The sequence below is a fragment of the Neoarius graeffei genome, chromosome 17, assembly GCF_027579695.1.
Source record: "Neoarius graeffei isolate fNeoGra1 chromosome 17, fNeoGra1.pri, whole genome shotgun sequence".
In the NCBI taxonomy this organism is placed as follows: Eukaryota; Metazoa; Chordata; class Actinopteri; order Siluriformes; family Ariidae; genus Neoarius; species Neoarius graeffei.
In genome coordinates this window covers 38,949,703-39,021,791 of record NC_083585.1, presented here as the reverse complement: position 1 = coordinate 39,021,791, position 72,089 = coordinate 38,949,703, and the positions used below count along the sequence as shown (strand labels likewise).

At 40.8% G+C, this 72,089-nt stretch overlaps 1 protein-coding gene across 1 annotated transcript; it reads left to right on the top strand.

The window, feature by feature from the left end:
* The first annotated feature begins 16,972 nt into the window (after positions 1-16,972).
* Positions 16,973-66,505, top strand: mtus2b (microtubule associated tumor suppressor candidate 2b). Its single transcript, XM_060898132.1, has 14 exons — positions 16,973-18,718; positions 18,847-19,054; positions 28,624-28,830; positions 37,497-37,643; positions 44,462-44,560; positions 50,100-50,302; positions 55,254-55,320; positions 55,531-55,745; positions 55,835-55,940; positions 58,883-58,956; positions 59,066-59,164; positions 59,292-59,411; positions 65,334-65,431; positions 66,298-66,505. The coding sequence occupies exons 1-14, from the start codon at positions 16,973-16,975 to the stop codon at positions 66,503-66,505; spliced, it is 3,597 nt and encodes a 1,198-aa protein (XP_060754115.1).
* Positions 66,506-72,089: the final 5,584 nt, after the last annotated feature.

Here is a 72,089-nt window from a genome sequence, read left to right as displayed (position 1 = left end):
CCCCCCCCCCCCCCCCCCCCCCCCCCCATGTGGATGTGTTTATGTGCAGAATGGTGCACTGAAATGTGTTGGATCATTAAGCATGAATTTAGGATTAAACACCATTCCATACAGAAGGATATAGCTGTGACAGTTATCACTTACTCTCTCTGTGTGTGCGTGTGTATGTGTGTGTTCATATGTTCACTGATACGCTTCTGATGTTTCTATATGTGTGCATAAAAGACATTTTTGAAGATATTTAACATGCACAATTCATTATATTTTATTTATTAAAGCCTCATGCTTGAATTTGTAAATCATATATTCGTGCATTAATTGATCTGAATGATGACTGCTTTTAGTGTGTAATGAAATGTCGCACACCATTAATTGGAGTCAACCTAATGACTCACACTTACCCTTCATTAATACATCCAGCTTTTAGAAAAGCTGTCTGACTAACATGCACCAGCTAAATCTCAATTTGCATTTTCACTTTACATATACACTGATTTGCATAGAGTGTACAGTCTCAGCATTTATGCACAAACCACAGCAGCACACGCCACATAATGAAGTGTCTAATATGTTCTATTATCACATTTAAGAGCAATACCTTGATGTGTCTGTTTGCGGCAGAACGTTGGTGATGTTTCATGTCAAGAGCACCAGAGAGGGTTAGGGAAGTCACCGTGGCACAAGAACTCGACATAATGTATTATGTTTTTGTATTTTATGTAACTCATTGAGTAAATAGTGTAAATAATTTCAGAGCTTTTATCCATATTCTACTTTGGGGTTTTATTCTTCAAATACAAACACTCCTCAGAATGAATAATGTACTATCTATCTACAAACACGATTCCAAAAAAGTTCGGCCAAAGTACAAATTGTAAATAAAAACAGAATGCAATGATGTGGAAGTTTCAAAATTCCATATTTTATTCAGAATAGAACATAGATGACATATCAAATGTTTAAACTGAGAAAATGTATCATTTAAAGAGAAAAATTAAGTGATTTTAAATTTCATGACAACAACAGATCTCAAAAAAGTTGGGACAAGGCCATGTTTACCACTGTGAGACATCCCCTTTTCTCTTTACAACAGTCTGTAAACGTCTGGGGACTGAGGAGACAAGTTGCTCAAGTTTAGGGATAGGAATGTTAACCCATTCTTGTCGAATGTAGGATTCTAGTTGCTCAACTGTCTTAGGTCTTTTTTGTCATCTCTTCCGTTTTATGATGCGCCAAATGTTTTCTATGGGTGAAAGATCTGGACTGCAGGCTGGCCAGTTCAGTACCCGGACCCTTCTTCTACGCAGCCATGATGCTGTAATTGATGCAGTATGTGGTTTGGCATTGTCATGTTGGAAAATGCAAGGTCTTCCCTGAAAGAGACGTCGTCTGGATGGGAGCATATGTTGCTCTAGAACCTGGATATACCTTTCAGCATTGATGGTGTCTTTCCAGATGTGTAAGCTGCCCATGCCACACACACACTAATGCAACCCCATACCATCAGAGATGCAGGCTTCTGAACTGAGCGCTGATAACAACTTGGGTCATCCTTCTCCTCTTTAGTCCGAATGACACGGCGTCCCTGATTTCCATAAAGAACTTCAAATTTTGATTCGTCTGACCACAGAACAGCTTTCCACTTTGCCACAGTCCATTTTAAATGAGCCTTGGCCCAGAGAAGACGTCTGCGCTTCTGGATCATGTTTAGATACGGCTTCTTCTTTGAACTATAGAGTTTTAGCTGGCAATGGTGGATGGCACGGTGAATTGTGTTCACAGATAATGTTCTCTGGAAATATTCCTGAGCCCATTTTGTGATTTCCAATACAGAAGCATGCCTGTATGTGATGCAGTGCCGTCTAAGGGCCCAAAGATCACGGGCACCCAGTATGGTTTTCCAGCCTTGACCCTTACGCACAGAGATTCTTCCAGATTCTCTGAATCTTTTGATGATATTATGCAAAGTAGATGATGATATGTTCAAACTCTTTGCAATTTTACACTGTCGAACTCCTTTCTGATATTGCTCCACTATTTGTCGGCGCAGAATTAGGGGGATTGGTGATCCTCTTCCCATCTTTACTTCTGAGAGCCGCTGCCACTCCAAGATGCTCTTTTTATACCCAGTCATGTTAATGACCTATTGCCAATTGACCTAATGAGTTGCAATTTGGTCCTCCAGCTGTTCCTTTTTTGTACCTTTAACTTTTCCAGCCTCTTATTGCCCCTGTCCCAACTTTTTTGAGATGTGTTGCTGTCATGAAATTTCAAATGAGCCAATATTTGGCATGAAATTTCAAAATGTCTCACTTTCAACATTTGATATGTTGTCTATGTTCTATTGTGAATACAATATCAGTTTTTGAGATTTGTAAATTATTGCATTCCGTTTTAATTTACAATTTGTACTTTGTCCCAACTTTTTTGGAATCGGGGTTGTAGATTGCCTGTAGGCTTATTGCTTAAACTACAGGAGATCTAATACCATCGGAGCAAAATGACATGTGCTTGATAATCTGACTTTGAACATAGAAGAAATACAATCACAGAAGAATGGTTGTATAACCTCTATGTGTGCTGGCATGGCCATTATGGCTTGCTGCTTGTTTTATAGCTTGAGTAGCTTTTTTTCTGCTAGGATAATCTAATGAGGCCTGTGTTCTATCTTGTCTTAATATTTCATGAGGATAGCAGTTCAGAAAGCTGAGTGCCTTCATACAGGAACGGTTCCACCATTACTTCTCAAACTAAGACATTAAACAGAAGTAATGATGAAATGTGGAATTGATATATGGAGTTTAGACATATCAACACAACCACAATATACATTACATTTGCATGTTAATGCCTGCTGTGTGACAGATACAGTATTATAATGCCTAAGAGGAGCACAGATGTAGCATGCTTGACCAGTGCAGACAAGTCCTGTGTAAGTTTGCTTGTTTGATTAGGGAACTCGTGCAATAGGCATGCTCCAAATACATAAATGACAACGAGGTGATTTTTGCTATCTGCAGCAGCAATTCTGTTTACACAGCAGGAATAAATGTGTCAAACTGAAGTGAAAAAGGAAAAAAAGGGGGGTATCAAATGCAGCTATGACTGATGAGTTGCAGAGACAAAGTGGGACATGACACATATTAAATTCATGAAGCCACGGTTTGACATTAATCATCTTATTATTATTATTATTATTGTGTGTGTGTGTGTGTGTGTGTGTGTGTGTGTGTGTGTGTGTGTGCGTTTACATGTCTCTCTTTATCTATCTTTCATTCATGGAACCAGCTTGTAGTATAAGAGTTGAGCTATGAGCAATAAACTAAAAGCCACTGAGGACAGTTAAAGATACCACAGCACTTGTACGTGTTTGTCATTAGGTCAGTGGACTGTACTAATAAGTAAGTCACTTAAACACACGTTTATTATGAGAGGTGCTTAATTGCTAAATTGCTTCACTCTAAACTCATTTGGCTAGCTTAGTCAAATTGTAGAGTCTTTGTTCTTATGAGATACATCGGACGGATCCAGTGAAAACACAGCAGTACACTTTAATTTGAATCAAGTCTCTGGATCCTTAGGTTTTGATCCTTACGACTGAGATTTGACTCTGTTGTTGACTTTAAAGGTGCAGTTTGTAATTTTTAAAGTAAATCCATCCATCCATCCATCCATCCATCCATCACCTGCAGCCACTTATCCTGTTCTACAGGGTTGCAGGCAAGCTGGAGCCTATCCTAGCTGACTATGGGCGAGAAGCAGGGTACACCCTGGACAAGTCACCAGGTCATCACAGGGCTAAAGTAAATCTAAGCATATAAAATTTATAGAATTTTAAAATATACCGCAAAATATAACAAACAGTGTTGTTGTGTTGCACTGGATCTGGCTGGTTCGTTCATTTCAAGCTTATGATAAAAGTTTTTCCAGCCCGGACATTAGCTTCCAGCCATAACAGATCTGTTCAGCTTTTCCTTAAAATCCACCAAGAAAACATAGTGTATAAGGTTGTGACAGAGGGAGTGAGGTCAGTTGCAGGAACAAAAAAACAAAACAAAAAAAGCTTGAGGTATTTTTTTTAAACTTTATTTGTAATTCCCTTCATAGGCAACAGAGGGCTCTATAAATCACATCATCATCATCATCATCATCATCAATGCAGCCTCAGCCAAGCTATACATCTGGTGGCCCAGTTATCACGATCACTGATGCATGATGTTAGTTCAGAGAGACTCTGAGCCCCAATGTCCCTCATTAGTGTTTCTAGAAAGGTGGCAGGAGGGTGGCCCCTCCTCAGATGGCCATGGGCTGGGCGCTACAGCACCAGCTGACTTGTGGGAGGGTCAGGGTGGCGATAGCAATGACAAAACAAGGCCAAGCCTCCTGTAGCTAATTTTGTCTGAGATATGGAGGATGCCACTGTAAAGCTCAGAATTGGTGATATGGTCTTTCCAGGTGATGTTAAGTACCCTATGGAGCATGTGCGTGTAGGTGCCATTTAAGCCCAGCACACACAGGCGACTTCTCGTTGCAAGCGAATTGCAATTTTTGGATGCAAGTTTCCCCTCTTGGGTAGCTGCATGTGCATGGTATCTGCGACCAGTAGGTGATTTGGGGAGGGGGATGCAAGTCACATGGAAATCACGTGACTACTTCGCGGGCGGGAATTGGCTTAGCCTTTGGAGGTGATTGCTTCGTTATTGCAAAGACACACACACATGGAGATATGTCTGCAACAAGTCAGCGACTGGCGATTTTTTTTGTCGCAGAATATCAAGCATGTTTGATACCTGCGATCTGCCGCAAGCAACAAAAAATCGCCGTCGCAAATATCCGCACACGAAGCAATTTTTCGCTTGTGTTAAAAAGTTGCACGACCAAGCGACGGAAAATCGCCTGTGTGCGCCAGGCTTTAGGGATTAATCCAATGCAGTTGTGAGTGTCCAACCCTCACAACCATAAAGCAAAACAGATTCAACAGTAGCTGAGAAAAAACAAAGCTTTAGCTGTCTAGATAGATTTGATCACCAAACATCTGTCATGGTGTTGAGTGCTTTCCAAGCTAGGCCTTTCCTGACCTTAATGTCCATCTCAGACGAGTTCACCCACAAGCCAAGGTACTTGAAATCAGGAATCTCATCAAGACATTGACCTTGGGGGGGTGAAGTGGTATGTTGCTTGGAGTGTTACAGACTAAAACTTTAGTCTTCACAGCATTAAGCTCAAGACCAATGCAGCTGCATTCCTCTTCCACACGTTCCAGAAGACTTTGTGCCTGGGAAATATCATTCGGAAGCAGTGCAATGTCATCTGCATAGTCTAAGTCTGTAAGACACATTTCAGGCTGCCTCTGGGAATGCCTAGGGTTAATCATGAAGCCAAGCTCTGATTCTCTTACTTCGACAGCTTTCCTCAGTGGAAAGTCTCGGACGATGATGAACAGGAACGGGGCTAACGTGTCGCCTTGCAATATTCCAGAACTGATTTAAAATTCATCAGAATCTCTGTCCAGAGTTATCACCTTGGCATGGGTGTTCGTGTACATGGCCTTGATTGCAGAAAGAAGGAGAGGTGGAATGTCGGAGGCTTTCAAGATTCCAAACATTTTCGTTCTGTTAATAGAATCTAAAGCCTTTTTGAAGTCGATGAAGGTGATAACTGCAGACAGATTGTTCCTTTTCACCTCTTCCAAGATCCTACGCAGGGCAAGGATATGGTCCAGAGTGGATCTGCCTTCATGAAAGCCATTTTGGTTATATCTCAAGTGTGTGTCAATAGGATCACGGGTGCAATTTAGAATCACACGATAGAATTGGAATCATCTTGCCAATAATGCTGGACAGACTTATGCCTTTGTAGTTATCTGTCTTGGAGAGATTGCCGGATTTTGGAACTGGGATAAGGGATGAAAGAGACCACAGGTCAGGTTTTCTGTTTTCCAAGAGAACCTAGTTGATGATGTCATCGAGACTGCAGCTCTTCAACACTTTTGCAGGGATCCCATCAGGACCAGGGCTTTTCCCTGACTTGAGTGAAGTCTTCACACTATGGTCCTCTTCTTTGGTAAATGGACCATTGTTAATGCTTAAGTCAATAAGGACAGGGGAAATATCCTCCTCTGCTTCAGGGCTCGCACTATCTGCCAGGGAGCCAAGATCACAAACTGCTCCTTTAACACAGAATTGACACAGTATGTTTCAATAGAGCCAATTATAGAACATTACAGTAGACCCTAGTGTTACTGTTTTCTGATTCTTCAACTAAGAATGCAGTTATGGCTGAATTTTGGAGAAAAACCCCCACAAAATACTTTGAAGTATCGCTCATAACTGTCTTTTTTAGCTAAATGACATCATGCATACCAGCTGCTGTTCTCCTTCTTTATTTGGCATTGAAGTCAGAGCAAAATAAGTCTCAACAAATCCTGGTGTCTTAAGATTCACTACATCTGGATTCAGTGCTGAGTTGAACAAGTCAGACCAAGGAGATCCAGTCTCACGTGTTGTGGACAGGAAGAAGGCTATCCTTTCTCACGTCATGATTTTAAAATGTGTTAGAAATGAATGATTGATACATTTGAGACACGTCTTATCTTACTTTTCCACTTTGGATGGCTGATTCTGTATGGGGTTCTCGCTTTAATTGAGCTGTCTGAGGAATTTATTAGGCTGCACAAAGTCATATGTCTTAGTCATCCTGGGTTGTTTTGATCTAAAGGTATGAAAGGTATGAGTGATCCAGTGTCTTTTTTTTTTTTCATTTTGACTTAAATAAAAGTATGTTGATTGGAATGCAGCCATCATTTTATTCCATTCAGCTTTTTTAAAATACTGCCTCTGGGACCTAATTGGCTCTGGAAAAGGTTGAGGCATTTTGAACCAGATTTTGATCTCCTAGGAAGTAGGTCACCTTTGATGTTCTGCACATAGAAGTAAAGCACTGATTAATAAAGCCGATCTTGAAACGGTTGTTCACATCATTCTGAATCAAGTTTTGATATGTTGACCTTTCTCATGAAGGTTTAGGTTCTTTGTGCAGGTAATTTATACAAAATGATCAGATGATTTAGGGCGGCACGGTGGTGTAGTGGTTAGCGCTGTCGCCTCACAGCAAGAAGGTCCGGGTTCGAGCCCCGTGGCTGGCGAGGGCCTTTCTGTGCAGAGTTTGCATGTTCTCCCCATGTCCGCGTGGGTTTCCTCCGGGTGCTCCGGTTTCCCCCACAGTCCAAAGACATGCAGGTTAGGTTAACTGGTGGCTCTAAATTGACCGTAGGTGTGAATGGGCGTGTGAATGGTTGTCTGTGTCTATGTGTCAGCCCTGTGATGACCTGGCGACTTGTCCAGGGTGTACCCCGCCTTTCGCCCGTAGTCAGCTGGGATAGGCTCCAGCTTGCCTGCGACCCTGTAGAACAGGATAAAGCGGCTAGAGATAATGAGATGAGATGAGATCTTTCCAGATATTTACTATAGTTTATTATGGCTGGACTTCGGTAACTGCTCTTTGGTAACTGCAGTTGGTATACACTCACTGGCCACTTTATTAGGAACACATGTACCACCTGAACCAGCCAACTAATCATGTGGCAGCAGCATAATGCATAAAATCATGCAGATACAGGTCAAGTCTTTCAGTTAACATCACCTGTTCTTTAATTATCCAATTTCTGTGAGACTGTGCTCAGTGTAGCTCCAGATTCCTGTTCATGAGTGACATGACTGGAATCCCTTGTGAGCTTCTGCTTTTGTGGCCCATCTCCCTCAAGAGTTGACGTTATGCATTCTAAGAAGCTTTTCTGCTCACCAGGGTTGTAAAGAATGTTTACTTGAGTTACCGTAGCCATCCTGTAAGCTTGAACAAGTCTGGCAATTCTCCTCTGACATCTCACATCCACAAAGCATTTCACCTACAGAACTGCCGCTCACTGGATGTTTTTAGTTTTTTGCACCATTCTGTGTGAACTCTAGAGCAGTGTTTCTCAACCACTGGGCTGTGGCCCACTGCACCATCTAGTGGGTTGCAAATTTTTTTCCAAGTTGAAGCTCATTTTTACTCATAGTAGGGTACAATTGCTGAGTTGCATCCGACATCACACCCGCCTCATTAAGCTACAGTCACACTCCAGTTCGTGATGCTTTGCAATGGGTTATCGATGAAAATGAGGCATTTTGGTGGCGATGCATGGCGATATACATGTGAGCTAAAAGTTGTGGTCACACAGCAGGTGAACACTTGACTGTCACGTCTTCGTGCACTTGAGCCACGCTTGCTCACAGAGCACTTTGTGTTCGCGCTTGGGATCCGGTCGTTATGGGAAACACCTAATACTGATTTGAGTGCAATCAACACGTGCAGATATGGACGCTGTTTTCACAGAGGCTTTGCGAAGTATTATCATTGTCACTATCACGTTTGTTTCTAACCATGTTTATAATGCTGTTTAAATACTCTGCTTTATGATTCTACTCTGCTTTCGTTTTTATAAATATTACACCTGCTAATAAACACTCTTCCTGCACTTAGATCCATCTACCGCTATCTATCTTGTAGTGTCCCGATCCCCAGATCTTTAACCCAGCCACATATAAAAAGTTGTACACCTCATCTTTTTGAGATGTCGGGGAGCTCAACGGATGGATAATTTTCCAAATAATAGGAAAAATCCTTCTTTGTTAGCGTGTAAGTATCTATCCCATTGAGTGGTTTTGATTTCCACTTCTTTTGAGTGTCCTTCTTGGTTTTAATAACTTGCTTGTTTGCTGTACACAAATATGGCACTAAGTTCTTGTGTTAATGGACCAGACTCCACTTTTGGATCATTAATCCCTTTTGACTGAGAATGCCTTGCATACATGGTTTTATGTTGGCTTCTGGCACACCCATACAGTTTTAAATATAATACCTACAATTAAAAATGGTTTGTTTTTATTGTATTTATTTAATACCTGGACTCCCATCTGTAACAGGGAGTGATGTTGCATCCCTTTAATGCACTTTACAGTAGATTATTAGATTCTAATAGAATAGATGAGCCAAAATAATTGGGAATTTTGTTAACAGGCCCTGACTCGTTACAAGTATGAATAAGTGGACCTTAAATTAGAAAAGGTTGAAAACCCCTGCTCTAGAGCATATTATAAATGAAAATCTCAGGAGTTTCTAAAATACTTACACCAGCCTGTTAGGCACCAATGACTGTACCACAGTTAAAGTGACTGAGGTTATATTTTCCCCATTCTGATGATTGATGGTAGCATTAACTGAAGCTCCCGACCTGTATCTGTATAAATCTTATAGAGTGTGCTGCTATCACATGATTGACTGATTGGATAATTTCATGATTGAGCACAGTAGTAAGGTGTACAGGTGTTCCTACTAAACTGGCCAGTGAGGATATTTTAAACTGTAATAAAACTGTGGTTTTACGATGGTATGTTATATATTCAACCATGTCGTTATCATGTTTTTCATAAAGTGTTTTATGGGAGATATTTTTATGACATGTTTAGCCATCCTACTGTCAGTTTTACTGTGGTATCTTACGACAGCTATTGTCTCAGCATGACATTACCTTGGTCTTACTGTGGCACTTATGCCAACTGTTACATTAACCATGGTTTGCAGGTCAATCTGTACCAGGAATCAAAAGAGTAAAGATGGTACAATATCATCTTAAATGAGTGTAGTAAATTGCAGAGGTGGACAGTAACGAAGTACATTTACTTGAGTACTGTACTTAAGTACACTTTTTGAGTATCTGTACTTTACATGAGTATTTTTTTTTGGAAACTTATGACTTTAACTTCACTACATTTGAAAGGCAAATATTGTACTTTTCAGTCCACTACATTTCTATCAAGGTCCTCATTACTCGTTACTATGAAGCAGCTTTGAAAGTAGATGTTTTTTCTTGTTTTTTTCTAAAACGTGATTGATTTTTTCACAGGTGACACTGAGACAGCCTGTCAGTAATCACTAGGGTCATGTCATGTCCATAGACTGTATAAAATCAACTTCAGTGATTTCTCAGCAGCATTATTTAACATGATCAGTTGATGGCAGAATAGAAGGAAGCGGTTCTTCTGGAGAATGTGTGCACCCATGGCCATACCTTGAACCCATGTTTCAGTTTTCTGAAAGGATTAAAGATTTGTTTCGTTTTAAATGTTTGCTTTGTTTACCAAAAATGAACCACATCACGGCCTACAAAAACTCACCATCCAACCTGCGGAAGCATATTGAGGTATATAAACATTTTATTCCAAGAAAAGGCTTGTAACGAAGTTGTCTGTGCTTTTAGAGCTAACAATAACGTTGCAATAGCTATGCAGTCTGGTTAGTCAAAGGACTTTCTATGGATTTGCCCGCTAAGTTGCCATCGCCTTGTCCATGGCTAACATTTACACATAGCTAGTTGACTTGGACACTGTCAGTTAGCATGTAAAAACGGAGTTACACTACCATGAATAACATTAACTTATCCGAAGTCCTTTCAGGAATATGTTTCAGCATAATCTTTCCAAATAAACAGAATGTAGAAATCTTTCTTTTCTAGTAACGTTAGCTACCCAATATGATTTCAAGTTTGAAAAGAGTTTGCTAGCGTGTCAGGTAGAGTTTCACTGACTAGCTTGCTTAATGTTAAACCACCATGATGGCATAGCATGTGTTAATTTTGTGAATTCACATTTCTGTCTTTGGTAACAGAGTTAGGTTTTGTAAGCGTTGTGGCAATAATACAACAATGCGCTGACAGAAAATGTACTTTTAATACTTAAGTATTTTAAAAAGCAAGTACTTCAGTACTTTAACGTAAGTAAAAACTTGACTGGACAACTTTCACTTGTATCGGAGTAACATTTGACCAGTGGGATCTGTACTTTGACTTAAGTAATGAAGTTGGGTACTTTGTCCACCTCTGGTAAACTGAAAGTAAATTGAAATCTTAGTGCTGAATTGAACTGAACTTTCCACTCTGTCCTGCAGGATGCTCTTTAAAATCTCTTACTACAGATAAGCTGGACTCAGTAGGTACATCTGACTGATTAGCTCTCTCTACTATCACTGACAGAGCAGTGTGCTTGCCTGCTGTGTTTTGGAGTTTGCTTATAGAGTTGTAATAGTAATAAATACACCACTGAAAGATGCTGTAAATAAAGATATGTGTTGCCTTAAACCTTAAACCTTCCACAGGACGATATGATCTCACCAACCTAATTCAGATGTAAACAAAGCATACAGGTCCTGTTAAAATTACCTGTCTGTATTTGGAGTGTACTTTTTATATTCATATTTCATTTTTGTGGATGTAATAACACTCAGCATATCAGAATAACATAGCCTCAGTGATCAAAATAAAAAAAATTAAAAAAATTTACAGCTTGAAGGTACACAGAAGGGTTGCAGGTAAATCTACATTCAAGTACAAAATATTTAAGTAAATCTATTAAGGTTGTTCCTAAATATCATTATATTGTCCTAAAACTTATTTTGCAGCGAGAAGAAAGTTAATAATCTTATCCCCTGGCCAGCCATTAAAATCTCATTATACAGAAACAAAACCTCAAAACATATATTAACCATTTAATTAGCTGGCTAAACATTCACTCTATGTCAACAATGGATCTATATTTATAATATATCACATAATTATATTATTCCAAAGAGGATTTTATAAGAGGGAGAACTCATGCCTCTAACATATGGGATTATTTGGTCACTACATTCTAATTTGTTTATTCAGATTTATGAGACGTTTGTTCGAGCCCAGTGGCCGATGGGGGCCTTTCTAGGTGGAGTTTGCATGTTCTCCCCATGTCTGTGTGGGTTTCCTTTGATTTCCCCCACAGTCCAAAGACACGCAGTTAGGTTAACTGGCTACTCTTAGGCCAAGTTTACATTAGACCGTATCTGTCTCGTTTTCTTCGCGGATGCACTGTCCGTTTAAATTAAAACGCCGGGAAACGGGAATCCGCCAGGCTCCACGTATTCAATCCAGATCGTGTCCGGTCCGGTGCTGTGTAAACATTGAGAATACGTGGATACGCTGTGCTGAGCTCTAGCTGGCGTCGTCATTGGACAACGTCACTGTGACATCCACCTTCCTGATTCGCTGGCGTTGGTCATGTGATGCGACTGCTGAAAAACGGCGCGGACTTCCGCCTTGTATCACCTTTCATTAAAGAGTATAAAAGTATGAAAATACTGCAAATACTGATGCAAATACTGCCCATTGTGTAGTTATGATTGTCTTTAGGCTTGCCATCCTTCCACTTGCAAGTGGTAAGTGATATGCGCTGGGATCACACACACAGCGGCTCAGTCCCGAATCACTGCTCGTGCACTTCACTCGCGCGCTCTGTGAGCTGCGCAGGGCCGGAGTGCGCACCCTCCAGAGGGCACTCGCTGTTCAGGGTGGAGTGATTTGGAGCGCAGGATGCCTGCGGAGCCGAGCGTATCCGTGTATTGGTGTTGCTGTGTGCACGCGAATCGTGTATTGGTGTTGCTGTGTGCACGCGAATCATTTTAAAAACGTTAATCTGATGATCCGCTGATACGGTCTAATGTAAACCCCACCTAAGGTGTGAATGTTTGTGAATGGTTGTTTCCCAAGCCCGGAAATGGGAGGGTTGCGGTACGCAGGGCATCTGGCGTAAAAACTAAGCTCCAATTAATATGACATGGATCAATAGGTTCCACATAGACCCTGACCTGGCAACAGTGCTGGGCAAGAAGAAGAAGAAGAAGATTTATTAGACCTTTAAGCATCATGGTAACGAGACTTAAATATTATTCATCAGTTAATTATCAGTTGCTTGAATGTAGGTGCTAAAGTAGCAACATCTAATGTAACAACATGAACATCTCCAAACAAATTCTCCATGTAGCTGCAGAGAGTTTTAGCAGCCAATATTTAATTATTCTAAACTCCCTGTGCACAAGAAATGTTCTGCTTTGCGTAAAATGTTTGAAATCTTTCTAGAAAAGTAGGTCGGGTTAATATCGGTCTGTGTGAATGGGAGAATGTAGGTTGGAGAAGATGGAGAGAGACATACTGTACACACACACACACACACACAAACCTAGCTTGCTATTACAGGTCACAAAATCCAAATAATTCTGCTCTATTTAGCCAATCTGCACTGAATAAATGATTAAAATACCAGCAGGTCTAAATTTATCATTTCGGCTCTATTCTTTGCACGGTAAGTCATACAGCATATATTTTGGTCTCTTATTCAAGCCATGTACTTTCTTGATTTCTGCTGTTGACAAGGACAAGGACAAGAATTGTCATGTGTGACTGACAAGGCTGTTAGTCACAGTCTTTATCTGCTTCACATTGGTTCTTGATGAATATTTATTACCTTCCAGTCATAACTGTTAAAATGATTATATTTGTACATCATTCAAATGACCCTGACACTATAATCTCGATAGTCCTTGACAGTCGTTGTATTCTTCACATTTAATAACACTTAAAAAACAACAACAAATTATTCATAGTACTGTGCACGTTCTATACCTCAGAGATGCACTATGTATGAATGATGCGGTTTTTGGCATAGTTACTCTGACCATCTGCTCAGTGTGGTATGTGTCTATGGTATTTGTCACAATATAACAAGTTTAAATCTCATCTCATCTTGTCTCATCTCATCTCATTATCTCTAGCCGCTTTATCCTGTTCTACAGGGTCGCAGGCAAGCTGGAGCCTATCCCAGCTGACTACGGGCGAGAGGCGGGGTACACCCTGGACAAGTCGCCAGGTCATCACAGGGCTGACACATAGACACAGACAACCATTCACACTCACATTCACACCTACGGTCAATTTAGAGTCACCAGTTAACCTAACCTCCATGTCTTTGGACTGTGAGGGAAACTGGAGCACCCGGAGGAAACCCACACGGACACGGGGAGAACATGCAAACTCCGCACAGAAAGGCCCTCATCGGCCACGGGGCTTGAACCTGGACCTTCTTGGTGTGAGGCAACAGAGCTAACCACTACACCACCATGCCGCCCCAAGTTTAAATCATTTTCACAAATCATAAAAAGGACATCTATCAGTTCAAAACTGCCATTTCATGTTTGCAGCCAATGCATTTTAAGCCCGCAATCTGCATCATAATGATAAATTGATTTGGCATGGGACTCAACAGATAGCAATGGTAGACCATCATATAACTCTGGGGAATAATATGTTTCCATTTATTGCTTTATTCCTGTAACTATCATTTTTGCTTGTACAGAGAACCATTCGGCTCAATACTATGCATTAAAGGTGTTTATAAGGGTTCAGTGCAGTCTATCCTAACTTGGATATTCGCTCAGTATACTTTTTAAACAATCTAAAAATGTCATATACCTACTTTACTTACTGCAGAGTATGAATTATCTTTAAACTAACATATGCACCTGTGTGTTACCTGTGGGAAAAAATGTTCTCCTTCTCAGAACATTGGTGTGTCTTTACCTCAGGCAGTGATTAACCTTCTGGCGTGGTTTTGGAGCCAGCCGTGTTGCTGGGTAAAACAGAGCCCATGCTTTCCTTTTATCATTCATGGTTACTGTATTTTTCTCCATTCATAAATAACAACATACAAATTCTATAATGATTTGCATCAAATTATGCAGTATTGAGAACCCCATTTACAGCAAGTACATGAAAAAAGAAGTTGTTATGTGGCATAAGAAGTTCTTGCAATGTAGAGAAAGTGGCAGGCTTTTTAATCAAAATGTAATGGATTAAAAAGAAGCTCAGCTATGTATACTGTGACATATTTGCTAAACAAAGTGGTACTTACAGAATTTTAGCATCTACGTATGATGCTAGTTGTGGCCAGTGTAGTGGGCTATCTATTCAAAGCATGCATGAAAATGAACAGAGGTCTTTTCTAATTAACATACTGTGACCGCAGTATTATGAGGTTCTGCCCAGCATTTTGGTTGAAAATTATTTAACCACATAAACCTCATCACAGGAGGATACTTCATTTTCCTGTGGTGTTACTATCTGCTAACCACAGTCATTCAGTATGAATAAGCCACATAGGTGCCCCTGGCTAATCAAGATTAAAGTAAACTTAAAGTATAGATCTTGTTGAGTTGTAACTGTCAAAGACGTGATGTTCAAATTGCAAAACTTCACCTAGATCATATCTTATAACACATAACATTTTGCACTAGTCTTCTAGTTACACTAGTTCATTTTTAACTGGTTGGGTTAATTGAATATGAGTTGCATCTAGTGGCGGCACGGTGGTGTAGTGGTTAGCGCTGTCGCCTCACAGCAAGAAGGTCCGGGTTCGAGTCCCGTGGCCGGCGAGGGCCTTTCTGTGCGGAGTTTGCATGTTCTCCCCGTGTCCGCGTGGGTTTCCTCTGGGTGCTCCGGTTTCCCCCACAGTCCAAAGACATGCAGGTTAGGTTAACTGGTGACTCTAAATTGACCATAGGTGTGAGTGTGAATGGTTGTCTGTGTCTATGTGTCAGCCCTGTGATGACCTGGCGACTTGTCCAGGGTGTACCCCGCCTTTCGCCCGTAGTCAGCTGGGATAGGCTCCAGCTTGCCTGCGACCCTGTAGAAGGATAAAGTGGCTACAGATAATGAGATGAGATGAGATGAGTTGCATCTATCACATTGAAGCCATTTGGGGAAAAGATTTTGCAGAATAATCAGTTTGATTTCAGTGTGATCATCCTGGTCGTTTGACAGTTGTTTGTAAGTCTGATAGTGCAGCAGTAGAATTTGACTCCGTGAAAAAATTCATAAAGAGAAGGTGACGAAAAAAGTTAACAATGCAGGGAATGGCTGACAGCTTTTGGTTTGCTATTCAATGTGTGTGTGTGTGTGTGTGTTTTATTTATTATTTAAAAAATATATACATTAAAAAAAAAATATATATATATATATATATATATGTGTGTGTAATTTAATTTGGAAAATCTCTAAATCCATTCATCCATCCATTATCTGTAGCCGGTTATCCTGTTCTACAGGGTCGCAGGCAAGCTGGAGCCTATCCCAGCTGACTATGGGCGAGAGGCGGGGTACACCCTGGACAAGTCGCCAGATCATCACAGAGCTAACACATAGACAACCAGGAAAATCTCTAAATCTCTCTCATAATTCTCTTCCATCTCTGAGGCCACTGATATCTCCTTTGAGTATTACCGAAACATTTATGAGGAAAATATGACAGTCTGTGCCAAAACATCCAGTATTTTTTTTTCAGTTAAAGAGAAACATATAAAGTCATAACATATGCAATGAGGCAATGAGATATAGAAAATATTGCATTGCTGCTTCAGCACAATAAAATGTATCCAGCTGGTGCATTTCTACATCTTAAGGGGCAAATATCTAATTATAGATATTTTGTGAAATTGATTCAATAAAAAATTAAAAGGGCATTCAATTCATAATTACAGTATATCCTTTAAACAAGCCCTACGATGACCTGGTGACTTGTCCAGGGTGTACCCTGCCTCTCACCCATAGTCAGCTGGGATAGGCTCCAGCTTGCCTGCAACCACGGCAAATCCCCCAGTGTTGAATTAACACTTTCAGAGTTCATTTGTGTCCAATTGGACATATATAAACACAGTAGGGTGTTAAATCAACACTCTTGGTATTAATTCAACATTGGGGGATTTTGCTGTGTACAGCTAATGGATGGATGGATCCTTTAAACAATTTAGCCTTTGGCATTGTGCATTGTATTAAAGTAAATCATAGTCTGCCTGTGAAAGCCCTGTGCCATAATGTGATTTTTTTTTTCTTTTTTTCCTCTTCAGCCTCAACAGCTTCTGGTAGCTGTCAAAGTGGAGCAATTACCTTTGTTTCATAAAAGATGCAAGAATATATTAATAGACTGAGCTTGTAAAGCTGTAAATCCATCTCAAAAAAGAAATGACACGAAAATTGATGCAACAGTCATGAGAACATAGAGATACAGTTTCTTAATGAAACATGAGCATGAATGACAAGCCTGTTGGACCTCTTGGATCCAGCTTTCAGGAAGATCATGGAGAAATCAGAAACAACAACAGGTGCTCTGAGCTTTCATTGGATGGAGATGCCAATGCAAACAAGATTCAGAGTACAGATGGTAGAACTTTGGAGGACACTGGTACTCAGTCCTCTTTTGTATCTCACACTGAGGAACAGGACAAAATCATCATCTGGGGCACAGATTCTGATGATCCTGAGCTGGCAGAGTTTGAGATGTTGGAATGCCAGGAACTGGAGGCTTACCTTGTTGATTCAGAGGACAGTTATGTTAAGGATGATATTACTACACTAGGTACCTTTTCCAAAACTATCACCCAAAGTGAAGTTGATGTTCAAAAAGACATAAAACTGGACACAAAAGAGCAAGAAACAGCTTCCCACAAGTCCTTCAGCAAAGAGATGGAGACATACACTTCTAGGGCTGAATTTAGCTCTGATAATGATGTATTTGTATCTTGTTACTCCACAATGTCCAGTCTTGCCTCACAGTCTTGTCTGACCATCTCAGATAAGAGCAGAAGTTCTCCACACACTGAAGGAACTCATGTAGATCTCAATCTGAACACTACCGTTTTACCTGAGGAACTGTTTTTAGAAGCACAAGAAAACCAAGCAGCTCAAAACCAACTTGTAAAAACATGCAAAGAATCCTCAAGCCAGTTGAAAAATGACATAAATGAATGTAAGTTAACCACTGCAGGTGCTAAAAATGAGCACAACAAAATAGAAAATGCCAGCAAGAACAAAGCAGATGCTGCTGAAAAACACGTGACTTCAATTAAGGAAGAATGTAAACATAAAGATCCAAAAATGGTTTCATTTCAGCAAAAATCTTGCCAACAATTTGGGTCAGATGACGAACATTCTTTTTCTGTGGCCAGCAAGATTCCTCAAGATACCAGTCATGAAATAAAATCTAAACAATCCCAAAAGGAGGAAACTTTAGAAATGACTCAAAACTCCTTTAAGCCAGACTCAACAGAAACACCCAGTCACAGTGTAGTAGTGGAACCCAGATTGTGCCAGAAACAGGCATCTTTTGAAAGAACTCAGAGTGCTAGTCCATCCACCCTGGAAAAGCAAATGCCATGGGGCACTTCATCATGCCCCTCTACTCCTCCATCTTCCAAGACCACCAGCTCCCCAAAACGACAACCAGTTTCTTCACCAGCCAAGACTGTAAGCACACGAACTCCAAGCCATGAACCTTCTGGTTCTCCACAGAGGCTTGCTAGTGGTTTGAAGCTTCCAAGTAAAAGCTATTTCAGTAGTGGCATCCCAAAACCAATTCCTCCTCAACAGCCATCTAAATCAGAATCTGAATTTATGAAGTCTTCTCCTCCTCAAAGGCCTAAAAATATCCGCCCAAAAATCATCACTTACGTCCGTAAGAGCCCTCAGCCAAAGCCACATTCTACAGAGAGTCTATATGAAGCATCTACTTTGCCTTCGAGGCTTTCACCATACTCTAGTATGCCAGCCACAAAAGAGCAAAAAATTGCAGGATCCAGAGGCTCACCAGTGACGAGCTCCTCCAGTATCATCCATGACAAGCATCGACAGGAATTGCAGAAATCAGGATACTACTCACAACCTGGCCTGATGGTATCTGGCATCAGACTACCTGCTCATACTGTACCTCATAAAATGGTAGGAAAGTCAGAAAGTTTCCATGGTGAACTCCCAGGCAAATATCTGCATGAGGTGAGAATTCATATAAAAGGACTTGCAATTTTATTACATTGCTATTTTTGGAATGGTATTGTCATTTCTGTGTACATGTTTGCTGTATGTTGAGATTTTAAAAGAACCTTCTTGATTTTTTTTTCTAGGTGGGCAGAGGTAGCCAACTTGGTGCATATGAAGTACCTGGTGCATATCGATCACCAAGAGCTCTAAGGCCTCAGCTTGGCCTTGGAGCAGTCACAAGACAACCAACAACCAAAGCTAGGATGCCGATGACAGGACAGAGGTCAACTTCACCTCTTAGCCACTCAGCTTCAATGGGGCAGCCGACACACTGCTACCAAGACACCAAAGGTTAGTTAGCGCATGCTCCTAGATCATTGAATAACTCAAATAGAGTGCTCTTTAAAATCCAGTGGTGAGAGAAAACTCACAAAATTGTGTTCTCTGAAGATATCTGAAGTGATCATAAAACAAACAGTGGTGCCTCATGACCATAAATTTTGGTGGGGAAGGAGGATCTTAATATAGACATAGCCACAAGCAAATTTCAGAAACAAAAGTGTTACCACCTATAAGGCAATATTATAGCGGAGCTTCAGCGGAGCACCATACCTAAGAAAAAATGGTAAACCCATCGAGTCGATTTTTTGTGGTTTGTACGTGCACGTGTACCACCAGTCATACACACTGCCTAGTGGTCAGTGTTAGTAATTACCAGTCATACACACCGCCTAGTGGCCAGTGTTAGTAATTACCAGTCATACACACCGCCTAGTGGTCAGTGTTAGTAATTACCAGTCATACACACCGCCTCGGGCGGCACGGTGGTGTAGTGGTTAGCGCTGTCGCCTCACAGCAAGAAGGTCCTGGGTTCGAGCCCCGGGGCCGGCGAGGGCCTTTCTGTGCGGAGTTTGCATGTTCCCCCCGTGTCCGCGTGGGTTTCCTCCAGGTGCTCTGGTTTCCCCCACAGTCCAAAGACATGCAGGTTAGGTTAACTGGTGACTCTAAATTGACCGTAGGTGTGAATGTGAGTGTGAATGGTTGTCTGTGTCTATGTGTCAGCCCTGTGATGACCTGGCGACTTGTCCAGGGTGTGCCCCGCCTTTCGCCCATAGTCAGCTGGGATAGACTCCAGCTTGCCTGCGACCCTGTAGAAGGATAAAGCGGCTAGAGATAATGAGATGAGATGAGACACACCGCCTCGTGGCCAGTGTTAGTAATTACCAGTCATACACACTGCCTAGTGGCCAGTGCTAGCCAGTAAAGAAATAAAACAAAAGAGACTGGCTATGATATAAGAAAATTCTACAACCCCGAAACAGATGGGAGCTCCGCTTTTAGGCAGTGCCTAAATCTATATATTATATTTGCATACATTCAGTCCTATTTATGATTCAATGATTGAATATTACTTTGTTGCTAATTCACCAAAAATTTACATCCAAAGGGTTAGGGTTTATGTAGACAAGGTTTTTTTTATCCCCTGCTGGCCAAAAGGCCTGAAGAGGGATTATGTCGTGGTGGTGTCCGCCCATCCATCCGTCCGTCTGTCTGTCCCGTGAAGGGTACTCACCTTCTGAAATCAACTCCTCTCACAATTTTCGGAGGAATTTCACAAAACTTGGCAGGATTCTTTGTTATATGTCGGTAATACGCATATGCAATTTTGTTCCATTCAGTCACATTTTACCAGAGTTATGGCATAGTTGCCAGCAGGGGATATTGTGCTCTCAGAGCACTCTTATACTGTATATATGGTAATGTAGGGGCACCACATTGTTCATAATTCACAGCCAATTGAAATGATTGTTTCTGTCATGTCCTGCATTACCTGTTGAGTCGTTGTTTTGCTCTTTACTGTGTCGCATTATGATGACGTCGGTTGGTGCGTCTAGACTTCACAGATAAAACTGACATGCAGTAAGTTTTGAGAGGATTAAAGTTTTCCCAAGCTCATGCTTTTAAACCTATCCGCTGTATCTGTGTCTCCCCACTGTGTCAACACCTTTACACTGGTGACCCCAACGACTCTTTGGACGGTAATCCTAAGATTTTTTTTTTTTTTTTACTACGATGGAGGCTGGGCGGCACGGTGGTGTAGTGGTTAGCGCTGTCGCCTCACAGCAAGAAGGTCCTGGGTTCGAGCCCCGGGGCCGGCGAGGGCCTTTCTGTGTGGAGTTTGCATGTTCTCCCCGTGTCCGCGTGGGTTTCCTCCGGGTGCTCCGGTTTCCCCCACAGTCCAAAGACATGCGGGTTGGGTTGACTGGTGACTCTAAATTGACCGTAGGTGTGAATGTGAGTGTGAATGGTTGTCTGTGTCTGTGTGTCAGCCCTGTGGTGACCTGGCGACTTGTCCAGGGTGTACCCCGCCTTTCGCCCGTAGTCAGCTGGGATAGGCTCCAGCTTGCCTGCGACCCTGTAGAAGGATGAAGCGGCTAGAGATAATGAGATGAGATGAGACGATGGAGGCTAACGCTGTTGCGCTCAAGCTACCGGAGTTTTGGGAAGGTCATGTGGCGGTGTGGTTTGCTCAAGCGGAGGCTCAATTTGCAATCAGATGGATAACGGACGATGCAACGAGATATTACTATGTGGTCGCAACCCTAGGTAGCTCAACTGCTGTCAGAGTCGTGAGTTTGCCGCAGAATCCTCCGGCTGAGGATAAATATGCCAGCCTTAAAGCGCTTTTGCTGGGGACTTTCAAACTGAACAATTCCGAACAAGCCCGCCATTTGCTTTCATTGAGCAGTTTGGGTGACACAAAGCCTTCAGAACTGATGGACCACATGCTGTCTCCCCTCGGCAAACATGAGCCTTGTTTTATCTTCAGGGAGCTCTTCCTTCAGCAGCTGCCAGGGGAGGTGAGATCGGCGCTTGTTGGTTCTTCCATCAGTGACCTGTGCGACCTGGCTAAGGAGGCAGATAAGTTTTTTTCTGTCATGCAGCACTGCAAGGCAGCTGTCCACCATTGTGCTGCAGAATCAGCATCACCAGAGAGAGCTCTTATCGCTGCAGCACAACAAAGGAAGCAAAGCCTGTGTTTCTACCACGCTCGTTTCAGGCCCAAGGCTGTGAAGTGCCGCCCACCCTGCCGCTTCAAGGTGTCGGGAAACGGGGGGGCCGGCGCTCATTTACAGCAATGAGCGTCAGCTATGCAGGTGGTTTGCTGTTTGTCACCGATGCTGTTTCCAGACGTTGTTTCCTCTGTGACACAGGTGCACAGGTAAGCGTCTTGCCTGCTACAGACTTGGACATTCAGCAGGGTAAACAGGGTCTCGTATTGGAGGCCGTGAATGGTAGCTCCATCCAGACTTTTGGTGAGCGCAGCACCGTGGTGTCTTTCGGTCGACAACAGTTTACCTGGAACTTTGTGGTGGCAAGAGTGTCCACGCCCCTACTGGGCGCATATTTCCTTTGCGCTCATGGCTTTCTGGTGGACATTAGAAACTGATGACTGATCATTGCAGAGACTTTTACCTCACTCCCCTGCACACATAGCTGTTCTAGTTTGTCCCGTCTGTCCAGCACCTTTGTGGCGAATGAGTTCTCACGCCTCCTGGGGGAGTTCCCCACCCTCACCCGACCAACTTTCTCATCCGGCATGGTCAGACATGGTGTGGAGCACCACATCGCAACCATTGGTCCCCCGGTTCATGCGCACGCTAGACGCTTGGATCCTGGGAAGCTCGCCATTGCCAAGGCAGAGTTCGAGATCCTGGAGCACCTTGGCATCGTACGGCGTTCTAACAGCCCTTGGGTTTCGCCATTACACATGGTTCAGAAGCCTGGTGGAGGATGGCGTCCGTGTGGTGACTACCACCGCTTGAATCAGGCCACTACACTCGACCGCTACCCTGTTCCTCATATTCAGGACTTTTCTGCCCGGTTGGCTGGTAAGGTCATTTTTTCAAAGGTGGACCTCATCCGTGGTTATCACCAGGTGCTGCTGCATCCACAGGACATTTCCAAGACCACTGTCATCACTCCTTTTGGTTTGTTTGAATTCCTCCATATGCCATTTGGGTTAAAAAATGCTGCTCAGACTTTTCAGCGACTCATGGACAGTGTTCTGCGTGACCTGCCGTTTGTTTTTGTGTACTTGGATGACATTCTCATTGCTAGTACTTCCAAGGCTGAACACCTGGCTCACCTCAGGGTTCTATTTCAGTGTTTGAGCGATCACGGACTGATCATCAACACAGCCAAGTGCCAGTTTGGTTTGTCTGCCATTGATTTCCTTGGCCACCATGTCATGAGCAAGGGTGCAGCTCCACTGGCTGCGAAGGTGGAGGCCATATGCCAGTTCCCATGGCCGGTCACAGTCAGGGCCATACAGGAGTTTCTAGGCATGGTGACTTTCTACCATCGTTTCGTCCCACATGCAGCCCACTTCATGTGTCCCCTCTACGAAGCTCTTAAGGGTAAAGCTGCTAAGCACACAGTTGACTGGACAGAGGAAAGGACTCAGGTGTTCATGGACACCAACACAGCCTTGGCCAATGCCACCATGCTAGCACACCCATCCCCGGATGCCCCTATTGCCATCACGACAGACGCCTCTGACTATGCCGTCAGGGCCATCCACAAACAGCTAGTTGATGGTGTTTGGCAGCCACTGGCCTTTATCAGCTGACAGTTGCGTCCAGCTAAGAGGAAGTACAGCACGTTTGACCGAGAGCTGCTAGGCCTGTTCCTGGCCGTACAACACTTTTGTTTCCTGTTGGAAAGCCGAGCATTCACTGCTTTCGTGGACCACAAGCCCTTAACCTTTGCTATGGCCAAGGTTTCAGTGCCGTGGTCTGCCCGGCAGCAGCGTCAGCTTTCCTTTATTTCAGAGTTCACAACAGATATCCGTCATGTGGCAGGGAAGGATAATCATGTGGCGAACTATCTCTCTCGTCGGTTTGCGGGGGCAGTGCATCTCGGGGTGGATTATGTCTGCATGGCGGCGGACCAGGTCCACGACGCTGACGTTCAGGCATACAGGACTGCCATCAGTGGACTGCATTTGGCAGATGTTCCTTTTGGCAATGCAGGTGTCACCCTGCTTTGTGATGTATCCACAGGTCAGGCCCGACCCATTGTTCCTGGCAGTTGGCACAGGCAGGTGTTTGATGTGGTGCATGGCCTTTCCCACCCTGGCAGGAGAGCATCACAGAAGCTGGTGGCAGCAAAGTTTGTTTGGCATGGCCTCAAAAAGGATATTTGTGACTGGGCCGCTGCCTGCCTCGAATGTCAGCGGACTAAGGTGCACCGTCACTCCAAAGCCCCTCTTGAAACCTTTCATGTCCCGGAGAGACGTTTCGACCACATACATGTGGACTTGGTGGGACCCTTGCCGACCTCCCGGGGCTTTACGCACCTGCTCACTGTGGTTGACTGCACCACTCATTGGCCCGAGGCCATTCCACTTTAGTCCATCTCCATGGCTGATGTCACGTGGGCATTCCTGAGCACATGGGTAGCCCATTTTGGTGTCCCTTCTGACATAACATCAGACCGCGGCTCACAGTTCACATCAGAGTTATGGGTTGCAGTCACCAACAGCCTCGGAGCGCAGATACACCGCACCACAGCCTACCACCCGCAAACCAATGGACTATGTGAGCGGTTTCACCGTTCATTGAAAGCCGCATTACGGGCAAGCCTCTGTGATGAAAGCTGTGTGGATCGTTTGCCTTGGGTAATGTTGGGGCTGCAGGCTGCTCCCAAAGAGGATCTACTTTCTTCTGCAGCTGAATTCGTCTATGGGCAGCCTCTGTGGGTGCCGGGTGATTTCGTGCCTGATGTTACCTGCCCATGGTCTGCTGGTCAGCAGCGGCAGGCGCACCTCCAGGATGCCCACCTCTCAGCACAGCATGCCACGTTCACAGCTCTTACCAGGACTGCAGGATGCGGCATATGTTTTCATCCATCATGATGCTCCCCACAGCCCCTTGTGCCCACTCTACGATGGTCCGTTCCGGGTGCTGGAAACGGGGGGCAAATTTTTTGTCATCAACGTCGGGGGCAAGCGAGACCGGGTGTCAGTGGACCGCCTTAAACCTGCTCACTTGGACTTGGATTCTCCGGTGGTGGTTGCCTAGCCCCCGCAGCAGGGCCGTCCGCCATCTACTATGCTTCCACAGTCCACAAACCATGAACTTCCTGTTCCTGCGGCCCCAGCGCCAGAGTAGTTTTGGCCGAGCACTCCGCCCACCTCACCGGATGAACTTGTCTGTCTTTGTGACTTCTGGGGGGGGGGCATGTGTAGGGACACCGCATTGTTCATAATTCACAGCCAGCTATTAGGTGTTCAATTGAAATGATTGTTTCTGTCACGCCCTGCATTACCTGTTGAGTCGTTGTTTTGCTCTTTACTGTGTCGCATTATGATGACGTCGGTTGGCGCATCTAGACTTTACATATAAAACTGACATGCAGTAAGTTTTGAGAGGATTAAAGTTTTCCCGAGTTCAGGCTTTTAAACCTATCCGCTGTGTCTGTGTCTCCCCATGTGTCAACACCTTTACAGTAATTATAATTTATCTTATAAGGTATGAATTTACCACTGTGCAGCCTAAATTCTGTAAAATGGATGCACCTGGTGTTAGATATGTGTAATATTCATTCCATGAAAATACCCAGCCCAATTAAAGAGCATCTCAATGTCAGATTTATTATTGTAAAGAGGGAATTAAGATATTTCTGTTATCACAGATTCTAATCAATGCATTTTTTTTTTTGCAGTGAATAAATCCTGTACCATACGTTACAGTCCTAATCCTGTGTACCAAACCACCAATAAATTATGCAGCAGTGCAATCATAGGATGCACAGGCCACCAACTCTTCCCCAAACGGTTCATGGTTAAATTATCCAGCCATACTGTAATCATTTTGAGAATTGCATACGCATGGGGCCTCTTGCACCATTTCTCTCTTTGAAGTTGGAAACCTCTAACAGCAGTCAAATTCAGCTGCTCATTTTACACACTCTGAATATATTTACTGAGCTTTGATTCCTTCGTATTCTGCCAGATCTTAAGATTCTCTCTAGTTTTACTTAAAGGTGACATATTATATCCCTTTTCCACAAATTGACACAGTTCCCTGATGTCTTAATGAAATGTCTGTGACATACTTTGTTCAAAATACCACAAGGATAAGCAGCACAGCTCCCTTCTCACCCTGTCTAAGCAGCCCTGTTCAAAACAGCCAATTGGAGTGCCTGTTCCTTTAAAGGTCATAGGCAATAGTCAGAGGTGAAATGTAGAATATCAACTTTATTGTCTAGAAGAACGACCCAAAAAGCAAATTCAGTCTTCTTAGTGTCTAATTTGCACCCTAAAATTGAATAAAACGGTTAAAATATACTGTTTTGCCCAATTTCCGAAGGTTTGTTTACATCTCACTTATGCGCACTTTCACCACCAAGGGGACCGTCGTCATGACATCATTTAAGCCAAACAGACCGGGAGCAGTTCTGAGTTTACCTGCAAACCGAGCACATGTTTACGGACTTTGGTCGTGAGAGGTGGTGTAAAATGTCTGAAAGCGATAGCGATTTTGAAGTAGGAACTCTCCAAATTGAATATCGAGAGGTGAAACCATATATGTATGACCCTATGGCCGTTGCGAAGCAAGCGGTGAATGTGGCTCACTGGTTTGACCGTGCGGCCTCGGAATCGGACAGCGATTCGGCCGACTCTGATCGCGATGACCTCGGACCTCAACAAGACTTGCGCCCAAACGATTTATCCTGGTAGTTATGATAAATTCCTACTTTTGTCGTAATACTAAATAAGAGCCCTTTTGAAGAATAATTAAACCGCTCTCCCCAGTGGATATAGGTAACGATTACTGGACAGTGCGCTGGTAGGCCACATTAGCCTGCCATCCGCGGCATTATACTATTTATAGCCGACTCTAAGCGAGGAAATATCCCTTTGTTTCATTTCCACAATGATTGTACAGGATCCCTCAGGATTCTTGACTTGTCAATTGCAAGCAAAAGTAAAAATGTTTATCTCCAATCTTCTCCTTTTTGCTTGAGCATTGCTGCTCCATTTCTTCTTTGACTGCTTGATTTTGTTTCATGCGCACAATCCACTCTCTCCACCTCTTCTCCTCTTCCAGAAAAAAACAACCCTCTGGCTTCACACGCACAATCCACTCTCTCCGCCTCGTCTCCTCTTCCAGAAAAAAACAGCCCTCTGGCTTCACACGCACAATCCACTCTCTCCGCCTGGTCTCCTCTTTCGGAAAAAGCCAACCCACTCGCTCCGCCTCTTCTCCTTTTTCAGAAAAAGCCAATCCTCTCTCTCTGCCTCTTCTCCTCTCTCGGAAAAAGGTAAAAACTTCTTCCTGAACCGGTCCCGTTGTTACAGTTCACTGCACAACAATAAGGCATGGTTTTTTTTTTTGGAAATTCCTGAACGCACGTCTGCACTCAAGCCGAACGGCAATGAAAATACACGGAAGTGGACTCAACTCAAGCGGTTTGTTTGTCTTAAATGACATCACGTGCCAAGTGGTCACGAAAATAGCTGAACAGAAATTCGCCACGATCTGCGCTAACTTATTACTTATTAACAATACTTCTTGGGACCAGAAGAAAATTACAGAGGGTTTTTTAACATATAAAGTTTCAAATGTGCATAAAATTAAAACTGTTGCCTATGACCTTTAAATGATAATAAGCCACTGCTCACCCCCACCCCCATCCATGAACCAATCAGGTAGCACTTTCCTCATGAATATTCATTTACTAAGGCTGTTCTTAAGCCATGAGTGGAGATACTCAGATGAGGGGGAGGCTCGTCTCCAATGAGCTCTTGCAAAATCAAATGGCTTGTTGAAGCACATGTTTTCTGAAATAGGCAGCCCAAAAGAAACTGACTGGCTTGCTTTATTTCAGAGTTTGTGGGTTGGTAGGCACCTCAGTTACTCAAATGTATGTACACAATCACTGAAAAAATGAGTTTTTCATAAAATGTCCTCTTTAAATAGAGCATTTTTAAAGTCTTTGCTCCACAGAGGAAAAATAAATGCCAGCTATAAAAACATGATAAATTTAATGCCCAGGAATCTGAATTTAAATCCTAAGGATGATCAAAACCACAGCTGGGCTCATGAACAAGGCCTTTAGCACTTAAATGCTCATTATTAGACTTGGATTGGATTCTGCCTTGTTTAGTTGCTTTGGATCAAAGCTGAAAAACTATATTATACATTTAAATATCATAAATATCTTGGAGTCCGTTAATCATTCCTTTATTGACTATATTTCATTCACTGACATGCTTGTGGTACCTTCAGGCATAATTTATGTTATAAACAAATCTACTGCAAGAATATTAATAACAATTAACAAACAAATAAATCCAGTATGAGAAGGGTATTTCTAATTCTCGTGTTTGTTAGGAGTAAAACAGTACATGGTTGAAAGGAAATTAATGTTTTATAGCTGTGAATGAAACCTTACCCATTCTAGAAGACTATGCTGGCATTGCAGTCCAGTTTACAGGATATAGGGCAATCCTTTTTCCTATTAATTATTCACCTTTAAATAACTGGGAATGCTTTAGTTTCAGAAGCTTTCGATTCTTCTATAATGTGATATATGATATTTACTTTCTCTAATAGTATTCAGTGAATTTGATCTACATTACTAATGACCATAACAAACATTGATATATACTTTTAATAATTGTGACACATTATATTTAGGAGAGAGAAAAGGGTGTTACTGAGAACGTTGTCATAAAAATAAACCTTTTTTATTGTTTGCTTGAAAAATGTGAATTATGCTATGCTGTGCTTACTCTGTACATCTCATTTATGCAATTTTTTATGAGTACTAATAATTCTGCAAGGCACAAATTTTTAATAAGCTTTCTTTGGCTTATGTAACTTAATTCTTTTCAAATGTTTCATCAGGGGAGCCAAAGAAACCAATATTAGAGGTCGCTCCCAAGTCCTTCCTCCCCAAATCAGGTCAGTCTGGCCTGCGCCCTCCGGGTTTCTCCCACCTACCTACTGCTCGCCTTGCTGCTTTCGGCTTCGTTCGCAGTGCCAGTGTGTCCTCTGTGTCCAGCAACCAATCCAGTGATAGTACTCGTAGCAGCCCATGCCGCCCTCCTCACTGTAAGTGCTCTTTTGACTTGTATTTCGTACTGTATAAGGAATTAGCTCTGGCTATACAGTGTGTTATCATTATTATTTACAGGATTGAAGTTCCAGGCTGTGACAATACTGGGATTAGGGTAGAAACTGGAGAGTCTACCGGTATATTGTCAATAGTCTTTTGCATAGATCCATGCTTCTTAACCTCAGGACATAGTAAACAGAGTTTAGAATAAATTATATAGGAAAAAAAGTGTTATGTATTGTTCCACAACAGCAGTACTATAAGATATCTTAGACTTAAATTGTTTATAATTTACAACTTTTGTTTCTAAAATCCTCTTTGGAAGACATGCCAGAAAACAACAACAACAACAACAACAACAACAAAGATAAATTGCTTACTGTCTTATGCAGCATTATTTCTGCAGTCGGAAGATAATTTGGTAAATGGATTTGATTTTATGTAACCTCATTAAACACAGAAATGTTTAAGGCTTGCTATTCTCATTATATAGATAATGAGCCATAATAGTCATACACATGTTTTTGTGCCAGGGGAATTTTTTTTTTTTTTATCAATTCCACATGTCTCATGCAGTGTTTTCCAGTGTTTGTGACATTGCCAACTGAGATTTATTGTGTTCCTGTATAGGAGAAAGGAAAATTGGAAAGAAAGGGGAGGGGGTTAATAGTGGTGTTAATGAGGCAGAGCTTGCGAATTCTGATCAGTTGAATCTTCTGATTTCTACTGTGTATTGTGTGGGATTTGAGTTCACCCTCTTCTTTCTCTCTTCCTCCATCTCACTGTTGCTTAGGAAAGAAGCCTATCATTAATCTCTAAGATTTTTTGTGCTTCTCTGGGTGATTTTCTTCCTCACAGAGGGAAGGATTTCTCAATGCAGGCATAATTACATTCTAATTGCTCCTAAAGTGGCACAGTTTTAGTGCAGAGCAGAGACCATTCACACATCGAAAATAACCACAGCGAACTTGAAATAGTGACTCATTTAGCATTTTCAAAATTCTCAAATATTCTTAAAGATTCTAACGTTCTTGTGAGTTATACGATTTCAGTGTTCAACACTACACGTCTATCCATCCATCCATCCATCCATCCATTTGTTATCCATAACCGCTTATCCTGTACAGGGTCGCAGGCAAGCTGGAGCCTATTCCAGCTGACTATGGGTGAGAGGTGGGGTACACCCTGGACAAGTCGCCAGATCATTGCAGGGCTGACACATGGATACAAACAACCATTCACACTCACATTCATACCGATGGTCAATTTAGAGCCACCAATTAGCCTAACCTGCATGTCTTTGGACTGCGGGGGAAACTGGAGCACTCGGAGGAAACCCATGCAAACATGGGGAGAACATGCAGACTCCACACAGAAAGGCCCCCGTCGGCAACTAGGCTCGAACCCAAAACCTTCTTGCTGTGAGGCAACAGTGCTAACCACTACACCACCGTGCCACCCCTACACGTGCCTATATATTGTTAAATGCTTACAGTATTCTCTCACTGTGCCAAGGTGACACAACTGGGTGCATGAATTTATTCTCGGACTTGTGTGTGTGCTTGTGTTGGTATGACTGACTCATCGTTTTACTGCATTTAATTAAGTCAGCCCACCCACTCTATAATGTGTTTGATACTGTTTTGCTCTTAGAGTTAAGATTTCAGTATTTATTAAAAATGATGTACCCTCCATAATTATTTTCATAGAAACCAAACCATTTTTTCCTATCATTTTATCTGTATATTTTCAGTCATTGAAAGAGAAGTGAAATTCCTAATCTTCAGAATTTGTTCTGGTTCCTGATAATGTAGTTCTGAGAGAAACTCATTTAAGAATGATCATCCTTGTGGCATGACTTAGATTCAGCAATTTGAACACTTTAATATGGTGAAATGTACCTGTGCTTTGCTTACTGATAGTCATACTTACTGTGTGTATTTTTCTTTGTATTCTTGCAAAACTACATTTTTACCAAATACAGTTGTGGTAGCTTTGGTGACAAAATTTTAGACTGCTTTAAATCTCAGGACTGCCAGAAAACTATACACCTCACACAACTGCTCAGCTGTATACTTGTATACTTACATATTCCAAGTATAGAATTTTTTTTCTATAAAAAATAACTACAAAAACTAGCAATTTTTGCTTTTTTTAAACTAATTAAGTCATTGCACTGAAAAGAGAAAATACTTAATTCATGTAAAATCTGATTTTAACTGCAATTTACCTGAATATCTCATCTCATCTCATTATCTCTAGCCGCTTTATCCTGTTCTACAGGGTCGCAGGCAAGCTGGAGCCTATCCCAGCTGACTACGGGCGAAAGGCAGGGTACACCCTGGACAAGTCACCAGGTCATCACAGGGCTGACACATAGACACAGACAACCATTCACACTCACATTCACACCTACGCTCAATTTAGAGTCACCAGTTAACCTAACCTGCATGTCTTTGGACTGTGGGGGAAACCGGAGCACCCGGAGGAAACCCACGCGGACATGGGCAGAACATGCAAACTCCACACAGAAAGGCCCTCGCCAGCCACGGGGCTCGAACCCGGACCTTCTTGCTGTGAGGCGACAGCGCTAACCACTACACCACCGTGCCGCCCTTACCTGAATATTATTGAATTAATTAATGTAGCATTATATTATATTGATTAAAAAGAAATAATAAAAATTCAAGTGATGCTATTGCATGAGGGATGGTTAGTGAAGCAGAAATGTTCAAAATGTAAGCAAATATTATTATTATTATTATTATTATTATTATTATTATTATTATTATTATTATTATTATTATTATTATATTGTTCTATGGTGTCTGAGGAAAAAATCAGCAAGAACCACTGAAAAACCCATATTGGTTGACCACTCACTGTTAGTATTACTTTGTGAAACTGCAGACTCTGACTAAGCCCCGCCCCGCCCACAACTGTATACGAAATAACCACAGACAACAATTTTGACCTTGAGTTTACCTGTACTTGACAGTTGACTTAAAAGTCAACTTAAAGCATACCATTTTTCCTAACATTTTATTATATACGGTACCAGTCAGAAGTTTGGACACCTCTACTCATTCATAGGTTTTTCTGTATTTGGACTATTTTCTACATTGTAGAACAATACTGATGACAGCAAAACTATGAAATAACATCTGGAACATATATGGGATTATGTGGGAAACAAAAATGTGTTTTTACAAAAACAAAATGTTTCATATTTTAGATTCTACAAATTAGCCACAGTTTATCTTGATGACGCTTTGCACACTATTGGCATTATCTTAACCAGCTTCATGAGGTCGTCACCTGGAATGCTTTTCAATTAACAGGTGCCTCATCAAAAGTTAATTAGTGAAATTTCTTGCCTTCTTAATGCATTTGAGATCAAACAGTAAATAGTAAATAATAAAAATACAATAAATAACCCTATTCCACAACTGTAGTAATCCATATTATGTCAAGAATTGCTCAACTAAATAAAGAGAAACAACATCTATTATTACTTTAAGACATGAAGTGACTTTTAATTAATAAAAATAAAGAAAAAACATTGAATTAGAAGGTGTGTCCAAACTTTTGACTGGTACTGTATGCAAATAACACACACACACACACACACACACACACACACACACACACACACACACACACACACACACATATTTGTGTGTGTGTGTGTGTGTGTGTGTACAGTGATTTTTGAGAGTTAGAAAGGTGCTATATAAATATAATGTATTTGAGCAATATCACACAAAACAGAGTGGTGTTGTACTGAATATCAACTCAGCTGTGATTCAGTCATAGACACGAGGCAGCAGGACGAGCACCAAAGATAATCACAGCCGTGCTGATATTCAGTACAACACTACCTTGTGTGTGAAGTTGCTTTTATACAACAGTTGTATAAGCAAGAAATTAATATCAAGCAAGTGACATTTCAGACACAATATGGTTAAATGTTCTGTTGATTTTTGCTTCACTAGCAAAAATAGATCCTGAAGAACCCACACTCACTTTATCGCCCATTGGCTAGCTGGCTCAAATTGATTAGTACTTTCCTGATGAAGGTACCATCCACTAAAACTGGTATCCCTTCTCCTGTTTCTTCTTCATCTGACAAGCTTTCATATTTTAAAAATGTTATATTCCTGAAAATTAATTATTGCCATGACAACAACAACAACAATCTCTTTATTGACCGCTGCTCAACCTATCAAATTTGTGATCTGGAACGAACGAACGAACGAACGAACGAACGAACGAACTAACTAACTAACTAACTAACTAACTAACTAACTAACTAACTAACTAACTAACTAACTAACTAACTAACTAACTAACTAACTAACCATCCATCCATCCTTCATTCATTCATTCATTCATTCATTCTCAAAAAACTTTGGAAACCCCACTTCTAAAGGCAGTTGCTGAAACCCATCATTAAACATTTAAAATATTTGACTTTATAACATGAATTCAAATCTATAACAGTTACACTAAAGATGAGACAGATATGACGGGATGTTGGTATGGGGTTTTATCAAATTTTATTTAAGTTTTCTGAAGAATTTAGGAAAGTATCCTGCAAAAGTACAGTACAAGTGCAAAAACACTTATTAAATGCCTCAACAGCTGCACTTAGATTTCGAGGTTTAGTAGTAGATCGAGACTGTGGAAAATTCAACAATATTTGATATGATAATGTATCTTTGCGAGGTGTAAGGTGGCTCATGTGTGTATTGTAGTGTGTGGTGCATGATAGATATTTTTGTCTCAGGTTTTCCTGTAGGCATCTTTCTCAAAACGCAGTCACTGCATGAGTTCATTGTCTTTCCTCTGCTGCAGTGCTGAGTCAGTAGCTGGAGTATGAGAAAATGCTGAGAATAGCTTTCTCTCTCTCTCTCTCTCTCTCTCTCTCTCTCTCTCTCTCTCTCTCACACACACACACACACACACACACACACACACACACACACACACACACACACACACACACACTTCCTCTTCTGAATCTACCCAAAATCGTCCCTATTGGCTCTTATACACAGGTTTGGACTTTCTTTGGAATTTAGGTGGCAACATGCAGTTAATATTCATCCTATTAGTTTGAGATTGTGTGTTCTCCTAACGTAAGAACATTCAACCCAACAATCCATTGATACATTGTCTATGAGTTGGTGTAAATCAGACTAACATCAGCATGTAGGGGTGTGATTCTCCAAAATCTTGAGTTTCTCACCCCTGCTATGACTTTCAGAGATGTTCAAGCTTGTCTGATACTATAGTGAGGAAACATTTGGCTCTTAGACAGCTGGCGGTTCAGTGGCAGTGCATTCTAGCGCTGCTGATTTTTATGGCCCCACTATCCACAACTTGTCTGCTCGTTATTTACATGTATGTCTGTAGCGTTTTTGTCAGATGCTGGGGCCTGTAAGAAATAAAATAACAGCTGTCGTCCACACCCGAAATGATCTCTTACCCATGCCTTTATGACCACTTTTGCTTTCTGGCGTGATCTAGTTCATGGTGAGAGACACTGTAGTTAACCTGCTGTGAACTGTCTAATGATAGCAGCATCTATCTTTCAATTATTCTTCCACGATGGACGTGGCTATTAGCTATTGATATTAGCATCCACTGCAGGTGTGGCTATCAACTCTCATCTTAAAGGTTCACTGCCTTGAAAGAAGAGTTCAATGTGAATGATGAAACAAAGACATTAAGTCAAGAGGATTTTTTTTTTTGAAAGACGTGTTTGATGCTGAAATGTTCACGTTACTTGGATACTTTGTACCACTTCTGACCTTTGTTTTTCAAAGAGACACGCCAAAGCAGGATCTGCTCTCAGGTAAGTGTGGATTAGAGTATTAGAGTATGCACGGAAATATGTTATGCCATTTTCTCTTAAAATGTTTGATGCTCATTTATCCTAGCTTTAACAACATATGTGGCCTTGTGGCTCTATATGATGACATACCCTGAACTAAATGCCAAGTAGCGTCTGCTTGCAGTTATGCGAGAGGAAATACAACCTCATTAGTTTTGATTGTTTAAATGTTCTTCATGTTAAAGTTTTGTGTCACTGCATATGTAGTTAGATGAAGTTTGTACTTGGTAGGGTCATATTGTTTGTATGAAGAAATGGAGGAAAGTACATAAACTAGAAGGGCACTCAGTAGAGTGCAAACCTCTGCCAAGCCACATATTAACAACATCAAAATCAAATTGCTTGAACCTAGGATAATACTACAGCTATACACCAAATTTCACCAAAATCCATTCACTACTTTTTGAGTTACGTTGGGAAAAGACAAAAAGAATCCAGGATCCTCATGCGTATCTAGATCCGGGATCAAGATACATATTCAGATTTGCATCAAAATCTAATCAATTATTCCTTGGCCCATGGCTTACCTTTCCTCATAATTTCATCAAAATCCACATAATTCATTTCTCAGGTCTGATTACTGGAATTGGTGGAATTGGACTGGAGTTATTTTGTTGGGACCCTTATCAAAAAGAAGTATACTTCAAGTTCATTTTATTAAGTATACTTAAGTAAAGTATATTTCCTTAAGTATACTTTTGTGTACCAAGTATACTGATATCAATGTACTTACAGTATACTTGTATGTAAACTAATCTAATACTTCTTGGGACTAAATTGGCCCACTTTTAGTTGATAAAAAGTATACTTTAAGTCTAAGAGAAGTAAACTTTGAGTATACAACTAGTATTTTTTTTATTTTGTACTGCAAGTATACCACAAGTAAACTTATATACTAATAGTTTACTAGTTCTATACTTGTAGTCCACTCTTTAGTTTACAAAAGCATACTTCATAGTATACTGGAAGTATACTATGAGTTTACTTGTTTTATACTTCTAGTCCACTTTTTAGTTTACTAAAGTATACTTTGTAGTATACTGGAAATATTCTATTGGTTTACTCGTTACACACTTCTAGTCCACTTTTTAGTTTATAAAAGTATACTTTATAGCATATTGGAAATATACTATTAGTTACTGGTTATATACATCTAGTCCACTTTTTAGTTTTGAAGTATACTGCAATTACCCTTCTAGGTATACTACAGTATTAGTTTTCTAGCCCGAACCCTTACCTCATGCACACTACCAGTAGACAACTTAAGTGTTTTGTACCTTAAGTTACAATGAAGTTATAAAGGTAAGAATTCACAAAATAACAACAGATACTCAGGATTAAGAACATATTCATTTTCTTTAAAAATCAAAATTTAAAGCAACATTGGATTAAATGCCAAAGTATAAAAACATGGCAATGACAACTGAAATTGACATCCAAGCTCTAAAAAAAAAGAAGTAAATAAATAAATAAAATAAAAGTAATAGTAAAAGTAAATAAATAAAATAAAATTATCCCACTCAGAAGAAATTAAAAATAAAAAAAAGCCTTATATGGAACCGCAGACATACCTAAGAGTCAATAATGCTGAAGCACAACTACAGGGCAAGCACACTTGAACATAAGGCACAGATATTTTAATACTTTATTACACTTTTGTTAAGTACATCTTGATCAAAAGTTTAAGTATAAGCTTAATATACTTAGACTTTTCTATATACTTTTCAATATAAGCCAAGTATACTTATGTATAACTTTATTAAGTACTGTATATCTCTGATAAGTAAATAAAAAGTAAACTGAAAGCATACTCTCTTATTTTTAGTTTAAAAGAAGTATACTAGAAGCACACTTGAATAAGCTTCTTTTTTGTAAGGGGATTCATGTTGCAAAATATAGCCATGATTGTGGTTGTTTGACACTGTTTGAAATAAGAATGATGATGTTCATGCTTAGGGGTCGAAGATAACCATGACTTCAATTTGGTGGGCGGCAATTGTGGGTCTGGAGGTAATTGATGAGGCCAAGCCAGGCTCTGAAGGTACTCCCACATGTCGGGCACGCGTGGGTAGGTGCTGTAGTAGGGGTGGCGATAGTGCGAGCCTTCTGCACAGCTCGTTTCTTCTGGGCCTCGGCAACGCATTTCATCTATTGTGGAAGCATAAGCACTGATCAATGTTGCTTTCTTCTTGCCTCCAAGTGGGAGCTGAAGTGTCATCAGGCGATCATTGATGCCCTCCATAATAAGAATAAGAATCAGAATCATGTGGCCTAACTTCACTTCCAAAGCAAAGGTCTTTTTAAATGGAGAAATATTTGCCATTCAGGCTCATGACTAGTATCTGTTCACATACAGTATTCACAAGTTTTATTCTTTATTAATGTATTAGTCATCTTTCAATCAACATGAGCTCCACTAGAGAATTGAAACTTCTGTTGCAATTTTTAATTGAATAATTTAACCTTGCTTTATGCTCAGATTCATTTGACGGCACCATGAACCTGTTGAGTCACAACTCTCCTCTTCTCTAGTACTCACATAGTGATGCAAGCTTTTGCCTCCTAGTGTGAATAGCATGGGAGATGAGTCAGTGTTTCTGATGCTGGCATGATTTTAGGCAGAAGACAGAACCAGCAGTTTTTTGTTTTGAGATTATGATCATGTATTGTCTAGAGAAATAATGTGGAAACTGCAGGGAGAATGCAGAAGAGTCAGGACTTCATGTGTTACAACATTACAGACTCCGTGTTTGTTCTCTGTAGGTCAAAGCAATGAAAATGAGGAGACCCTCGTGCCTCGTGCTCCTTTCTCCCCCAGTGATGGTAGCAGTGGTAGGCGATCGAGCTGTGGAAGTACCCAGAGTGCAAACCGCCGCTCTATGGTGCCTCCACCACATGGTTCACCTGCTGGTGAGTGTTTCCACCAAGCCTCTGTCTTAACAGTCTGTTTATGAAAACTTTGTGCCAACTGATTTGATGAGGTGGTGTTTACACTTAGTCTTATTTAATTTACAATGGCTGCACTAACCAATATATTTGAAAGATCGTCTTCTGTGACTCCTACATCATCCACCTACATCGTGTGTGTGTGTGTCCATTTACTGGCAAATCTTCAACTGTACCAGACTCCTGACACATTCTTTTCATTGTCCCTGACTGTAGTTAATGGGACCTTTAAGTCCTTTCATATTTGTATTTCCATTACGTGACTTGTTCAAGAGCCATCTGTCCATTTTTGTTTTCCAAATTGTCATAGTCGCTTGCTAGCGCCGAAGTTTTATGTGTAATATGTATCTTATGGCATTTTTGATTCACTGCGACAGTTTACTGTGGGCGCCGCTGGCAAGCAAAGAAACGCTTCTGCGCACGCACAGCAGAAAATTTTCTCATTGATTATTCACATCAGCTCCGACATGGAACGTCATGTTGGCTTGACAACCATGCAATTACATAAACCATAATCAACGCTCATTCTCCATTGGGTAGAGTGATGTAATACACATAGGATAAGCGATATGCTCACAATCTTGCATGCTATCAAACCAAATGAATGGAACCTGCTAGAAGGGAATAGAACACGTTTTTATTCCATCGAAAGAGTGTCCTGTATATATTATATTATATTATATTATATTATATTATATTATATTATATTATATTATATTATATTATATTATATTATATTATATTATATTATAGTTTATTAAGTTGTTTGCAGGTTGAAAAACAATTTTGGTTAAAACTTAAAAATTACCAAACATTGTTAGAGTCAAAATAGTAGTATATAAATTGATACATACACCTGAGAATGATTTTTGTTTAAAAAAAAAAAAAAGTAGGTAATTTTTCCAATTTTTGAGCAAAAAAATTTGAGATTCATTTTTTTTTCATTCAATTGGAAATAGATAAGATTATTCTTTATTCACTCCTGGTGTATGCAAACTATTAGGCAAAAGCTTGCTGTATTCAGGACACCAGGCAAAAATCCATATCATGAAGACACTGGTAACTCGCAGAGTTGGAGCTTTTATAAAGTGATTGGCTTTATGGAGCAGTGTCTCTCTGTCTTGCTGCTGATTCACTCAAACTGGGACCAAATGAGTGGCTGGAATGTCAGTTGAAGTGGTTTGGTGCTGTCATGAACATGCCACTGTCACTATGGTAGCATTTACACTTCACACCCCGTCACACACAGTATATGAAACTGTGCCTCAGAGTCCTTTAGTGTTATCAGTAATTTTTCACAACCTAACAAGACGCCGATCCTGTTAGTGCCCTGTAATCTTATTCCCATCTGTATTAGCTTGGTGTAAGAGCATATATTTAGTCTACCAGGCTGTTCCACTTCTGCAGGTGTCAGCCCTTCTACACTGGGTAATGCAAAGAATGTTGGCTGTGCAGACATGTAGACATGCAGCTGCTATTACAGCTGCTGTGTATGTCTAGCTTCATCCTGCCTCTTTCTTTTCATTGTCATTCTGTTGCATGATGCTACGTCATCACTGACTGTGTATGCTGAATATACACTCTGCCTGTTTTCTCTTTGTACCTTGAAAATTTGAGAAAGGTAACAACATCAACACAAATCACACCACCAACAGTAAGAACAACAAGTGCTGCCAGGCAAAACAAACCTCGCCCGGTAGCACTTATGATGAATATGAAGGAAGATATCACGAAAAAATAGGTATCCTATGGGTACATGTGGCTACTGCTTATAAATAAAATTGTTTTCTGATACCATGTCCATACAGTAATTCAAGTCAAGTCAAGTCAAGTTTATTTGTATAGCGCTTTTAACAATAAACATTGTCACAAAGCAGCTTTACAGAATTTGAACAACTAAAAATATGAGCTAATTTTATCCCTCATCTATCCCCAATGAGCACGCCTGTGGCAACGGTGGCAAGGAAAAACTCCCTCAGACGACATATGCTTATTATATATGCTAATTATAGCATATATATTTACTCTATGAGGCAGTAACCACAAAAATTAAGCATAATCCAAAAATGAACAATTTAAAAATCTCATTATCTCTAGCTGCTTTATCCTGTTCTACAGGGTCACAGGCAAGCTGGAGCCTATCCCAGCTGACTACGGGCGAAAGGCGGGGTACACCCTGGACAAGTCACCAGGTCATCACAGGGCTGACACATAGACACAGACAACCATTCACACTCACATACAGTCAATTTAGAGTCACCAGTTAACCTAACCTGCATGTCTTTGGACTGTGGGGGAAACCAGAGCACCCCCATGCGGACAACATACAAACTCTGTACAGAAAGGCCCTCGCTGGCCACGGGGCTCGAACCCAGACCTTCTTGCTGTGAGGCGACAGCGCTAACCACTACACCACCATGCCACCCAATTTAAAAATCACAGAAGTAAAATATACCCAAGTGTCTGTACTTTATTTTATCCTACTCTTAGCTCTTACAGTTTTCGAAACTGAAACCTCCAAACCGAGGCTGACATACACGTACTGTCACCATGACCAAAACTCTTGTTTCCTGGAAATGGCCCAGGGCTAGAGCTCAGTGGAACACACTTTCCCGCTGTAATAAGCATAAACATGTCTGAAGGCGATTTCTTTAGTCTAGTCCATTTATTTCGAATGGTGAACCAAATTGTATACACTCACCGGCCATTTTAATCAGAACACATGTATGCACATGCGCAATGTGCGATTGTTGCACTCTTACATTCTTACAGCATGATGATGTAGTGGCTAGCGCCTCCTATATGAGGCAGTAACCACAACAAAAATGATTTTGACCTTTTTGGTGACCTTGACCGGATGACCCTCAAAATGTTGGAGGTTCTATTTGAGACCAATGCCCATCTGTCTTGAAAGTTTCATGAAGATTGATCCAGCCATTTTCCCATAATATCGTTAACAAAAAAAAAAAAACCAAAGAAACACACAAACAAAGAAACCTGACCAAAAGCAATACCTCGCCCCTTGGTGGACTCCGTCCTGGGCGAGGTAACAACAATAACACTAACAACAACGTGAGTAACACCACCACAATCAACAACACCAACAATGACAGCAGTAGCAACAACAACAACGACGACACCAATAGCAACAACAATACCACCACCAGCAACAACAACAATAACGCCACCACCAACATAAGTAACACCACCACAATCAACAACAACACCAACAACAATACCATCACCACCAACAACAACACAATCATCATCAACAACAACAACACCAATAGCAACAACACCAACAACAATACCACCACTAACAAGAATAACACCACCACCAACATGAGTAACACCACCACAATCAGCAACAATAACAACAATGACACCAATAGCAACATCAACAATACCACCACCAATAACAACATGAGTAACACCACCACAATCAACAACAACAACAACAATGACACCAATGGCAACAACACCAACAACAATACCATCACCACCACCAACAACAACAACAATCCATCTCCTTTCAGAGATTACAGAGGACGACATTTTCAAAGGAAAGACATGCCAAAACTCACGTTTTTTCCCTGCTGTTGTAATTAATCTCTTGGTTTGTGAACTGCATTACATATCTGATGTATATGAGTTTTGCTGAATTTATTTCTTGGAACTATAATGTTTAAAAAATGTGTTATAGCATGAACATGGGCGGCACGGTGGTGTAGTGGTTAGCGCTGTCGCCTCACAGCAAGAAGGTCCTGGGTTCGAGCCCCGGGGCCGGCGAGGGCCTTTCTGTGCGGAGTTTGCATGTTCTCCCCGTGTCCGCGTGGGTTTCCTCCGGGTGCTCCGGTTTCCCCCACAGTCCAAAGACATGCAGGTTAGGTTAACTGGTGACTCTAAATTGACCATAGGTGTGAATGTGAGTGTGAATGGTTGTCTGTGTCTATGTGTCGGCCCTGTGATGACCTGGCGACTTGTCCAGGGTGTACCCCGCCTTTCGCCCGTAGTCAGCTGGGATAGGCTCCAGCTTGCCTGCGACCCTGTAGAAGGATAAAGCAGCTAGAGATAATGAGATGAGATGAGCATGAACATGTGAAGTTCATTAGTTCTTTAATTTTATGCTTTATTTAATTCAAAAACAGTGCATGTTATGAATTAAGGGTAAATACATCATCATGTACGTAGCTTCTCAAAGACCATGGTCAAGGCACAGAACAAACTATTCTCTAAGGATTCAGACACAACCCATCAGCACTTTCGCTCGATGTAACCCAGGAAGGTGAAATTTGTTTCGGATATCTGCATCAGGGGCGGAGAAAGATCTCTAAAAAAGGGGTCAATTGTTGCTCAGAGGGGTGGCATGGTGGTGGTTAGCACTGTCGCCTCACAGCAAGAAGGTCCTGGGTTCGAGCCCAGCAGCCGGTGAGGGCCTTTCTGTGTGGAGTTTGCATGCTCTCCCTGTGTCCGTGTGGGTTTCCTCCAGGTGCTCCGGTTTCCCCCACAGTCCAAAGACATGCAGGTTAGGCTAATTGGTGGCTCTAATTTGACTGTAGGTGTGAATGGTTGTCTGTGTCTATGTGTCAGCCCTGCGATGACCTGGCGACTTGTCCAGGGTGTACCCCGCCTTTCGCCCATAGTCAGCTGGGATAGGCTCCAGCTTGCCTGCGACCCTGTAGGACAGGATAAGTGGCTGCAGATAATGGATGGATGGTTGTTGTTCAGAGCCATCTGGTGGTGGAACAGTGACTGACAGCTAAGCACGTTATGTTTTTCACCAGATTTGCTGCAGTGCTTTTAGCAGAAAAAGACTAATGGAAATGTGGGAAAGGTGCACCACCTACTGGGCATGGTCTGATCTAACTTTGAGGGTTCATTAGCAGAAGATCTACTGAAAGAACATGAATTAACCTTTTCATACCCTGCATCCATTGAAATGGCATCATATTCATTCATACCTATAAATGTAAGTGAAAGTTTATTGTTTGGTAGTTAGAATTCTGGGGAACCATCAGAGTCAGGTTTAGTACTGCATGATATCATAAAATGAACATAATAAAAGGAATAGAAGCATCATTATTAAAAGGCAGATGAATAAGGACAAATAAGAAAGTTTCGATTGATGTTTTTGTAGATTAAAATAATACTGAAAATAATTATTGATGGCAAAATTTGTCTTGAATGTGTTAAAAGGAAGGAAGATCTACTGAGGAAAAATATTCAGAAAACCTTTTTTTTTTTTTAATAATTGTGTTGAATGTTCCATATTGATGGAAAGTTATGCCCAGGTCTGGGATTTATATTAATACACATCACCAGAAATATCTCATCTCATCTCATTATCTCTAGCCGCTTTATCCTGTTCTACAGGGTCGCAGGCAAGCTGGAGCCTATCCCAGCTGACTACGGGCGAAAGGCGGGGTACACCCTGGACAAGTCGCCAGGTCATCACAGGGCTGACACATAGACACAGACAACCATTCACACTCACATTCACACCTACGGTCAATTTAGAGTCACCAGTTAACCTAACCTGCATGTCTTTGGACTGTGGGGGAAACCGGTGCACCCGGAGGAAACCCACGCGGACACGGGGAGAACATGCAAACTCCACACAGAAAGGCCCTCGCCGGCCACGGGGCTCGAACCCGGACCTTCTTGCTGTGAGGCGACAGCGCTAACCACTACACCACCGTGCCGCCCTCACCAGAAATATGTAATACTAAATACTAACTTACACTGCTGTAACATAAAATATTAAAGTATCACCATTTCTAATATCTATTTTCTTTTTGTTTGGTGCAATTATTCTGGATATTATGGTCTTCTGAGTATTAATAATTTCTATATAGGGCTGAATTGTTCATAATATGGTTGAAAGAGCATAAGCATAGGTTCAACCCTTTCTCTAATATTTGAAAGAATATACCTGCATTTTCTCCTTCAAACTTCAAAACATATGTTTACTACATCTATAGCATGTACACTTTTACCATGAGCACTAATGTCAAAATCTCCCTGTACTGAGAAAAGAACAAAAAAAAAAAAAAAAACACCTCAAGGGCAGTTCTTGAACTCAGTCAATAAAGTATGCAAGTATCAAAATTTAAAACAAACAAACAAAAACCCAACAACAGGTACATGCTACACTCTTACAGTAAAGGTACACTGTATGGCCAAAAGTATGTGGGCACTTGACCATAACATCCTTATGTGGCCCTTCCCCAAACTGATATCACAAAGTTCTAAGCAAACAATTGTACAGAATAGCTTTGTATGCTGTAGCATTAAGATGTCTCTTCACTTGAAATAAAGGACCAAAGCCTCTTTTATCATGACACTGTCCCTGAGCACAAAGAGGGGTCCATAAAGACATGGTTTGCCAAGGCTGATGTGGAAGAGTGGCCTGAGCTTTGACATCAACCCCACTGAACACCTTTGGGATGAAACACGAATGCAGACTGTGAGCCAGGCCTTCTCACATGACATCAGTGCCCAGCCTCCCTAATGCTTTTCTGGCTGAATGAACACAAATTCACAGAGCCAAAGGGGGACCAATGCCATGTTAATGTCTATGATTTTGGAATGGGCACATATAGGTGATGATCAGGTGTCTTCACATATTATTGGTCATGTAGTGTATTATGATAACATAGACATGATTTACTATTTTAATAAAGCTCTTATGTAGTTTCATCCAATTTTCTGAGACTGGAGTTGAACATTTTTGAAAAATTGTGTTATAATGTATTAATGTTTCTCCATTTGTTGTAAATAAGCTGCTAGAAAGGAGTTTCACAGAGATGGAGATGTTGCTCATCCTGTGCTGTCCTCCCCAAAGAGATTTGCAGTGGTCTCACCCAAGCTTCATTCCCCTGGTGAGTGCATTGTTCCTTTCCGTGTGTGTGTGTGTGTGTGTGTGTGTGTGTGATGTATCTTGATTACCACTCCCACACACATCCTTCATATCGAATTTCCCTGTGCATGGCTTCTGGGGTTATCATAGCAACATTACAGGAAGAAAGGATCATTAGAACACAGGCTTGTCTCTCCACACCTGAGTGTACCTATAACTGAATAAGATTAGTTAGCTAAGCAAGCTATTATTGGGCTCTCTTTAATAACTTGATCACCACTGATGTAAAATACAAGTGAAAGACAATGATGGAGGTGCTATTGGTCAATATTTCACTTTGCGGTGTTTGGTTTGGACCTATATTCAATTCAATTTTATTTGTGTAGCACCTTTAACAATACACATTGTCACAAAGCAGCTTTACAGAAAAAAATAAATTCTGGATATAAATTTTAAATATATGAATTTCCCTAATGAGCAAGCCTGAGGTGATGGTGACAAGGAAAAAACCCTGTACCTAAACCTATATTGAGATATCGTCCTTTCATCTTCATATACAGTTTTGGTCAAAATTTTACATACGCTCATCATGGACATGAATATCATGTAAATATTGGGCTTCCAGTGATTTCTTTGAACTGTGTATTTTTCTTTCTTTATTTTTTCTGGGCAAGAATGATTGTACAACATACATCTTTAAAAGAGAAAAAAAACAAGTATTTGGTGCTCAGGTTTCAATTTATTTTGGGTTTTGTGAAATCAGTGCACGGTCAAAATTATGCATACAGAGTCAAAACCAGCATGTGCTCACTTAGATTATTAATTCACTGGTGCTGAAAGGGGCGGCACGGTGGTGTAGTGGTTAGTGCTGTCGCCTCACAGCAAGAAGGTTCTGGGTTCGAGCCCCGTGGCCGGCGAGGGCCTTTCTGTGCGGAGTTTGCATGTTGTCCGCCCGGGTTTCCTCCGGGTGCTCTGGTCCCCACAGTCCAAAGACATGCAGGTTAGGTTAACTGGTGACTCTAAATTGACTGTAGGTGTGAATGGTTGTCTGTGTTTATGTGTCAGCCCTGTGATGACCTGGCGACTTGTCCAGGGTGTACCCCGCCTTTCGCCCGTAGTCAGCTGGGATAGGCTCCAGCTTGCCTGCAACCCTGTAGAACAGGATAAAGCGGCTAGAGATGGTGCTGAAAGTTATAAAATGTCTTTTAACTTGCCAAGGCCTTTTAACTTCCTGTTAGTGGCCATGATTGACTACAGCTGGTAGTTTCTCTGTGCCAATATAACAAGGGTTTGTTTGACAAGTACAAGTTATTGGGAGGTGTAGCCACTTTACCAAGGTCTGGAAGAAGACCCAAACTGTCACCCTCATCTGAGAGGAAATTGGTTCCAATGGTCAGGAACCACCAAGGCACAGGCCTGCCATGAACTGGAAGCTGCTGGAACACCAGTGTCACTGTCTACATTCAAGTGAGTTTTACATCACCATGCACTGAGAGGCTGCTGTCCAAGAAAGAAGCCCCTGCTCCAAAATCAATACCTCCAAGCTTGACTACAATTTGCAGTTGACTAAAGAAAATGCCTTTTGAAGGAAAAGTTTTTTGGTCAGATAAGACAAAGTTTGAGTTGTTTAGCATAATGACCAGAGGTATGTTTGGAGAAGGAAAGGTGAGGCATTCAACCCCAAGAACACTATACCAACTGTTAAGCATGGTTAAATAAAGTGGATGGAACAATGAAGATGGAGGACTATCCCAGAATTCTTCAAAATAACCTTGAACTATCAGCTAGATGGTTGAAACTTGGAAACAGTTGGGTGTTCCACCAGGACAATGACCCCAAACACATCAAAGCTGGTTGTGGAATTAATAAAGCAGACTAACATTAAGCTATAGATGACTTGCAAACACGTGATAAAAATGTGCTACGTCATGAGTGTCCACCATGATGGTGGATATACAAAGCAACTAGGATGGCAGCTGCTGAAAGCGTGTCTGTAAACAATGCTAAATTTTCTCAGTATTACCACACGATTTGAACAGTCAAGCAAAGCTTCAATACAAAGAAAAGATAGATATGTGTGGTTTTGACCCATATTATTTAAAAAAGTCAGACTTTTCTGAAGATAAAATGCTTCTACTGACCATTGAGTATGAATACAGGTCACTTTGTCCAATGACCATTTCATCCAATAGTTAAGACATTTTGTCCAAAGCCTTTTTCATATGCACTATCAATTATATTTCAGATACTTGTTTGTTCGAAAAAAGGAATTCTCAAAGTAATTTGACTGAAGCAAAACAGTTTTGTAACACAAATGAGTGCCATGGTATGTGCGCTTCGACACTAAAGAGCATACTAAGGGTGGTAACCACATAGGCCCGTGCCACTTGCTGACCCTGGGATGAGTTAACTCCTTTGTCATTGCAGGCTGCTCACTTGCATGTCTATGTTTCCAGCTGGATCATATTAAATCTTCAGGCTCAGAGCAGCACTCTCGTGGGGGCTTCATTCATGAATCCCAGGCCAAGGTGCCATCCTACTGACCCAAGACCATACTCTTTCAAATGGGGAGACTTAGAAGGAGGTACCTGTAAAATTTGGCTTTGTTGTGAGCTCCGTTGGCCAAGTTATTAAATTTTAAAGCTGGCTGGATCATGTTAAATCTTTAGGTGCTGAGCAGAGCTCTCACGGGGCTTTCGTTCGTGAGCGCTGGAAGACCTGAAATATAAAATAATTGATAGTATGTATGAAAAAAGCTTTGGACAAAATGTCTTAACTATTGGACGAAATGGTCATTGGACAAAGTGTCCTGATCCCCTCGTCTCCTCTCTGTACAGAGCCTCAGAGTTTCCTCGCCATCTGTCCGAATCACGGACGGAATTCTAAAAAATCGGAATGTGCCACGGTCATGAGTACTGTTGGAACCAGAATCATATACAGCACAAAGATATGGCATAGCTAAAAGAACGCTTAAAGCAGTGGAAAAAGTCAAGTTTATTTGTATAGCGCTTTTAACAATAAACATTGTCGTAAAGCAGCTTTACAGAAAAAACAAAGAGAGTTGCGCACACATGACCATGTTTTGTATGGAATGTCACTTGACCCTGCATTTGCATATCTACCAACATGGCCAACATCCAGGTTTGCATTTTGCTTTGATGTCACTTGCAAGTCAAGGATTGGAATGGCCTTTGCAAAGACCTGACTACAACCCTATTGAATATGTGGAATGTTGGATCCATGTCAGGAAACCATCAAATTTACTTGAACTCTACTAATTCTCCCAAGAAGAGTGGCCAAATATTCAACCAGAATTCTGCTAGAAGCTTGTTGATGGCTATCACAAGCGTCTAGTGAAGGCGAAATTTGCCAAGGGACATGTATACAAACGTCCAGTGTGTTGTATGTATATTTTTGACCCTGTATGCATAATTTTGACACTGTGATTTCAGAAAACCCCAAAATAAATTAAAACTTGTGTACCAAATTCATTCATTCATTCTTTCTTTTTTATTAAAGATGCATGTTGTATAATCATTCTGCCACAGCAAAAGAACAGTACAAAGAAATCATTGAAAGCCCAATATTGACATGAAATTCATGTATGCAAACTTCTCACAGCAACTGTATATAACCAGGCCACTGCAACAAACTTGGGAAAATATCCCTGTGAACTGTGTGTGAGTATCCACTTTCTGTTTTTGTAGATATGGATCTTTACGTTTTTCATTTTATCTACACAGACTAGTGCTTTCTTAATGGACTCTTATGCGTATTCTGTGTCACTCAGTGTTTTATGTGTAATCCATACCTCCTAGATTACTGTAACTTGCCCCCCAATCTCCCCGTCCTCCTTAAGACTCATCAATACTTGTGCATGTGTTTATGCATTTGTATGTGATGTTCATGTCAGATATGTCTGGTCAGATCACATTCCCCATAAATATACCCAGACTTGGTGATGAGTTGGTATAATTATGTTATGAACTCTTCATGTGGGGTCAAATACTGTACATGCTAATACCCAAAAGTGAAGAATCGCATTTAAAGTTTCATTTCCAACTGTGACACATTTTGCTGACATTTTAACAGCCAATATCTGTTTAAAAACAGAAGTTAAACAGTGAAATGGTTTAGGTCCATTTCACTGTGGCACATAACTATCCAACAGCTTGATCAAAGTGTGGCATTTACTGTGTGAGGAAATTGCACATAGGTAGTTTAGGTCTGCTGTTAAACTGGCTCCTTTCCCAATGTAATCTTTGTAGGAAGATAAGGAAATAACGGAGTAAGAAATGTTTTTAAAGAAAAGGTGTGCAATTTTATTGGTGGAAAATCCTAATTTTGGCCCAAATCTGATTTTTTAATGTGCTTTTGACTGTTTGTCAGAATCTGGCCACCCAATTAGTAACTGCAATTATTAGTTGAACCAAAAAAAGAACTTTAAAAGGCTCAGTACACTCTTAATTGTTTGGCTAGTATATTGACTTACCTAAAAATGGATACCCAAATAGCAACACCTACTAGACTACTATTTATTGAATACCATAGTGAACTAACTAGCTTTCCACATACACTACATGCTGCCTTGTCTTAGCTAGTTGATTTTGACCTGAAATGACTTCTGTTAGGGTGGCACGGTGGTGAAGTAGTTAGCATTGTTGCTTCACAGGCAGAAGGTTCTGGGTTTGAACCGTGTGGCCAACTGGGGCCTTAGTGTGGAGTTTGTACATTCTCCTGTGTGGGTTTCCTCTGAGCACTCTGGTTTCTACCCACATATTGCAACACTCATCACACAGCATATCCATTGAACTAAAATATAAAAATCAAACTGCTTTATAGCAGGGCTCCACACTTAAGAGAGTATGGTCATGCATCAACCTAATTTTTGATGGCTTTACTACCGTACAACATCCGTCTGTACGTGTACCACCACAGGGAACCTGATCATAAGTGCAAGGCAACGTATGTCATAAACACTTGACCGCCAGACAACGAAATTTGTATCTTTATTTACATAAGATAGATGGATTCTTATCCAGCGCTTATTTTTAATTTGCTTTTTAAAAAATTACATGGAATCATTTACTTGCACTGTAGCAGCCCTTGGCATTAAGAACAACAGCATGGGCTTCCAGGGCTGGTAGCTCTGCTTGTGTCATGAATAATGAGCAACAGCTCTGGCCAACACTTGCAAGTACATTTTACACTCATCAAGAGTTCCACTTTTAAGCAGTGCATGCGCATATATATATATATATATATATATATATATATATATATATATATATATATATATATATATATATATACACACTGTATATATTACTCCCACTTTGAATTAAGTTAATCAACTTTGCAAGTGATTCTTTACACTGCAAATTCTGAATTACAGAAGGAAATTATTTAGTCACTGTTAGCATACAGAGTGTGGTTCTTATATTTTCTACTTTTTCCATACCCTCAGATCCTAGAGACACACTGTTTAGTCCCAGTGTTTTCATATACAGTAGATTGAATGGCAATCAAGTTGACTTTCTATTTATATGGTTGTGTGTCAGTGCGTCAGAAGTCATGTGTGGCACGTCTCGGAGGCAGGACAGAGAGATTGAATGCAGAGCATGAGCACCTCCTGGCAGTACAGGGGCTGAAAGAGCGATGTGAGGAACAGGCCAAGCAGATCATCACCCTGCAGGCCCAACTCAGAAAAACCTCACTCTGCATGGATGTCTTGGCAATTACCACTCAGCAGTTCTGCCACAAGGTAACACATACTCATGCTAGCAAAAGACACACTGTGAATTTAATTCACATATACAGCTCTGGAAAAAATTAAGACACCACTTCAATTTTTTTCTTAAATCAGCATCTCTATGTATGGCAGCCATTTCATTCCAGTGCCTGTGCTGGAATTCCAACACAAACACACCTTATTTTACAATGAGGTACTGATTATGTGATCACCTGAACCATATCTTATTTAACAAGGAAAAGTATAAAAACCACTGCTGTGGTCATCACTATCCTTTTGCAGTAGGACCAGTTTGGCAAAAACAGTGCAAGAAGGACCTTAAATTTAATTGGAATACAAAAATATCTATTCGTTATGCCAAATGAGTTAAAAAGAAAAGTTTTGAATAAGAGAAAGAAGGGTTTGATTCTGGCTTTACTGGCAGAGGGATACAGTGAGTGTCAGGTTGTTTCCATCCTCAAAACTTCAAAGACAGCGGTTCATAAGAACAAGGTCAAGCGGCAGACACTAGGGACAACAAAGTTACAGACTGGCAGAGGGCCAAAACGACTCTCCATTCACCAGGATGATCGTCAATACCTTTGAATGTCACTCAACAACTGCAGGATGACATCAAGTGACTGACAAAAAGAATGGCAAATGGCAGCTGGGATTAAGTGCACGGCAAGGACGGTTTGGAACAGGCTCCTCTGGGTGGAGTTGAAGTCATGCAAAGCTAGAAAAAATGCCCTTCAAAGAATAGATGAGCCAGGCTGAGGTTTGCTAAAGACCATTAGGGTTGGACCATAGAGGAGTAGAGTAAGGGCATCTTCTACTTCTCTGAGGAGTCCAATTTTCAGCTTTTCCTGTCGCCTGGTCATCTAATGGTTAGATGGAGACATGGAGAAGCCCACAAGCCACAGTGTCTTGCACCCATTGCGAAATTTGGTGGAGGATCGGTGATGACCTGGGGGTGCTTCAGCAAGGCTGGAATGGGGCAGAGTTTTGTTTGTGAAGGACACATGAATCAAGCCATGCACAAGGTTATCCTGGAAGAAAACTTGCTTCCTTCTGCTCTGACAACGTTCCCTAACTCTGAGGATTGGGTTTTCCAGCAGGAGAGTGCTCCATGCCACACAGCCAGATTAATCAAGGTGTGGATGGAGGACCACAAGATCAAGACCCTGTCATGGCCAGCCCAATCTCCAGACCTGAACCCCATTGAAAACCTCTGGAATGTGATCAAGAGGAAGATGGATGGTCATAAGCCATCACACAAAGCTGAGGTGATTTTAATTTTTGCACCAGGAGTGGCATAGTCACCCAAGAGCAACGTGAAAGACTGGTGGAGAGCATGCCAAGATGCATGAAAGCTGTGATTTAAATGTCAGGGTTAGTCCACCAAATATTGATTTCTGAACTCATCCTAAGTTCAAACATTAGTATTGTGGTGTTTTTAAAATTGAATATGATCTTGATTTCTATGCATTAATCAAAGTCTGACAACAACACTTCATCTTTTTTTGATTATTTCGACCTGTTGTCATTTTCTGCAATTAAATGCTCTCAGTGACAATATTTTTATGTGGAATTTGGAGGAAATGTTGTCAGTAGTTTATGGAATAAAACAAAAATGTTCATGTTCTTCAAACACGTACCTATAAATAGTAAAATCAGATAAACTGGTAATTTTGCAGTGGTCTCTTAATTTTTTTTACAGAGGTGTGTGTGTGTGTGTGTGTGTGTGTGTGTGTGTTTTTACTGATTTTTCTGTTTAGGCTACTAAGCTATTTACTTTGCATCTCTCACAAGATAATCAATTTTATTACTGTTGCTGTCACTGGTGGAACTGATTCTTTCAGTCATCTTGTAAAGTATAACGAGATCTTTCATCCAGGGTAGAGTGTTGTGAACTGAGGGTGGCTTATACGACTCTGTGGTGCTTTTGTCAGTGGGGTCGGCTTTGACGCTTTCCCATTGTGTTTAATTGCTTCGCATGTGTCTTGGCTCTCCATGGACACTGTTGAATCATGCATTGCAAGGCGCTAAAACAGCCATTTATCGATCTCATCCTCCCATTTCTCCATCCCTCCCCCTTTCATCCACTTCCGCTTTTCAGTCGGTGGACGAGACCCTGTGTGCATGTCAGTGTATGATAAGCAGAGAAGATGAGGGTGTAAGGGAGGGAGATACGGGGGGGGGGGGGGAGAGAAGGAAGAGAAGAGGGAGGGAAGTAAGGGTGTATTGGGAGAAGCTGAGATCTAGGCGTTTGCCGGTAGCTGTTGCCAAAGCGGTCGTGCTATGATGCCAGGGATGAGGTAAGGCTATTTAAAGGGACGCTGGTGTTTTCCTCTTTCTTTTGCGTGATATCCCCCTCCCCATGCTTTCTCGGTCTTTCTCTTGTTCGCTCTTATTCTTTCTCTGCATTAGCATGGGTCAGAGCTGCAGTATATGCTCTTTCTCTAAGTCTCTCCCCCTCATTTGCTGTCTGGATGCTGACTGGACACGGGTAAAGCAGCCGTAGCTTTAGTTACACTCTCAGGGAGGATGCCTGTGTGTGTCTGTGTGTATAGTGTGTGCATGGACTGATTCATGGAACTGCTGTCATGTTGTTCTTGAAGTAGTTTCCGTACTTCTTTCTGTCTGTATGAATTCGTGTGCGCCTGCGTGCTTTTATGTGTGATATTTGTGTATGTTAATTAGTAGCTGTGGCTATCTTCAAGACATGCTAAAGATCAGATCACGCCCCATGTTTACCATCAGACACCTGATGCCAGATGTTTCCATCGTAGTGATCCTTCTCACTATTCATCATGTTTAATCACTCAAAATACTTGTTTCTACTTTTGTTCATTTATGCACATTCTTTTCCTCCATTACAGGTTGCAATATTGTCATATATTCCACCTCACATGGTTATGTGCAGTGCATTTACAATTGTGGATGTGCTGGGGTTTAATCCCTTTTTATAGGACTGGATTTATAAGGTTGATAATGGGTAGGAACAGTGTCCTTGAAACCGCCCCATCATGTCCATAATAAAACCAGAGGAAATAAAATGAGAAGAATCAGAGCTTTACATTCAAGAAAAGGATCCTTTAAGACCTGCAGGAAAATGAAAAAAGATCTGATTGGAAGAATGTTGTGAATAGCCTCACACCCAGAGGTTAGCAAACTAAATCAGATAATACTGCAGGTCATGACCCTACATTTTGCTTATAAAAGATGTGTAGGAGATTGAACCTACAAAGACCTAACTGAATAACTAGTATAAACTGTTGATATATGGTTTAGACAGAGAAAATCTCTTCCTCGACATTTCTCCCTATATATTAAGATATGCTAGAATGTTCAGTAAGTAGTTCATTCGTGATTATGATGCACTACAATTTCCTGTCAGAATTTCCCATCTGTGTACTAAAATACTTCTTTGTACTTACATTAGGATTATCAAAGTGATGAGTCATCATACATTAACATTGCCATGGATTGTGTAGTAAGAGTTGTAATGCAATTGATAATATATGTAGCTCCTGCTTATCTTTATATAGAGCAAAACCTACTTTTCATCCCTATGAGTTATTTATACTGTCTGTGTATCACTGCGGTGGTTGATTACATGACTTTTGTGCAAACAGACATGTGAATTAAGAGGACAAATGAGAAAATCAAGAGCAGTAAATTAATATTTGTTGCTAGCCTTTGCCATTGAGTATATATATGTTCAGTTTTATTTTTACCAGGATCATAATTATTAAGTATTCCAATGATTTTTAAAAAATCCTCCTCAGTTGACATTCTCAGTGACTTATGATACAGTCAGATACAGGAATATTGGCACGCTCACCATCCATCCATGCATTATTTGTACCACTTATCCGTCAGGGGCGTGAAAGAGCTGGAGCCAATCCCAGCTGACTTCAGACGAGAGGCGGGGTACATCTGGGGCAGGTTGCATGCTCAGGATAGAAGGATAAAAAAAGAAAGAAATATGTCTTATTATAGCTTGAATAACTGGAAATTTAAATTGAATGGGATAAATGTGGTTATAACATTTGGAATAAATTAAATTCCTTCCTGGCCTCAAATTAGTTTAAAATGATTAGTGAAAAAGAGAGTCGTGACTCCACTGCACAAATATATATATATATATATATATATATATATATATATCATCTCATTATCTGTAGCTGCTTTATCCTGTCCTACAGGGTCGCAGGCAAGCTGGAGCCTGTCCCAGCTGACTACGGGCGAAAGGCGGGGTACACCCTGGGCAAGTCGTCAGGTCATCACAGGGCTGACACATAGACACAGACAACCATTCACACTCACATTCACACCTACAGTCAATTTAGAGTCACCAGTTAACCTAACCTGCATGTCTTTGGACTGTGGGGGAAACCGGAGTACCTGGAGGAAACCCTGCGGACACGGGGAGAACATGCAAACTCCACACAGAAAGGCCCTCGCCAGCCACGGGGCTCGAACCCGGACCTTCTTGCTATGAGGCAACAGCGCTAACCACTACACCACTGTGCCGCTATTCAACAAATATAATATTATCAAGCCTAGTTTTGGACTTTTTTTTTATCAGAAAACTTTTATTTTATCAGAAACCATCTTTCTAGAAATAAATGTTTTAAATAAGCTAAATTATCTCCCAATTGAAATGAGAAACAATGAGAAACCTTTTTGTTTTATCATAATACCATGATGAGAAATATTAGAAATTCAACTATATTCAAGGTTGTTTCACTTGATAAGATTTTTTTTTTCAGTGCAAGATATTCTTTGTCAAATATTGCAGTCATATCCTGGACAGATATGGTTTCCATCTAGCTGTCTCAGCATCTATTAGGGATTGGGAATGAAATAATGAACTTGATAGAATTAATTTAATTGCAAATGATATCTATTTGAGGATTTCATATTTTCAGTTACACTATTTTGTATTTGTATATTCCTGTATGTGTGTGTGTTGCAGAATGAGAATGCTTTGGTGAAGGAGAGGGAATTGTCCCTGGAGCTTTCCAGGATCAGGGATGAAGTGGGTAAGTGGAGATGAGGAAGTTTTGACTCACCCTGTACACTAACCCTCACGAGATGGAGCACTTGAAATGGTAGCATGATGTCATCATGTCAGCTACCGATTACAAAAAAGAAATGAGGAATAAAGATAGGGAAATCCATCAGACCACACACTCTTTACCTAATCTCCCCCTCCCTTCTCTGTAATTCTATTTGTCTGTCGCTATCTGTAGTGGTCAGCGTGGGCCGGTGGGAGCGTTTGCAGGGTGAGAAGGCTGAGCTGGAGCGTACTTTTGAGCAGCAGCTGAGGAAGCTGAAGGAAGAGCAGGAGAAGGATCTGCAGGATCTGCAGGAGAGGCTGAGAAAAGAGCAGCAGGAGGAGATTGAGCTTCTGCAGCATCAGCAGAGCAGCCAGCTAGAGCAGCTCAGCTCCCAGCACCAACAGCAGGTCAGACACATGCATCAGCCATTTAGCCAATTTTTCTCGAGACAGATCCAAGCCCCAAGCTCTTATCTAAAAATAATATGGTTTGTCAGGTGGAGGAGATGAGTGAGAGCCATGAGGCGGCCATGCTGGAGATGGAGGCCGCTCATAACGCCACACTGGTCACTCTACAGGAGGAGCATGCTAGGACGGTCAAAAGTGAGTCTTGAGAAATCCAGAAATGCTAAACCTTATAAACAATTGAAAGGCAGAGGACATAGAAATTTTTGATACTGATTAGCCAGAAGGGGTTGACTTTTTTTCTATAATAGTACAGCTTGGATAAGCAAAGGCACATAAAAATATATATATATTAATGCACTCATTCTCTTTACAAAGAATTCAAAGCAACATGTTTGGCAGATGCTCTGTTTCATTTAATGTAGCATAGTAATTAATGTGTTTAGAAATAATTGTTCTTTAACAGTGAAAAATACTGTAGTCAAGATTTTTGTAAGGAAGTCATTTATGTAACATTTTCCAAAGACTGTAAAGGTTCTATCTGATTTGTTTTGCATGAATTAATAAGTATGTTATTTGCATACCAAACTTCCATCCATCCATCCATCCATCCATCCATTATCTGTAGCTGCTTATCCTGTTCTACAGGGTCGCAGGCAAGTTCGAGCCTATCCCAGCTGACGATGGGCGAGAGGCGGGGTACACCCTGGACAAGTCGCCAGGTCATCACAGGGCTGACACATAGACACAGACAACCATTCACACTCACATTCACACCTATGGTCAATTTAGAGCCACCAATTAACCTAACCTGCATGTCTTTGGACTGTGGAGGAAACCGGAGCACCCGGAGGAAACCCATGCAGACACGGGGAGAACATGCAAACCCCACACAAAAAGGCCCTTGCTGGCCACTGGGCTCAAACCCAGGACCTTCTTGCTGTGAGGCGACAGTGCTAACCACTACACCACAGTGCCGCCCCATACCAATCTTTAAATTGCAAAATATTGTTTGAGTATTGAAAAAATATCTAAAGTTGAAAAAATAAGTGCTTTGACCTTGTTGGTGGTCATAACTTTGCCGCTTGATATTTTAAACAGGATTTTCATGTAATTCCAAGTTTCTGGATTATTATTACTGAAGACTTTTTAACAGTCAGATATAAAGTTGTTGCTTTCATTTTCTGGTATGGGGAAAGTCTTCAAGAGAGAATTAAGTTAGTGGTCAAAGGTAAATATTAGTGTTTTTAGCTGATATATTAATACAGTGGTGCTTGAAAGTCTGTGAACCCCTTAGAATTTTCTATATTTCTGCATAAATATGACCTAAAACATCATCAGATTTTCACACAAGTCCTTAAAGTAGATAAAGAGAACCCAGTTAAACAAATGAGACAAAAATATTATACTTGGTCATTTATTTATTGAGGAAAATGATCCAATATTACATATCTGTGAGTGGCAAAAGTATGTGAACCTTTGCTTTCAGTATCTGGTGTGACCCCCTTGTGCAGCATTAACTGCAACTAAACATTTGCGGTAACTGTTGATCAGTCCTGCACACCGGCTTGGAAGAATTTTAGCCCATTCCTCTGTACAGAACAGCTTCAACTTTGGGATGTTGGTGGGTTTCCTCACATGAACTGCTCACTTCAGGTCCTCCCACAACATTTCCATTGGATTAAGGTCAGGAGTGTGACTTGGCCATTCCAAAACATTAACTTTATCCCTCTTTAACCATTCTTTGGTAGAACGACTTGTGTGCTTAGGGTCGTTGTCTTGCTGCATGATCCACCTTCTCTTGAGATTCAGTTCATGGACAGATGTCCTGACATTTTCCTTTAGAATTTGCTGGTATAATTCAGAATTCATTATTCCATCAATGATGGCAAGTCGTCCTGGCCCAGATGCAGTAAAACAGGTCCAAACCATGATACTGCCACCACCATGTTTCACAGATGGGATAAGGTTCTGATGCTGGAATGCAGTGCTTTCCTTTCCCCAAACATAACGCTTCTCATTTAAACCAAAAAATTCTATTTCGGTCTCATCCGTCCACAAAACATTTTTCCAATAACCTTCTGGCTTGTCCACGTGATCTTTTGCAAACTGCAGACGAGCAGCAATGTTCTTTTTGGAGAGCAGTGGCTTTCTCCTTGCAACCCTGCCATGCACACCATTGTTGTTCAGTGTTCTCCTGATGGTGGACTCATGAACCTTAACATTAGCCAATGTGAGAGTGGCCTTCAGTTGCTTAGAAGTTACCCTGGGGTCTTTTGTGACCTCGCCAACTATTACACGCCTTGCTTTTGGAGTGATCTTTGCTGGTCAACCACTCCTGGGGAGGGTAACAATGGCCTTGTATTTCCTCCATTTGTACACAATCTGTCTGACTGTAGATTGGTGGAGTCCAAACTCTTTAGAGATGGTTTTGTAACCTTTTCCAGCCTGATGAGCATCAACAACGCTTTTTCTGAGGTCCTCAAAAATCTCCTTTGTTCGTGGCATGATACACTTCCACAAACATGTGTTGTGAAGATCAGACTTTGATAGATCCCTGTTCTTTAAATAAAACAGGGTGCCCACTCACACCTGATTGTCATCCCATTGATTGAAAACACCGGACTCTAATTTCACCTTCAAATTAACTGCTAATCCTAGAGGTTCACATACTTTTGCCACTCACAGATATGTAATATTGGATCATTTTCCTCAATAAATAAATGACCAAGTATAATATTTTTGTCTCATTTGTTTAACTGGGTTCTCTTTATCTACTTTTAGGACTTGTGTGAAAATCTGATGATGTTTTAGGTCATATTTATGCAGAAATAGAGAAAATTCTAAAGGGTCCACAAACTTTCAAGCACCACTGTAGATATGTGATCTGTGAGTTGTAACTTTTAACTGGGTATTCTATAATATTAAATGTAATTATAAATGGATAAAAATTACAAGGTGTTTTACAAATAAGGAATATGTACTGGTTGGCAAATTGCTGTTCTGTAAATGAAATGAAGTAGTTTACAGCACTGTTGTGCTGTACTGCACTGTATTTCCTACTTAAGTGGTTCATTAGTAATGTTAGAAACTGTTAATGTTCATGGCTTCATTAGTAATGTTAGAAACTGTTCTTTCAGATCTCAAGATGGCACATGAGCAGCAGAAGAAATCTCTGGAAGAAGAATTTGAAAAACTCAGATTGTCACTGCAGGTAGAAAAACTGCTTTTACTCTCCAAGCACATACACCTTTTCTCTCTGATGGCCAATGTGATAAGCCCCATACGTTGTTTTTGTGTGTTGGTTATGTTGATGTGTTCAGGATCAGGTGGACACACTGACGTTTCAGAACCGCAGCTTGAGCGACCGAGCCAAGCGCTTTGAGGAGGCACTGCGTAGAAGTACAGATGAACAGATTGTGGTACTGGATTTAGCTTCACTTGCATTTATGCGTCTATATGTGCAGTTCATATGGTATTTTCTATAAACATGCCCTCAAAGTGGTTTTACAGTTTCCATATTTTATGTTTGTGTTTATATGTACTCAGGAAGCTTTGGCCCCATATCAGCACATAGAAGAGGATCTAAAGAGTCTCAAAGAGGTTCTGGAGATGAAGAATCAACAAATCCACCAACAAGAAGTCAAGATATCTGAGTTGGAGAAACTGGTTAGTGTTACTACAGAAGAAAATGGGGAAAGTGAAAGTAAAGTATGTTTATATGATCTGATTGCAGGGCTGTAATTTTGGCAAGAAATGGAATTATCCCTCAACACTCATGTGCCTTGTATCAACATAAAATGATTAGAGTCAAATAAACCTAATGAATTAGGTTTTGTATTACAGTACAAACAGACCAAAATGGCAGTCTAATGCTGTAAAGATACTCTTTTAGCATCTAGCCAGTCCATGCCTTTTGTAGGGTTTGAGAATCAATGTCACATCACACTGCATTGTGGACTTAATGTACCATCTTGTCTAATAAGGTGTATGTTTGTTTGTTTGTTACATCCAGTGGTTACATCAAGCTAATTTCAACCTGATAACCTCGTGGTACATAATCTACAGAGCATCTTATACCTTTTGTACACTTATCTATTACACTTACATCTCTGTACTTCCAACGTGAAAACAGACTTTTAAATACTGTAAATACAAAATTAGCTTTTCAGACTAAGATATAGTCAAGATTAAAAAAAAGTACATGGCATTTCATATTTAAAAGACATTAGTATTGTCTAAAACAATTTGTGGTGGGTAAACCACATGAAAAGTTCTGTCAATACTTGCAATGTCAGCTATATTGTCCTCTTATAGACAATGATGAAATATGCAATGGCAAAATGTACCAGACTCTTGAACAGATGAATGAAGTCTGGCTTGCAAGACTAACATCATGCAGACAATGTGGAAAGGATTTTAGTTTGGTTGTGACACTGCATGACCTACTTATGGAGAGTGAAAGAAAGAAAGAAAGAAAGAAAGAAAGAAAGAAAGAAAGAAAGAAAGAAAGAAAGAAAGAAAGAAAGAAAGAAAGTTCTTTACTGCCTTCACCTTTTCCAGTATTTTTTCTTATTAATGTGACTTGAGTGCATACTGCTTTAAACAATTTACTAATTACAGGTTACAAGATACAATTACAAGCTCATGTGCAGGTCAAAAGTAAATGTGAAAAGGACTTACAGATTACTGACAAGAGTAATTTGAACATGTTAGCTATGAAACATCCATTGTGAATGTTTCATTTCACAGTCGTGAAAATGTCACTGCGGTTTAAAGAAACCTTGAAACTTGCCGAATGGCATTGCATTTCAGTTTGATTTAGTGTACATTACTATTCAGCAAAAATTGTAAAACTGACTTGTTCTCAACAACAACAACAATCAGCACTGAATCACCAAGTTAAAGGTTCCTACCCATTCTGATCATTCTTATAAAATAACACACTTCAAAATATTATACAATGTTGTGAATAATTTAGTGTGTGTGTGTATATATATATATATATATATATATATATATATATATATATATATATATATATTAGTGCTGTCAAGCGATTAAAATATTTAATCGCGATTAATGTCGCGACTGTCATAGTTAACTCGCGATTAATCGCAATTTAATTGCACATTTTTGTCACATGAAAAACCATTGTAATTCTCTTATCAGCATAAAAAAGTGAATGGGCTTGCTCACTGTTCGAACTACGGGGGTACTCGGGGGATCCGAGATCCCCTGAAACAGACATGAGATCCCTTGAAAACATGATTTGGGAAATGTTGGGGGGTCTCTAAAATATTGGCAAAATGATGTTTATTGACATAGCAATCGTGTGTAACGGGAAGCATTTGCATATCCGAAGTGAGCGCGATGGAGAGCCACGCTCTGAGACAAGCGCAAGCACCCCACCCCAAGGGGAAAAAAGGGACCCCCCGAAAATATCGGCATAGTTCGAACACTGGTTGTACCAATGTTTTTTTTTTTTTTTTAATTGCAGAGCATAACACGTCTTGTCACAACCACTGCAAAGTGGGGCTGGAGCCGCCGATGGGAAAACGAAACCTAAGCCGAGCACCGTGGCTCTTCGGGGGAGGGCAGAGGACTCTGGCTGTGCGGGGCGTGGCATCATGTCACAGAGCGTTAATCTCGCGATAAAAAAATTACCGCCGTTAAAATTGAGTCAAGTTATCGCGTTAATAACGCGACATTTTTGACAGCACTAATATATATATATATATATATACTCACCGGCCACTTTAATAGGAACTTGTTCTTGATTTTAAGATTCCTGTTCTTTGCTGGCAGGAGTGGAATCCAATGTGTTCTCCTGCTGTTGCATGCTGAGATGCTTTTCTGCTCACCATGGTTGTAAAGAGTTTCTATGAGTTACTGTATCCTTCCTGGCAAAAAAGTTCGAACCAATCTGGCCATTTTCCTCTGATCTCTCTTATCAACAAGACGTTTCCACCCACAGAACTGTCACTCGCGGAATGATTCTTGTTTTGTGCACCATTCTGTGTAAGAGATTGCTGTGTGTGAAAACCCCAGGAGATCAGCAGTTTCTGAAATCTTCAACCCAGTCTATCTGGCTCAAACCAACACCCATGCCATAGTGAAAGAAAGTCACACCTTGAGATCACAATTTTTCCCATTCTGATGTTTGAAGTAAACATTAACTGAAGCTCTTGATTTGTATCTGCATGATTTTATGCATTGTGCTGCTGTTAAGGGATCGGCTGATTAGATAACGGCATAAAACAGCAGGTGGATGGGTGTTCCTAATAAAATGGCCAGTGAGTGTATATATATATATATATATATATATATATATATATATATATATACATACATATATATATAAAACTGTGCAAAAGTCTTAGCCACCTTGAATTTTTTTTAGTACAAACTTTATTATAGGCTTTTATTTTATGACTTCTACGTTATGGAACCAATTTCCAAATATTAGTTTTCCAGCAGGGCGGCATGGTGGTGTAGTGGTTAGCGCTGTCGCCTCACAGCAAGAAGGTCCGGGTTCGAGCCCCGTGGCTGGTGAGGGCCTTTCTGTGCGGGGTTTGCATGTTCTCCCTGTGTCCGCATGGGTTTCCTCCGGGTGCTTTGGTTTCCCCCACAGTCCAAAGACATGCAGGTTAGGTTAACTGGTGACTCTAAATTGACCGTAGGTGTGAATGTGAGTGTGAATGGTTGTCTGTGTCTATGTGTCGGCCCTGTGACGACCTGGCGACTTGTCCAGGGTGTACCCCGCCTTTCGCCCGTAGTCAGCTGGGATAGGCTCCAGCTTGCCTGTGACCCTGTAGAACAGGATAAAGCGGCTAGAGATAATGAGATGAGATGAGTTTTCCAGCACAAAATTAAATGTTACAGAAAAATGTTTGTATGTCAGTAAAGAAAGCAGCATATCACATCAGAGACACTTTTCAAACAAAAAAACATAACCAAGGCTGCTGGGTTTTGCTGCAAAAATAAGAAGCAAGTGTGACAGTCAAAGTGTCCAGAAGAACTGTGGCTGGTTCTGCAAGATACTCAGTAAAACCTACAGCTCATTTCCTTATAAAACTGCACTAACTTTACCTGAGACTGCTATTTTTTTTAAGCAAAGGGTCATCTCACACCAAATATTGACTTTTTTTCATGCATTACTGCTCACTGATCTTTGCCGAGTTTCCCAAAAGCATCGTAGTACAAAGATCATCGTTAAATGGTTGAGCAACCAGCACAATGAACACTCTCTCTCTCCTAGTTAAAGGAGATACGCAGAACCATGGCCTAACTTTTTGTTTATAAATGCCTTGAGACCTCAAGAATGGCACAGGAATAGTTTTAAGTGTTAACAATAAATCTAATATAGTAATTTTTACGATTAAAATGATTCATATAGGTAGCAATCTGAGTGAATGACATTGACATCTGTGACATTACAGCAGGAAGGCTGTTGGTCTCATCGCCATTTCCGCAATACTAAAACACAGAGCTAACTGCAACTTCGATCCTCCATTTTGAGCTAATTTATCGCCATGCCACGTAAATGTGTTGCTGGATGGTGCAGCAACACGACAGAAAGTGGACTTATGTTGCATTCATGGCCCAAGAATGTTCAAACTGCAAAGATTTGGACGTGTTTTGCGAAAAATTCACGGATTGGGCGCCTACGAAGTGGTCTCTCCTCTGCTCTGCACGTTTTACTGAGGACTCGTACAAAACCTCTGATCTGTTGAGGAGCATTGGCTATAAGCCCATATTGAAAGAGGGTGCAGTACCAACAATTAAAGGAAAAGAAAATTACAAGAAAAGGAAAGTAAGTTCAGTTGCACCAGTAGTAATGGCGGAGTACTCCGTATGGAGAAAATGGAGAATGAGTGGACTAGTCGTCAGATTTCTCCACTGGATATGCTTTTTTTTTTCTTCTGCTGGATATGCTTGCCTCAGCAGCAATCTCTCGCCCTTACATGGAAGAAGTGAATGAACAAAGAACTGAAAGTCAGATTGTTTCAAAACAATCGGCCACAAGCTTGGGCTTCAAGAAGCAAGAACACAGACGGGTAAGATGCGACTCTCATTTGGTTACATCACAACACTAACAACAACACTCATTGTTTACCTGCATTTAGATTAATACATGTAACTTGTATTGTGTATTTAAGTTACCAGTATAAGATTATTTAATTTGCTTCAGAGTGTGATTGTCTCAGTTCATTTGATTATTTAATTAACCTTTTACATTTTATCAGTGAACATGCATGTACATTAGGGTTATGACTGTGAAAGTGTTTTCAAAATTTCTACTTTCCTGATGTTGCATTTGGTGAACTTTTACTCATATATTACTTTTTTGAAGTTATTTTTATTGGGTCATGCAAAAACCTCCCGCACCCAACATCACCTCACTTTTGATAAATACATGTATATTAAATAAATAAATCATGATTATAAAATAAATTCATTGAAAGATATGTAAAGTACTTTTATATAACAATAAATTGCTTAACAATTGTTGTAATAATATTATTACAACAATTGTTAAGCAATTACAAAAAACAATTGTTGTAATAATATTATAATTGTTAATATAATTAACAATTATAATTATTATTACAACAATTGTTAAGCAATTTATTGCTATATAAAAGTACTTTACACATCTTTCAATGAATTTATTTTGTAATTATGATTTATTTATTTAATATACATGTATTTATCAAAAGTGAGGTGATGTTGGGTGCGGGAGGTTTTTGCATGACCCAATAAAAATAACTTCAAAAAAGTAATATATGAGTAAAAGTTCACCAAATGCAACATCAGGAAAGTAGAAATTTTGAAAACACTTTCACAGTCATAACCCTAATGTACATGTATGTTGCATAAGTTATAATGCCTATCCTGTTTTAATGAGCGTCACATGAGACTGTCAGTTCAATTCCATCCAATTCTCTAGACGGCTTTGTTCTCTGGCTTTATTTCGTAAGGTGGGGGCCTCCGTGGCCGACGTGTTACTATCGGATACACTTTCCGACGGTTCGAACTGATACAGTTCTACATGTATAGCAGCAGCATGTACACACACTCCAATTTCAGGACTATCACAGTCAGCTGTATTGGAATCCGAAGAATCTCCAGTAAATCCGAATGAAGAGGCCATTGCAACTACTCTGGCCTGCCGAGTCTGGCTTTGGTCTATAGCACCGGTTCCCACTGTGACATCACGCACTCAGGGCTGGCTGGCTCAGCGAGGCAGCTCGAATGCCAACTTTGCGGTTGATTTTAATTCTCAAAACTATATATATATTTTAATTCCCAATTATGCAGCATACAAGAGTCAAGGATGGAGATACTATCCACTCAGAAATTTATTTAAAAATAAAGGTTCTGCGTATCTCCTTTAAGATGCCCTTAGCGTTAAGAGGCTTTTGGGAAACCCACCCCTTTATGGTATTTTTTTGATGTTGAAACATTTAATTTCATTATTTTTAAAACCATCTTTGCTCTACAGCATTTCGTTGCATGTGCATAAAATTTTTGCACAGTACTATATGTAAATCTAAAAAAATAAATTTTATGTGCGTCTTTTTACAGGCCCAGAAGAATGCCTTATTAGAAGAGCGTGTTCAGGTTCTACAGCAGCAGAATGAGGACCTTAAGGCGAGAATAGACCTCAACCTTGCCATGTCCAGGTCTATACATATCTGTACACTACAGATCATTGAACAGCTCAACATACTAAATGATAATTCAGACCTTCAAATAAATGTATCACTTTAAAATCCTAAATCATACAAGCACAAACCTACAGTATATGTGGATTACTGACATTTTAGAATCTGTATCTGGGTTATTTATCTTTAATAGCATGTAGCGAAATGTTTTATTCCTCTTATACCACAGCAGCTTTCCAACACTAATGATTTTTGTAATTTATTTTTTTAAAGAATGAAATGTTGTACATTTTATCAGTTTACAGTTGTGTTTAATGTTGTGAAATGTCCACAAAACAAGTTAGTTCCTGTTATCACTTGTGTTATTGCAGCACCAGCCTCATTTTCTCTCTTTTGAAGTTAGTAAGACCAAGAATAATGTAGCGTATCATGTTACATAGAAAGTGCAAAGTCCTCCATCCTGAAGAATTTCCCAGAACTGTAGAAAAGCTACAGTATTGCCTTTTAAAACCTCTAAATAAATGTTTCCTCACAGAAAATTTCACTATATGAAATATTACACATGCATCAGTTCATGTGTCGCACCTACCATATAAGTCCTTGCATGAGTTGTTACTATTGGAAAAAATAATGTATTCGTGCAATAATGTAAACCTGTGATTTACTTACTGTCAGAGCTGCTCTTGTAGAAATTGATGAGAAATCAAAATTGAGAATAGTGTGCTGTAGTACATGGGCAAATAGTAGTGAATATAAAATTACATTATCAATGTGACTCCAAATGGCTAATGAAAAGAGTTCGATAAATGAAAGCCATTTTCATCCATACATTATCATCTTAGCTGTAGTTTGCATCAGGCTAATCATTTTTCTCATTTTCTCAGACAACTGTCAGAGAAGAATGCTAACCTGCAGGAGTATGTGGAGAAGGAAAGTAATGAGAAAAAGCGACTGAGTCGCACAAACGAGGAGCTGCTCTGGCGTCTGCAAACGGGCGAACTGAGTCCACGCATGTCACCCAACCAGTCGCCACTCCATCAACCTTCTCCAGGCCAAGGCTCACCATCCCATCTCCCTCCCTTTCCTAGATGAACCCCACCATCTTTCTTTCACTTTCTTCCTCTCTGTCTTTTCATCAATTTCATTTCAAATGTACCCTCTTTTATCAGGCGTAAGTGCAAGCAGACATTTAAGGTGCTTTCTGTTGTGATATAGACTGTATCAGTTGAGCTGTATGTGCTGTAAATGGGTGCTGATAGCTAGGTTATCTCAGGAGGCTCAGGAAGAGTGTGTCTGAATTCAAACCCCTAAATCCTCTGTAAGTCTGTGTCTTACACATTTTAATTCTGGATAAACAAATGGGACTCCATGTAACACAGTTTCAGTATAACAAAACATGGACAGACCTCCCATTAGTTTGTTCATTTTAACAACTTTTTAATTACCATCATCATATAAACATGAACACAGCCACCTTGGAGCTGTAGATTTTTCTACCCTACTTGCATCATGCATAAAGAAGTACTGACTTACTGCTGGCATGTTTTGCAAATCTGCAATTTGAATTAGCTTCTATGGTGCCTGTATGTTGAGCTCTACTTTGACTAGCATTTGCAGCTTATATAGGATAAACAGTGAAAATGAAAGCATAAACAAGATACATACAGTTAATTATTCATTAATTCATTCATCCCCAGTAAGTGCTTTATCCTGGTCAGGGTCACTTGTGGATCTGGATCCTATCCTGGGAACATTGGGAATAGATCCTGAATGGGATGTCGGTTCATCACAGAGCACCATCCACACACACATTCACACATTCATTCACACCAAGGGACACTTTAGAATAGACCATTCACTTACTGACGTTTTTCGGCGTTGGAAGAAGATCGGAGAACCCCATCACAAAGAATATACAGAGAAACACCCACAGCCATTGAGAGCCCCTAAGCAACAAATTACTCAGCCAGTCACCTCCCACCCAACCCTTACTCACACCAGTTATATTATTTTATTTCAAAGAATGAACAGAATCATTATATCTTGGATAAGAGAAAAACAGTTTAATGAGTAATAAAATAAAGACACAGCCTTTATTGGGTCACATGTACACTCAAGCACAGCAAAATTCTTCCTCTGCATTTAACCCATCTGAAGTAGTGAACATACACAAGTGAGCAATGAGCACACACACATATACCCAGAGCAGTGGGCAGCTATGCTACAGCACCTGGGGAGCATAGCTGCCCCCCTCCCTTTTTTTCTATTCTATATATTTTTTTCTATTCTTTTTATACCACAAAGTGGGTCCTGGAACTGTCTGATGCATAAACCTTTCCATGAAGTGATAGAAATGTGCACTTTTTGCATATCTATTTTAAAAATCATGGGCCCCCCTGGAGGTCTGGGGCCCCTAAGTATCCAGTTATACCGCTGTTAGTGGACAGTCATTAGCACTGTCGCCTCACAGCAAGAAGGTCCTGGGTTCAAGTCCAGTGGCCGACGGGGGCCTTTCTGTGTGGAGTTTGCATGTTCTCCCCATGTCTGTGTGGGTTTCCTCCAGGTGCTCCGGTTTCCCGCACAGTCCAAAGACATGCAGGTTAGGCTAATCATGGACTCTAATTTGACCGTAGATGTGAATGTGAATGGTTGTGAAGCTGCGACAGGCCTAGCAAGCTGGCAGCAGGTTAAGTGTGTGTGCTCTCGATAGACGCAGACAGCCTCGTGAGAGGCTGGCAACTGACAGGCCAATTGGCCTACAGGGCGTCAGAATGAAAAAATAATAATAACTGACCATATAAAACCAAAGTAGTTTCTCTTTCATTCTCTCTAACAGTTCATAACATATTGTGGTTTTACTGAGCTCACTGTTCAAAAAAACACATACACACCTCTCGCAGATTGGCCATGGATGTCAAGTAGGGTTGCCACCTGTGTCTGACAAAAATCCTGGACATTTCGACCATCCAATCGACCTTTTTGCTTGTAAGCAACGGCGCCCTTCGCACATCTAACCCAAGACAAAAATCGCCCTTCTACGCTGAAATTGTATTGCTCTAATTAGTAAAAATGACGCTTTTGCTAGTTATTTGTTTAGTTAAATAAATACATAGGAGGACATGTAACTGATATAACTGGGCACATACAGTACATACAGGAGTATGTACTACACTACACTATTTCATTTAATTCACCAAAACCTTACCTAATCTTCCATTTATATTTGGTGTTTTTCTTTGCTGCTGCTATGAGTCCTGGCTGATTTTCAATGAATGTCTTGAACTCAGTACAGGACAACTGAAAGTTTAGCCTGACTTGAAGCTCAGCCTTCACCATTGCAACAGAGAGTGTGTTTCTTTTATCAGTCCAAGCATCCTCCATTGCCCCTTATCCACCAAAGCAGTTCCAGGGCAGGTTCGGGGCCAGTGCTTAGTTTGGAACCGGGTTTTCTGTTTCCACTGACAAAGAACTGGCTCTGGGGCCAGAAAAACCGGTTCCAGGCTAGCACCAGCTCTCTGCTGGGCCAGAGGAAAGAACCGCTTACGTCAGCGGGGGGCGGAGTTGTTAAGACCAACAACAATAACAAGACCGCGAAAGATTGCCATTTTTAAGCGACGAGAAGCCGCAGCTGTACTTGCGCGAAGTCATCCATTATTAGGGCCCGAGCCCTATGGGCGAAGGCCCTATTGTTCTTGTAAGAGTTCACTATTATTAGGGCCCGAGCCCTATAGGGCGAAGGCCCTATTGTTCTTGTAAGAGTTCACTATTATTAGGGCCCGAGCCCTATGGGCGAAGGCCCTATTGTTCTTGTAAGAGTTCACTATTATTAGGGCCCGAGCCCTATAGGGCGAAGGCCCTATTGTTCTTGTAAGAGTTCACTATTATTATTCTTCTTCTTTATTTTTCTCCGCTGTTGGGCCATTTTCGGGGCGCTTGCCATGGGCGAAAACGCGCGAAATTTGGCGCCACTTCCGAGAATTGCCACCGCTACTCAGAACCAAACGCCCACACTTGGCCGGGGCTCAGGGCCTCTATAGCGCCCCCTAAGTCGTTGTGATTTTGGCCTCCCGCATTAAGGTGCCTGGTTGCCATATAGTTTGTAGTAGTGGCATGCCATTTGGTATGCATATGTATCTCACTAAGCCGGACAAAAATGTAATGCCAATGCATTAGCCATGCCCAACAGGAAGTGAGGTAATTTCACTTTTGTGTGAAATGCATGGCCACGAAGATGGCACAACTCCTCCTAGACCGTTCATAGGAATGTCACCAAAATTTATACACATCATCTACAGACATGGCTGACAAAAGTTACTAAATACGTTTCACGTAGGATAAACCGTTCAGAAGTTATACGTCAATCAATTTTCACTTCAAAATTTTACATGCTAAAAAATTCATAACAAATCTTCTAATTGCTCAACACTGCTCATACTTCACACCCTAATCACTCATTGGGCTTCTGACATGTTACCCAATTTCTGTGATATTTCGCCACTGGGGGCGCTATTTTTGGGCAAAAAATCCAATCTTTCCTCAAATTTGGTCAAACTTCACGGCCACCCTCTTACTACCTCCCATGTCATGTATACCACATTTTGGGAATTTTCGTCCATGGGGGGCGCTGTTTTTGGCCGACGCAATTTCTCCAAAATGGGTTTTTGGTAAATTATTCCATAATGCTTTTCCTTTACACCACTACCTTGTGATAGTGTGTTGCTGTTGTGGACACTTATTTTTCCATTTCATAATCACTCATGTACAGCATAGCGCCACCTACTGACATGGGAAAAACCAAAAAATTTATTCTTCAAAAATCTATATCTCATTTTCTGTTTACTAAATTGTCATCAAACTTCATAACCAAACTCTTCATAGCTCACCTGACATGTACGCCAAATTTTGTGCACTTTCGCCCCTGGGGGTGCGGGTTATGGCAGAAATGATATTGCAGCTTCTGATTTGTCAAACTTGGCAAGCAAACTCTTTACAAGACCCTTTTTGGGGCGCTTGCCATGGTCGACATCGCACGAAATTTGGCTCCTTTTTCTTAGACTCCCACCGCTACTGAGAACCAGAAGCCCAGATCCAGGCGGGCCTCAGGGCCTCTATAGCGCCCCCTAACTCATTGTGATTTTGGCCTCCCGCCTTAAGGTGCCTGGTTGCCATGTAGTTTGTAGTAGTGGCATGCCATTTGGTACGCATATGTATCTCACTAAGCCGGACAAAAATGTAATGCCAATGCATTAGCCACGCCCAACAGGAAGTAAGGTAATTTCACTTTTGTGCGAAATGCATGGCCACGAAAACGGCGCAACTCCTCCTAGACCGTTCATAGGAATGTCACCAAAATTGATACACATCATCTACAGACATGGCTGACAAAAGCTCCTAAATACGTTTCACGTAGAATAAACCGTTCAGAAGTTATACGTCAATCAATTTTCAATGCAAAATTTTACATGCTTAAAAATTCATAACATATCTTCAAATTGCTCAAAACTGCTCATACTTCACACGCAAATCACTCATTGGGCATCTGACATGTTACCCAGTTTCTGTGATATTTCGCCACTGGGGGCGCTATTTTTGGGCAAAAAATCCAATCTTTCCTCAAATTTGGTCAAACTTCACGGCCACCCTCTTACTACCTCCCATGTCATGTACACCTCATTTTGGGAATTTTCGTCCATGGGGGGCGCTGTTTTTGGCCGACGCAATTGCTCCAAAACAGGTTTTTGGTAAATAATTCCATAATGCTTCTCCTTCACACCACTACCTTGTGAGAGTACGTTGCTGTTGTAGACACTTATTTTTCCAACTCATAATCGCTCATGTGCAGCATAGCGCCACCTACTGACATGGGAGAAACCAAAAAATTTATTCTTCAAAAATCAATATCTCATCTTCTATTTTCTCAATCTTGATCAAACTTGATACGCACACTCTTAACAGGTCACCTGACATATGTGCCAAACTTTGTGAACTTTTGCCACTGGGGGCGCTGTTTTCAGGCAACAATTTATATCTCGGCTTCTGATTGGTCAAACTTGATCAAACTTTACAAAACAACTCTTCATAGGTCCCTTGACATGTATACCAATTTTGGGGAACTTTCACCACTGGGGGCGCTCATTGCGCTGTAGCAGTTGCAGGAGAGGTGTTTACAATCATGAGGCACCAGGAGTATGTTGTTTTGGTTGCCTTAAACACACATGACTTGTGGGGGATGGGTAGGCAGTCGGGAGCAAGTGTTGTAGCATAGCGCCACCTACTGACATGGGAGAAACCAAAAAATTTATTCTTCAAAAATCAATATCTCATCTTCTATTTTCTCAATCTTGATCAAACTTGATATGCACACTCTTAACAGGTCACCTGACATATGTGCCAAATTTTGTGAACTTTTGCCACTGGGGGCGCTGTTTTCAGGCAACAATTTATATCTCGGCTTCTGATTGGTCAAACTTGATCAAACTTTACAAAACAACTCTTCATAGGTCCCTTGACATGTATACCAAATTTGGTGAACTTTCACCACTGGGGGCGCTCATTGCGCTGTAGCAGTTGCAGGAGAGGTGTTTACAATCATGAGGCACCAGGAGTATGTTGTTTTGGTTGCCTTAAACACACATGACTTGTGGGGAATGGGTAGGCAGTCGGGAGCAAGTGTTGT

Excerpts from the sequence above, each read along its gene's own strand:
- mtus2b (XM_060898132.1), top strand. The coding sequence starts at position 16,973 with ATGAGCATGAATGACAAGCCTGTTGGACCTCTTGGATCCAGCTTTCAG. Across the intron at positions 50,303-55,253 it reads CTCAGCAGTTCTGCCACAAG|AATGAGAATGCTTTGGTGAA; the intron begins GTAACACATACT and ends TGTGTGTTGCAG. Across the intron at positions 55,746-55,834 it reads GCTCCCAGCACCAACAGCAG|GTGGAGGAGATGAGTGAGAG; the intron begins GTCAGACACATG and ends ATGGTTTGTCAG.